The following is a 72,089-nucleotide window of genomic DNA, read 5'->3' as shown; positions in this document are numbered from 1 at the left end:
ACTACCGGGTCTTCCTCCAGAAAGGGAGATTGATTTCGCTATTAATGTATTGCCGGACACCGAGCCTATTTCTATTCCTCCATATCGAATGGCTCTGGCAGAATTGAAAGAGAAAAAAGCACAGTTGAAAGATTTACTTGAGAAGGGATTTATAAGGCCCAGTTCATCACCGTGGGGAGCACAAGTCTTATTCGTGAAAAACAAAGACGGATCTCTACGAATGTGTATCAACTATAGGCAATTGAACAAAGTGACAATAAAGAACAAATATCCCCTTCCAAGGATCGATGATTTGTTCGACCAACTGCAGGGTGCCAAATGGTTTTCTAAAATAGATTTGTGATCGGGCTATCATCAGGTGAGAATTAGAGAAGTGGATATTCCCAAGACAGCCTTCAGGACGAGATACGATCACTACGAGTTCCGGGTAATGTCGTTTGGGTTGACAAATGCCCCGACGGTGTTCATGAATTTAATGAATAATGTAATCAGGCCGTTTTTGGATATCTTCGTGATAGTGTTTATCGACGATATTCTGGTATATTCTCGCACAGAATCAGAACATGTAGATCATCTAAGAATTGTCCTTGGCGTCCTCCGAGCTCGGGAATTATATGCAAAATTTTCAAAGTGCGGGTTCTGGCTAAATTCTATGGCATTCCGAGGTCACGTTATTTCAGATGATGGCATCCGAGTTGACACTCAGAAAATAGAAGTTGTGAAGACTTGGCCAAGGCCTACAACGCCTACGGAAGTTCGTAGTTTCCTGGGTTTGGCAGGATATTATAGAAGATTTGTAGAGGGATTCTCGTCTATCTCAGCCCCATTAACGAAGCTAACCCAGAAGTCGGCGAAATTTCAGTGGAACGATGCTTGTGAGCGTAGTTTCCAAGAGCTGAAAAACAGGTTGACCTCAACTCCAGTTTTAACACTTCCAGAAGGGCCAGAAGGCTATGTTGTATATTGTGACGCTTCCGGTGTGGGACTAGGATGGGTGTTGATGCAGCATGGCAAAGTTATTGCATACGCTTCGAGACAGTTGCGGAAACATGAACAGAATTATCCAACTCATGATCTCAAATTGGCCGCGGTTATTCATGCGTTGAAAATATAGAGACATTATTTGTATGGTGTGCACGTCGATATCTATACAGATCACAAGAGTCTCCAACATATTCTCAAATAGAAGGAGTTGAACCTACGGCAGAGGCGGTGGTTAGAATTGTTAAAGGATTATGACGTGAATATTTTGTACCACCCCGGAAAAGCGAATGTGGTAGCCGACGCGCTTAGCCGTCGATCAATGGGCAGTTTAAGTGAAGTTCCTTCGGGAAAGAAAGAAATGGTTCGTGAGCTCTATAAACTAGCAAATCTTGGAGTACGTGCAATTGATTCGGGTAGTGTAGGTATCAGCATTAATAACCCTGCAGCTTCATCCTTGAATATAGAGATAAAAGAACGGCAATACGAAGATTCCCAGCTAAGCCATTACCGAAACCTATATCATGAGAAGGGAAAGTCTCCATTTGAAATTTCCATAGATGGAGTCCTTAAGTACCAGGGCAGAATATGTGTTCCGGATGTTGCAGAACTGCGTCGTCGAATTCTAGAGGAAGCTCACTATTCTCGGTATTCTATCCACCCAGGAGCAACAAAGATGTATCATGATCTGAAAATGATATATTGGTAGAATGGCATGAAGAAAGACATAGCAGAATTTGTAGCTCAATGTCCAAATTGCCAACAAGTAAAAGTCGAACACCAAAAGCCAGGAGGCTTATTGCAAGCAATGGAAATTCCTACATGGAAATGGGAAGAAATTAATATGGATTTCATTGTGGGATTACCTCGCTCCCGAGGCAGATATGATTCTATATGGGTGATCGTGGACAGACTCACGAAAGCAGCCTATTTCCTCCCAGTTAGAACCACGTATTCGGCGGAAGATTATGCCAGGTTGTATCTAAAGGAAATTGTGCGACTTCACGGAATTCCTTTGGCCATTATTACAGAAAGAGGGGCGCAGTTTACAGCTAAGTTTTGGAAGTCTTTCCAAGAAGGTGTGGGTACCCAAGTTAAGCTCAGCACGGCGTTTCTTCCACAGACGGATGGACAAGCCGAGCGTACTATTCAGACTTTGGAGGATATGCTATGAGCGTATGTGTTGGATTTTGGCGGTAGTTGGGATGGTCACCTACCCCTCATCGAGTTCGCCTATAACAACAGCTACCATTTCGGTATTCAAATGGCTCCGTATGAAGCTTTATATGGGAGAAAATGTAGATCTCCAATTGGATGGTTTGAAACCGGAGAAGCACAATTGATAGGCCCCGACTTGATTCAACAAGCGGTCGAAAAAGTCAAAATCATTCGAGACCGACTGTTAACAGCTCAAAGTCGCCAAAAGTCTTATGCGGACAACCGCCGACGAGATTTGGAATTTCAGATAAATGATTAGGTGTTCCTGAAAGTATCGCCGATGAAAGGGGTGATGAGGTTTGGCAAGAAAGGGAAGTTAAGTCCTAGATACATCGGACCCTATAAAATTGTCCGTAAGGTGGGTCAGGTAGCATATGAACTGGACTTACCTTCAGAGCTTGAAGCAGTTCACCCAGTCTTTCATGTCTCGATGCTCCGCAAGTGTATTGGAGACCCAACAAGAATAATTCCAGTTGACGATGTGAAGATGACAGAGAAGCTGACATATGAAGAAGTACCTATTGCTATTTTAGATAGACAGGTGCGAAGACTTCGAAATAAAGAAGCCGCTTCAGTCAAAGTTCAATGGCGAAACAATAACAGGGAAGAAATGACTTGGGAAGAAGAAGAGAAGATGAAAGCCAAATACCCGCATTTATTCCAATCTCCAGAAGAGGTTCACGATGACACGCCGAGGTTATAAGGTATGTATGGTTTATCTTTATGTTTTTGGTCGTGTGTGGCCGTAGAGATGTTGCTATTGTGATGTAGCCCTATGAGGTGAAGATATTGTGGGTTGTTGTGGCAGGTGGGTAGTGTCAAATTACAAATGAGACTCTCACGAAATTTTCTAGGATTCCCGAGCATTTTAACATTTGAGGACGAATGTTCCTAAAGGGGGGAAGAATGTTACACCTCGGAAAAGTCCCCGTACATGTACAATGAATAGACCAACGAAGGGTATGAGTGTGCGATGTTATACTAAGTAGGGGATGACGATTCATGAATTTTTGGAAATGAGAAAGTTGTAGAATTTCAATTCAGCCAGTGGTCGTAAAGCAAAATACGGCTCGTAAAGTGATTTACGGACCATATACTGCCATCGTCCTCCAGCCTTCCAAAAATTTCAACTTTCTGTTAAATGTTGAAATGGTAAAATACGACCCAGAATACGGACCGTAAATTGAAATACGGCCCGTAAACCTCGATCGTAAACTGCCATGATCATCAGCCAACCTATATGTTTTGATATGCTTAAATACGACCACGTTATACGGCCCGTAAACCAGTATACGGTCCGTAAACTGTGGTTTACGACCACTGTACACCCCGATGACTGTTCACTAAAAATCAGATTTTGTGATTATTATAAGGGACCCTTCTCATTCATTTCATTTCCCACCTACACAAATCAATAGACCTCTAGAACATTCCAAACATTTCATCCAAGAGAATCAAAGGAAAAATCAAGATCAACAACATTAAATCCAAGAAACAAAGTACATGAGACTCATGTGAGGTTCATCCAAACCAAGAAATCCCAAAAGGGGTGGAGTAGGGTTTTGGTGCTAGAGGAGTATTCTCATTCAAGGCTTGTTCCACCATTATCTAAGGTAAGTTTCACAACTATACCATGTTATTTAAGGTATTGGAAAGATAAGATGCTTGCAATGTAGAAGAACATGGAAAATGGGTCATTACTGAGTGAATAGTGTCACCATTGAATGATAGTTGAATGGAAACATGGAAGTTGATATGTTATGATTATGAATACGTTATAAATGACGTATAGACCATAGAGTAGGTGTGAAGTAAGCAAAATTATGATGATAAGCTAAAACCATTAAATGTGGAGAAATTGGAGAAAAATGGTGGATTTTGCTTAAAGTATATAAATGATGATTGTTGCTTGCAATATTATTAGTGTCGTTGTAAATGTTGGGAGTCGAAATAGAACATGGGAAAGTTAGTAGAGACGACGGAAATGCTGCCCAAGTTTCCCTAGAAATAACAATGCGTTTTCATAATCGATTAATTAACATTAGTCCAAATTCTCTCGTGAAGGTAACGACGTGGTATCAAAGGAGAACAAGTGAACGATAGTTTAGCTAAACGACACAGGTATGTGAGGCTAGTATTTTCTTTCTAATGGCATGAATCCTATAGAATAAGTCAATTTCATCTTCATGAGTTCCTATATTCCGGAAAGCTAGAAGCCTATATCCATAAATGTCTATATAAGATAAGAGATATGATATGATGATGCCATATTGATAATGAAGTTGTTTATTGCTTACACTTACCTTATGTACTAATTCCATCAAGGTGAGGCAGAATGTCAATAATTGCTCCATAATGAAATCGGGGGATCACGACCTTACGTCACCCCCGATAGAGTATAATTGATCTTGAGTCTTATGCATGTATTATGACAAGCATATTATGATAATCATATTATTACAAGTATTTTATAATGAGCATGTCATGATCATATTACACCGCGCCTAGTTGGCCGGGCAGTCACCGCTAAGGTGGGCAGCTATATGGATACACCATGACCGTTTGGCATGGGCAGACACCACTAGTGGGTGGCATGGGATGATACCCCGAACGCGGGAGGCCTGGACGCGGGGTAATGTTATTGATTATCACACTGTTCCGATATGGACGGGTAGCTTACATGTTATGCATATATGATATGATGATGAGTATGAGTAAGACAACATGCATCACTTCTCTTATGATTGTCATTCAGATCCAGATGTTCATATTGATGTTCTCATTATATTATTGTTGTCCTTCTTCATTGTTTATGCCTCTCATACTCAGTACAACATTCGTACTGACGTCCGTTTTCTTTGGACGCTGTGTTCATGCCCAACGGTAGATAGGGAGGTGAGCTTGACCCAGATTCCTAGTAGCTGTCAGCGGATTGAGAGCACTCCATTGTTCGGAGGTGCTTATGATTGTTATTTTGGCACATATCTATATTTTGGGCACGACGGAGTCTTGTTCCGTCTATATGTTTAGTATGTCAGTAGAGGCTCGTAGATACGCAGTGTGGGTTAGATGGTCTCACAAGATGTTATTATATGTATATATATTATTTTGATGGCCGAGAGGCAAATGTATATAAAGCATGTATGTTTCTATATAAATTATGATTTTCCTACAATTCGTGTATAAAATTGGTAAAAGAGCATTAAATGAGTAAGATGAGTATTAGAGCGAGTGGTGCTCGGTGGCTAGCCCCGGGTACCCGTCGCGGCCCCTAGTCGGGTCATGACAAGAATTTTGCTAATAAAGAGACGTTTGACGACATTAATGGTATTAAATTAAGATTAAAGAATAAATAAAGATAATCTAGTTAAATTACACTTTTAGTTGATGTTTTTTTAGGGGCTTGCTGTAACACCTCGTAAACTTGAACTAGGTGTGAATATGTAAAAATCTAGTATTAAGATGATATTATATCTATATGAATCCATTCTTGATGAATTCGGGTGGAGGATGGTCGTTTTGAAGTCAAACCAACTAGTGAAGTTCTTAAGGGCTCTCAAATTCACCTAAGTTTTGGTAGGTCTGTCTTCTGGGCGATTTTTATGAAAATGTGTTGCGAATTTGGAAAACCTTCCTTGATGAAAGTTGTAGATCTTTGAAATATCTTTCCAACGGCAGGTTGCCCAGCCCAAAAAACGTTGCGTACAAAAGGTTATGCCCGTTTTACTGAAGCCTGTCTTCGCTAGAAATTTTGCCTGTGTTACGGTGAGACGTTACGGACCGTAACACGTGTTACGGGCCGTAACATGAACCATAACGTCTCAAAAATTTCCAGAAACTCTCTGGAAATTTCCACTAAGGGACGGTCCAAAGAACGGTCCGTAACACGAAGGACGGTCTGTCCTTTGGGGGCGTTCTTTGGCCCGTTTTCACCAGAAAAATATAAATAAGACCCTTGTTTTGTTTATTCCTCCACTTCCTAAACAACCCTAAGGACGAAAATCATTCCCCCAAGTATTCAAATCAAAGGTAAGGGCATCCTTAACATTACTAAATCATTCTAACATCAAACCCATGATTCTTAACATGATTTTTGTGACCAAAACCTAGGGTTTGCAACATAATTCTTTCCAAAGTGATTCAAGCTAGGGTTTGGGTGTTCTTCATTAGAAAAGTGAATTGTTAAACCTTGTTTAACAAATTAAGGCATGTCTCTCTTTTAAAAACCTTATTATGGATATATGTCTTTTTCTCGAAAATTCTTTATTGAATAAAAAGGGTGAACTTCTCATATAAAACCCTAATGTATGTCTCTTTTGAACATACTCTTTCTATCGCTTTTTACGAACTCTTTGGTTGTGATATGTATGTCTCTTTAAAAATAAAATCCTTTTTGAATATAAAGGTAATTTATATGTCTCTTTTGCAAACTCTCTTTAAAGATCGATTCTTTATAAAATCATGTTTTGAATGATATGATGAATTGGTTTTACACTCTTGAAATCTATTACATGTTTTGATTAATGGTTAATGTGTGTGAGGGGACAAACCCACATTAAACCTAGATTGTAACAAACCCTATATATGTATGTGATATTATGAATGTTTTCCTCTATAGGAGATGCTTAATAATGATGGTCAAGGGTTGGTAATGATATTCTCATTGATGAAATAGGACATGGAATCTTTCGTAAAGAAGTTATACGTCTTCAAAACATTCTTTGAAATGATTTATCTTTACGAAATGGCATAATGAACCTTAATGGTAAATGGTGATGTGACTACCTTGGGATGAATTGTAATTCGGCTTTTATGCTATGAACTCTGTTGATGTGGTTTTGCCTAGCCATTTGGGAGGATGAGTGGTCACCGAGGTTTTCATATTCCGGTGTGTTTATGCCTAGCCATTCGGGAGGATGAGTGGTCACCGAGGTTTTCATATTCCGGTGTGTTTATGCCTAGCCATTCGGGAGGATGAGTGGTCACCGAGGATTTCATATTCCGGTGTGTTTATGCCTAGCCATTCGGGAGGATGAGTGGTCACCGAGAATTTTATAATCCGGTGTGGTGCGCTGTGACAAGGGAACCTTACGGTCATCCCCTCGATGTGATTGATTCTTGGGCCTGTATTGGCATGTGCGATATTCGTATTCTCTTATGGAACTGTTGTTGACAATCATGATCAATTTGAAAGGCATAATTGAAAGTTGTAACATGACAAAAGACTTTATAATCGGTTTTGATAATTCTTATTGAGATACACATGCTGAATACTTGTTTTTATATTGATTAATGGCTTTGTAAACTGTTTAACAAATGATATTAAGAATCACAAAGTGGAATGACTGTTTTTATGCTATCTTTTCAGAATTGATTTCTTTATGTATTATTATATTTTATTTTTATAATACTTGTTGTCCCCGAGGCACTCACTGAGTATGAAAGTACTCAGGCATACCATTGTTGTTTTTTATGGTATGTTAGGAAACGGAGAAGAGCAGGTTCGTGATACTCTCGACGCTTAGGAGAACTTGCTGCTGTTGTTGATGTGGTGAGCCCACATCTTCATTCGTGGGACACCCCTTATCATATTTATTTACTATTCTTGTTTTTGGGGCTGCGTCCCAAAGTTAGACGATTGTTGTGTCTCTTAGAATCTCCATAGATAGTTGTCAGAATTGTGGGTAGATTGTCAAAGTTTCGTACGACTTAATGGGTATTTGCCATGTTTATGACTATTACTTATATTGGAGACTTCCGCTGACTTAGTTCATATATGCATGATTTGGCTACCTTTATTTTATAAACTGTTGGAGGCGAATGTTGAACCTGGCGGGTTCAAGTGTTATTATTGTGTTGTTTAGGTTCTTCCGATATTTTTCATGACGTTGGATGCCGGTCACGTCTAGGGTGGGTTTTGGGGCGTGACACTTGCAAAAAAAAAAAACAAAAAAAATGGACCGAAGAGAGTAGTACTCTCTATGTTCCACTTTATGTGACTTGATTCAGAGTATGCAGGTCAAGCTACTTAAGTTTCGATATAAATTCAGATATAGAATCTTCAAGTTTTTTAGAGTAAAATGTACTTATTCAAAAACTACATAAAATATACTCTGTCCATCCCAAACAAACTGTCTTAGCTATTATTTGGACAATCAAAAGATATTTTCTTTGATCATAATTTTTTCAGATACTTTCTAAATATTTTGTGTTGTAAACTATTGTGCGTTATAGTACATTTTTATGTAGTTGCTAAATATGTAATTTTTATTTCAAAAAAGTTAAAGATTCTATGTCCGAAATCATCACATCAAACATTAGTTAGTTTGACGCTAGTAATCCGAATCCAAACGGTTTTTTTTGGAATGGAGGGAGTACTATAAGTCACAAAGTTAACAATTCAAAATATTTAAAAGCATGACAAAAATCATGATCAAAGAAAAAATTCATTTGACTCTCCAAATAGGACAACAATAACAACAACAACAATATATCTAATGTAATTCCACAAGTGATGTTTGGGGAGGGTAAAGTATATGCAGCCTTACCCCTATTTTGAGAGATAGAGAAGTCGTTTCCGATAAGAGTAGTGTCACACAGTAGAACCGAGCAATACTAGCTTTTGCTTTATTTCTGTTCTAATGTTCTAATTAATCAATTCGCGACCCTCAAACTTTCTCCCAGGTGACATCCCACTGCTTCTTAGAGGAACTCATTTTCAGTCCATCTCCATTCGTACGAAAGCACTTCCTCTCATTTTCATCTTCTTCGTAAACAACATAGATATAGAAGAAAACGACACTTCCAACAATGGCAACAGCGTAAAGAAACATAGCTGCTGGTAGCCCTAAAATCGGCGAAAATTGACCAACAAAGCCAAATATGATGGCTGAGTACAAAAACCATATAGCAAGTCCTATAATGTCTTTCTGCAATGACTTTTCCTTTGATGGAAAACAACGAGATATATATATATATATTTATATATATATATATATATATATATATATATATATATATATATATATATATATATATATATATATATATATATATATATACGAGCAGTACGCTAACAAGAAGAAGCTGAAGTATACAAAGAAGATGAAAGCTAGGAGTGAATATTGCTCGTGAATATATGCTCTGTGGATAGTGCCTAAAATTTTAAGTGCCATCAAAAGGGAAATACATATCATTGATTGTGAAAAGCCTTTTCTTGAGTTGTTGCTGGCTTCCATGGGTTGTTGCTTAATAAGTGGCAGATCCAAAGTTTAGAGAGCGGATTCTGAAATGTATATATGCGTCTATTTACATATACTTATTTTTCGCAACAATATATATAATTCGACCTGAAGCAATATTGAATTCTACTGAACCCGTGAAGGCAGTAGTTAAATCCGCCACTAGTTCTTTTTCACAGTGATGTGACTTTGTGGAGTTATATTGTTTGAGGTTCAGTATCGGGTTTTGTGGTTTATTTATGGCAATTTATAGAATATTGGGAATAAACTAACAAAATGTTTTTCAATGACTCAGAAAGGACTTGAAGATAGCATGTAAATTGGAATCCAATGGGAGAGTAATTTCCTGGAACCATCTCTGAAGAATCGATCTGACTTTAGTGGAAGCTGCCTTGCTACTTTCTTGGTCAGCTATGAAGGTAGTTAACTGTTGGGGAGTGTGTGCATGGCATATTGGTAACTGAAAAAAAAAAAAAAAACGTGTGGGGTATTTAATACTCTTAATGGAGTGAGATTTTTGGGAAAAATCGTGCGAGTTTGGCCCAATATATATCTTTGAGTTAATTTACCCTACAACAGCTTAATTTCTTTTTAATTTTTTTTATTACACCTAGATGAGGAAAGGAGAAATGGGAGAGAAGATTACAAGTTGAAAAATCATTTCCACAAATAAGATGAAAGTTTAGGTAGTTTACCAACTTAACCAGTGAGATTCCATGATGTAGTTTCATTAGCTTTTCCATAAGTGTCACTTAACCTTTTTCCTTAAGTTATGAGAAATCTCCCGGGTTCAAAATAAGTGTCCACTTAACCTTTTTCATATCCCTTTAGAAAATACTAACACCTATGAGAAAACACTAACTCCTAGAAAGAAAAAAAAATTTGGCTAAACTACTCTAATTAATAAGACTCTTGCCTATTTATTGAATTTGAAAAAATAAAGTTAATTCCTTCTCGATTATGTACATGAATACTTATTTTGAACAAGAAGGAGAAATAACATAAAATTGAATGGTTTAATGGTGAAGTATCATCTATAAACTTTCCAAAAAGAAAATATACAGTCATTATTCAATTTAAAAGTTTATGTTGATTGATAACAGAACTTTATTTAATTGATTATAATTACAACACACTAATTCATGTGCAACTTTAATTCTTTACTTGTCATGACACATTTGTTTCTTTTTTATAATGCTTGTGAAAGAAATTATTTACATTGGTTGTGAGACTCAAACTCAAAAATTTTATTTTGTTTGATAGAGCAAATATAATTTTATGTGGTGTATTTTAAAAGGACACAAACTTTAAGAAATAAAGATGTCATGAGAATTAGATTTATGTGGCTATATAACATACTCCCTCCTTCCACTTTTACTTGTCACGTTTCGTTTCTCGAAAGTCAATTTGTCTAACATTCGAAGCTAAATTAAATTAGATTAAATCAACATTTTAAAACTAAAAGTTAGATATTCGGAAACTATAAGAAAAATACTATAAGTTGCAATTCCTCTCATATTAATGTGATGAAAAAATACATTTTAAAATGTTAGTCAAAGTTTATATAGTTTGATTCTCGAAAAGAAAAACGTGACGAGTAAAAATAGATGAAGGGAGTATCATTAAAGGATGAAATAAAAACTAATTTTAATTTTCCTTTTTTAAAAATAGGAAGGAATCATTTTTTTTTTGTGGAAGAAACTAAATGATATAGCAATTTGGAACACATAGAATAATTTATGTTTAGATATATTTGTATACTTTATTCTGCTTTTATATTATTCTGTATTGTATTACTCAAATATATTTATTGTGAAGATGGCAGGTGATGATAGGGGTAAGGGTATTGCTGATGCCCCACGGAAACAAAAAAAGGGTCGGAGTGGTAGGAGACGACCGACGGGGATACATATTAGATCAATTTTTCCACCGCCACCTCTCCCACCACGAGGTGCTCTGATGTCTCCCTATATTGGGCTGACCTAGGGCTATCTTCCGCCTTACTATATGGGTCCACCCCAGGGATATAGTCAGCGGCTTCCACATATCCCTATGATGATGCCCATACCGGGTTATGCTACCCCACATGTCTTCAATCAGTTTCCCCTAGGATCTCAACGGTTGGTGTCTAATGGTACTCCGACAACTACTCCCAGCCCTACTGGATCACATCCTTCTTCATCAGCTACTCCACAGTTTAGGTTATCGGGTCCTCACCTCTAAAACAGTAGCTCTGAACCCGACAATCCTACCATGAATCACGCAGCTACACATGGTCACAATGCTCCACAACCTGGTGTGGGGGACATGTACAACACAATCATCATCGAGTTTAGGAGATTCCAGTGTGATTTATCCTTTTGCAAAACATCTTTTGTTTATGTTTATCTCCAAATTTTTAATTTAACCTCTAAATATTTTAATTTGTGTATTGCAGTTTCATTTCGAACAAGGTTACAACAGTCATTTCTCATGCCTTAAGAGATCTTTGGGCCGCGTACCCAACTTGGGGCAAGATGCCACCAGAGCTCCGAAGATAGATCTTTTTAGAGTTTAGGGTATATATAAATTTATTATTTTAATTCAAACACTATACTTATCTTTATTGATTCCTTTTAATAAACTCATTTACTTTTCATTGCAGAAAAAATGTGCTCCCGGAACGTGAGGACAAAATTTGTGTCAACTTGTAGAAGAAAATCAGGCACATACTGTCTGACTTGTTCCTGAGGGCTCATCATAAGAACAAGAGGCCTAAGAGGGTCATACCTCAACAATGGGAGGAGCTATTGAGACACTGGGTGACTAATACGAGGTTTACGCAGATGAGCGATAACACGAAGAAGGCCAAAGCATTTGAGAGGGGTGGTTCTCTACACACTAGTGGGGCTCAAAGCCAAGGGAATGTGAGGAGGAAACCGGTACTTTCCTAAGTCCTATGTTAGAACATTTGTAATTAACTATACTTGATTAATTACTCAATTTATTTCCTTTGTAGGAAAAGGATCTGGGGAGGCTATTAACTTAAGATGAGGCATGCAAGGTCACTCAGACAAGGAAGAAGAAAACCTCGAGGATCCAGATGTATGGACTGAGCCACGAACTTAGCGGACCTACGTAATCCTCTAATTTAAAGTAATAATTACAGTCTTTTCAAAAATTATATTCTAGTTTTATCTTTTAGGACTCACTATCAACAATCAATAGAGGAGTTTCGTCGTACTCAGCCAACCGATAGTCGGGGCATGTCGCTTACCTAAGAGAAAATGGAAAAAATGTGGCTAGGCATTGTTGGTGGACCGATAGGTATGGGAGTGCTTACGGCATGTCAAATCAAGCATATTGATAGGTTCAAATTACACCTATTAATGGTATAACGCAGACGTTATCAAATATAGTAACCCAACAAGGTTGGGGTTGAATCCGATAGGGAATATGGTGTGAAAAGGTTACTAAAGTCGTAGGATGCTAAGCTTAGGTCTAATGTCTTAATCCGATGGTTTTGCTAATAGTTGGTTTTTATATGACTAATTGGTATCTACTTGCTTTGGTGGAAATTTATGGTAAAAGAAACTAAGGTTGCGTCCCCGTTAGATACAGTGTATGATCATGGGTATTGATCTTGATATACTTCTAATGGATCATTATATGAATGCACTTAATCTCTATATGAATCTCTACTATTTCCCAATAAATAAAGATTATCTCTTTCTAATCTCAAATATAAAAAAGTAACTATGAAGAACAATTAATCATGCCAAGTAAATTCTTCTTATTCCTAAGTGAATTTATTAAACAAAGTTTAAAGCTTTGAGTCCTTGTTATTTATTCTTACCAACCCTAATTATTTTCCCAAATAAATCAAGGTTTATGGCTTTAATCAATGTTTGCAACCATTAATTATGAATGAAGAATAAATAAACCCTAATAATCCATTATGTGTATATCAATCACAACACCCATCATTGGGTTCACAATGCTAGTAATGGAATTTAGCTACTCATGACAAAGAACAAGAAATAAGAAATTGAAGAATTCATAATTGCTTACTTTGGAAGAAAAAAGGAATTGATAATACTTGAATTGATGTTTGAACCTTCAAAAACTAGAGAGTATTTAATGTTCTAAGCCAAAAATAAAAATATAATAACTGATAACTATTAAAACCCTACAATGACTATTTATAGGTTCTGAAAACGTGAAAGTTGCAGATTGGCACTTTGGTCCCCGTCGATACGAAATACGATCCGTAAAGTGAAATACGGACCGTAAACTAGTTTACGACCAGGTCTTCCTTCCAGTTTTGAGCAACTTCAATCTCTTGAGATATGGACCGTAAATTGGTTTACGGTCCGTAAACTGCCCAGTCATCTTTCAACTTCCAAGACTTCGACTTTCTGCTAGATGCTCGACTGGTTAAATACGCTTTGAAATATGGACCGTAAAGTGGACGGTCCGTGAAGTTGTTCGTAAATCACCATTTCCTCAGCCTGTCTTTCTGGTTCTTCTTATTCTTTAATACGCCCATGGAATACGGCCCGGCCCGTGTTTAAGAATACGGTCCGCAAACTGAGTTTACGACCACTTCTGCACTTTCAACTGTTTTCATTCCGAATCTGTTCCGTTACCTGAAAAACACTAAAAACACATTAAATAGACACTGACTTGCTTAAAAACAAGTAAAACTTCTCGTAAAAAGGCCTCGAATGTGCCATAAATGCCCGGCACATCAACACCCCCAACTTAAAGTCTTTGCTTGTCCTCAAGCAAGCCATACAAAACAATGACTCAATCTAACACCTAGATATCACAGAGTAATAATGTCTACATTGGTTTTGACTCTCAACTACCGGCATGCGCGTTCTCTTAAAGGACCATCCCCATTTTCTCTTTTCAAAACAATATACACAACTCAAGAATGCTATGAATAACAATGAAGCTTCAATGCATGACACTACATTTTTGAACATATTATGATGCACACAAACGCTACTTTAGGCGACCACTTTATTTTGCTCAATTCTCATCCTTATGCCCTCACATAGACCAAAGAATGTCCCAACGCAACTATATACAACAAGGATGGGACAAAGACGAAAGAGAGCAGAAAAACACTCACACTCACAAAGAATTTCATATATACACATGCAAATACCATAAGCTTGCCCTTATTTTCTATGTTTTCATCCTAGGCTCGTTCAGTTGTGATCACATTAGGACTTGTTTTGGCTTGAAATGTAGGCTTAAGGACGGGTAGGATACGTTTTGGATATTAGTGACTCACCCTCCTTGAACACTACAACATTTCTTTACCTTAATTCACCTCGTTTCTTTCCAACTCCTTTAATTTCCTTCAAGTTTTCGACCTCGATGTGGTTTTATTCCTAACTAACTTACAATTCTTTTTGTGTTACAAGTTTTTGATTTTTTTTTATATAATCAACTACCACATCGAATCTCTACTAGTAAACTGCACGACCCCCAAACTTATGTTTTTACCATTTACTCCACATTTAATTCAACCCCAACTTAGGTCTTTTGCCTCATCTTATCTAGTAGCATCAAGGAGGGAACGGGTGCGAAGATGGATAAATTGCACAACGGGTGAGATTTCATATTTGGCTAGCCAAGAAAAAGGCCAAAAGGCTCAAAAAGGGAAACTAGGGATATTTTCAACTTTTGGTAAGGCTTATTTAGGCAAAGTGACTATTTACACAAAGAAAGCCTAAGATCATTTCACAACCAAACTAACTTTCGGATTTCAAACAAGACCAACCGGGCAAGTTCTAGATTATACATGCATAAACAGAATCAAACTAACAACGCACACACACATTGGCATAAGGACAATCATTTTTACACTTGTAGCCTCCTAAGTAGTCATTTATCACACACAATACCCCAATAATCATAATGTCATATAAAGAATCGATCATGTCAAACAATAACTGTTCTAAGTATGCATTAAAAAAAATTCGAGGGGATCCAACATTTCCACAAACCATAACCACATGTTTTTAGTTAAAGAGCAACACCAACTAAGTCAAAACTACTCTATTCAACCTAAGCAACAAATTAAACATGCCAGTTTCAACAAAAACAACACCCCTCAGGAAAAGAACTCTGGCAAAGAAAAGCCGAGGGGGTTCCTAAACATATATCTACACTACATTAGTTCCAACACTCCCACCCCCAACAAAAAAATTAAGCATTGTCTCATTGCATCACTTATAAGAACGAGGGACAGATGTAGTACCTTGACGCCCTATGTGCTGGGCGAAACTCACGACTGGCCCGCTGCATCCGGCGACTGACTAGTGGACTCTCCTGGTCGGCACTGCGGCTCGACTAATGACTCAAAATGGCAGGCTGCATTTCCTTTTCCTCTGTTTTCTTTAATCTTTTGGCCAAATCCTCTGGGTCCTCTGATGTCTCACGGACCCTCTTGCTTGTATCTCGCACACGGGGTTCAGCATCCTCCGCCTCCTCCTCAGAATCCATCAGATTCAGAACTTTAAACGTATGAGGCAAAATGGCACGTGGTGCTGGCACTGGTGCAGCCACCTTACCTTGCGCTTTGAGTGCCTCCAGCTCCTTCTTCAGCTTATCTAACTCACCCCTCAATGAGACAGACTCCCCACCGGGTGTGCTCTGCTTGCGAGTCAACAATTTCGACTCAAAACTATCCAATCTCTTTTTCTCGAACTCCGCACGGATCTCTATGGTTGCCTCTATAACCAACTGCTGCACTATTTTTACCACTTTCGGCTTAAATTGTTGCAAGATTTGTCCTACTTGCCTTTCATCCCTCATTGCCTTGACTGCAATTTGGCTGTAATTAGCATGGCTGAAGTGAAGCAACTCTAGCTCTGGATCGGTAGGCTCGGCTATCTCAGTGGCAGTGGCAGACCCCGAAAGAGGGCCCTGTGTGGCTGGAGGTGGTGGTGGAGGCCTCTCCTCAGAAACACCTATCTCGGCTGCAAAAGTCGGTGCATCTACGGTATCTGGGACACCTGTAGTGGGAGCATCAGTCTCCGTAGAAGCAGCACCAATCTCGGACTCTACTGGGTCAGTCCCATAAGCATGGCTCGGACTCAACTCTAACTGAGTGTCATCGTCATCACTGGACTGATCTGCCTCTTGGTCCTTCTTGCCCTTTACCTTATTATTTCTCCAATCTCCCATACTGGCAGCTGTGATGGTGCCGTCCCATTCCGGAAGCTGAAATATCCTCGCCCGTCTACACAATTCCGTGATAAGACACGGAAATACCATGTTCTGGTTGCGCTTGTGTGCCTGCGCATGCAGCTCCTCAGCAATGAGCTCTCCAATATTCATTGGATACTTTGACATCAATGAGGCAATAGTGACTGCCTGACTGGTGGAGAGGGTATTATCCACCTGGGTTTGAGTGATCCTGTACCTAAGCAACGTCCACCAAAACTTAGCTTCCGTGGACAAGAAACTTTTAGCAATCTTGACTCTCCCATCATTTGTCCATTTTTGCTTATGTGGCTCAGATGTGATAATAGCAGCAGTCCATTCTCTCATAGATTTTTTGTCTTTCCTTTCTCTTTTGTCTAGGAATAGGCTCAGATCGGTAGGCGCCACAAAATCATTTCCAAATAGAACTTTGTTGATGGCTTTGGAGGAAATATCGACAAGTAAGTTTCGGACTGTCATATTCTCCAAAATGGGTATTTCATGCCAAGCACGACTAGGCTTCTTCATCGACATCAAGACAACCCCATATGAGGCAAAGAATTCCCTCACAACGTGCGGAGCATAGTCACCTGGTTCATGAGTGAAAACATCCAGCTTGTACATTTTGATGGTATCGTCCAGCTGTGGATGAGCCGAAATACCATCGAAAATCAGTCGCCGCTCCTCAAATATTTTTCTCTGCAGCTGTCCCCCAGTTTCTGTCCCAGCCATCCATTGGTCATACAATTTCTTTGACCCTTTGACCGAGAATTGAAGTTTTTCTTCCTCCATCCGTTTGGTCCGGACGGCCAGTTTACGACCCTCTGGTGGCGTGCCATCATCCTGAGCATTACCAGTACTTGACCCCACTGAACCACTCTCCTGTTCCGTTTGGTGGGCTACCCCCCTGCTTGATACTTCCGCGGCAGAATCCCCCTCTTCAGACTGGGAGGCTTCCGACGCAGACTTGGACGGGGTCATAGGTGGAGGCTGTGATGGCCTTGTCGATGTGCCTTGTGTTGGGACCCCCCCTGACCTTTGGTGGCGGTATAACTTCTGCGCACTCGGATCCTGATTTTTCCCTTTCCAAATTAGAGGGTTCATCTATCAACTTCGAATCCGAGCGCACTTTCTTTCTTGTGCCTGTGCTTTTGGCCCCTGCTTTCCTTGCATGCTTTTTCTGACCCACTCCTACAAAATACACATCATATTAGCTACTACAGAACATCCGATCAAAAATAAGAACAAACTAACTTTGCACAAAAACTGTGTTCTGTCTGTGACCGTAAACTCAAAAGACAGACCGTAAATTGAAATACGGTCCATAAACTGAGATCATAAACTGCTCATTTTCTTGGAGACCTTTCTATCCTTCAGTGAAATGCTTAAAGACGGACGGTAAACTGAAATACGATCCGTAAAGTGTGATTGTTTTTCGCATCACAGACATAGAACATGTTTTGATTTCTGGATTTCGTTACACATCTCGGTTTCACATTGTTTTGGGGATTAGGTTACTCAGACTTCACCCAATGTTTTACCAATTTTTCATTAATCGCTCACGAGTCATCCTATTGGTAGGCAGACCAAAACCCCAAATTCTTTGAATTCCAAGGTATGGAATGCCCTCCAACCTATTTGGGTCTTATTAGCAACTTCCCAAGAGAATTCAAAGAATTAAACACTGTCATCCCCACACAAGATCATTAAGCAAGATAAGTAAACACTTAATTTGCACAAACCCCTAGCCTAATCAACACTTACCACCAAGTGCATACTCAATGGAGTAAAATAAGAGTGGAGAGTGCCAATCATACCTTTTTAATGACGAACCAACAGATGATAACTTGAAGGACTTTGAGAGAACAACTTCAATAACAACCAATTTTCAACCTAGGGCAAAGATATTTCGAGTTTTATGAGAGTGAGTTGTGTCTTTAAACATAAAAATGGAAGATGATGGGTTTTTAGTGGGAAATCGTGGGATTGTGATGCGAAGAAAGGAGTTATAAAGTTAGGGAGTTATGTGGTTTGGATCGTGTGGTATGAAGTTTAAAAGTTATAACTGTTGTCTCTCTACTCGTGTTTTAAATGGCTGCCCTGTTTATATATTTTTTTATACAGTCCGTAAAGTGATTTATAGCCCGTATTTAGAGGTATTCGATGTGGGCAGTACACTGTATTGTCTCATGAAAGATTATGATCAGATTTACGGACCGTATTTCACAATACAGTACGTCTTCCATGGTCGTAAACTTTCATGTTGCATTACAGTGCTTACTGTTTTGTGACATTGTTAGATACGCCCAATTTTACGAGCCGTATTATGAAATACGGTCCGTAAACTGCAGGCGTATTTTACAATGTTGCGAAACAGTCTCTTACTACTTAACTTACCTGCTATTCAGCAATATTTTCTGCAATATATTCCTGCACCAAAACAACCATTACCCTATATGTAATAAAAAACAAACAAAATAAAAATAAAAATTACACTTGGGTTGCCTCCCAAGAAGCGCTTGATTTAACATCGCGGCACGACGGTAGTGGCCATTTACTCCTTATTTACGTACACCAGATCATTGTTCGTTCCGAGGTGCTTCAGCCGGTATCTGTCAACAATTCTATCTTCCGAAACCATCCTGTGGTAGTGTTTCAACCTCTGCCCATTCACCTTAAATGTCCGAGATTCATCTCCGGACTTCAACTCAATCGCTCCATGGCGTGAAACACCTACCACCTCAAACGGACCAGATCACCTTGATTTTAGCTTACCCGGTAGCAACTTCAACCGAGAGTTGAACAACAAGACAGGATCACCCTTGTAGAACTCTCATCTTGTCATGGTATTGCTTCATCCTTTCTTTATATAGTGTTGCACTCTCGTATGCTTGGTACCGGAACTCATCCATCTCATTCAGTTGAAACAACCTGAGCTTGGTAGCTTCTTCCCAATCCATATTCAACTTCTTCAAAGCCCACATGGCCTTGTGCTCAATTTCAACCGGCAAGTGACAAGCCCGGCAAGTGACAAGCTCTTCCGAACACAAGCTTGAAGGGTGAAGTCCCAATCGGAGTCTTGAAAGCCGTCCAGTATGCCCATAGAGCATTATCGACCTTGCGGGCCCAATCAGTTCTATTGGCATTCACTGTTTTTGCTAGAATACTTTTGATCTCCCGATTGGACACTTCAACTTGCCCGCTTGTCTGAGGATGATAAGGTGTTTCCACCCTGTGTTTTACCCCATATTTCTCCATCAATCCCACGAAAGCTCTATTATAAAAGTGGGATCCACCATCGCTGATTATAGCCCTCGGAGTACCAAAGCGAGTATATATGTTCTTCTTGAGGAACCCCATGACACTCTTGGCCTCGTTATTAGGTAAAGCCACCGCTTCTACCCATTTTGACACATAATCCACAACAACCAAGATGTATTTCATGCCACCTGAACTCACAAAGGGTCCCATAAAGTCAATCCCCCAGACGTCGAACACTTCTACCTCCATAACAAAATTCATAGGCATCTCTTGCCTTCTGCCTATATTCCCTTGCCTCTGACATTGGTCACAAGACCGCACCAATAGATTAGCATCATGAAAGATGGTCGGCCAGTAATAGCCGCACTCAAGTACCTTAGCCGCAGTCCGGTTTCCGCTATGATGACCCCCAACAGGAGAGTCATGGCACGTCTTTAGAATCGCCATCACTTCACTTTCAGGAACACAACGCCGAATGATGTTGTCAGCGCATGTTCGGAACAAATAAGGCTCGTCCCAATAGTACTGCCGAGCATCCCGCAAGAATTTCTTCTTTATGTAGGCTTTGATATCTTCTGAAACTATGCCTGTTACCAAATAATTGGCAATGTCAGCATACCACGGTGCCACCTCCATTGACACAGCCAACACCCTCTTATCCGGAAAAGCATCATCTATGTCAAACTCATAAGAAGGTCTCCCAGCCACTTCAAGGCGAGATAGATGGTCAGCAACTTGATTATTGGTACCCTTGCGATCCTTCACCTCAAAATCAAACTCTTGCAGCAATAGTACCTATCGAATCAGTCGCGGCTTTGCTTCCTTCTTTGCCATAAGGTATCTCAGTGCTGCATGATCAGTGTATACCACGACTTTGAACCCCAACAAATAGGCCCGAAACTTTTCAAAAGCAAACACAATGGCAAGCAGCTCTTACTCCGTCACTGTGTAATTCATCTGAGCAGCATTCAGTGTTCTGCTTGCATAATAGATCCGGTGCAAAATTTTGTTGTGCCTCTGCCCAAGCACAGCACCTATTGCGAAACCACTAGCATCACACATTAATTCAAAGGGCAAGGACCAGTCAGGCGCAACAATAATCAGAGCAGTAGTGAGACGCTCTTTTAACTCCTCAAATGCCTTCCGGCACTTATCATCAAACACAAATTTAGCCTCTTTTTCAAGAAGCTTTCACATCGGGTTAGCAATCTTGGAGAAATATTTGATGAAGCACCTGTAGAACCCAGCATGTCCCAAGAAACTTCGGACACCTTTGACTGAGATAGGTGGTGGAAGTTTTGCAATCACATCAATTTTCTCTTGATCGACCTCAATTCCCTTTTCAGAGATTTTGTGACCAAGGACAATCCCTTCCTTCACCATAAAATGTCACTTCACCCAATTTAGCATGAGATTTGTCTCCTCACATCTTTTCAGCACTTGACCCAGATGGCCAAGACAATCTTCAAACGAATCCTCCACAACAGAGAAGTCATCCATGAAGACCTCCAAGAAATCCTCTACCATGTCAGAAAAGATTGACATCATGCACCTCTGAAAAGTGGCTGGTTCATTACACAAACCAAAAGGCATCCGGCTAAATGCAAACATCCCATAAGGACAAGTAAAAGTGGTCTTCTCCTAATCTTCCAAAGCAATGTTGATCTGATTGTAGCCCGAATAACCATCAAGGAAGCAATAGTAGGAACGCCCCGCTAGCTTATCAAGCATTTGATCAATAAAAGGCATGGGGAAATAGTCCTTGTATGTGGCTGTGTTGAGCTTGCGATAGTCCATGCAAACTCTCCATCCGGTTACGGTTCCAGTTGGGATCAACTCATTCTTTGCATTCGGCACCACAGTGATGCCGCCCTTCTTAGGAACACATTGGACTGGGCTCACCCATTTACTATCAGCAATTGGGTAAACCACTCCCGCATCCAACCATTGGATGATCTCTTTCTTGACGACCTCTTGCATATTCTTGTTCAGTCGCCTTTGATGCTCTACACTCTATTTGATATCCTCCTCCAACTAGATTTTGTGCTCACGGATCCCAGATGGAATACCTCGAATGTCTGTTATGGTCCAACCAAGAGCACACATATACTCCCTCAACACCTCCAAAAGCTGTAAAATCTGCTCCTCAGTCAGTAGAGCTGAAACAATCACTGGCAATGTATTGTCCGGACCAAGGAACTCATACTTCAGATGTGACGGGAGCTGTTTAAGCTCCAACTTAGGTGGCTCAATAATCGACGGCTTTGCTGGAGGAGTTGTTCTATTTTCCATATCAAGATTTAGCTTTTTTGGGTGGTATGAATATGAACCCAGCCCAACAAGTGAATTAACTGTCTCCACATAACCTTCCATGTCCTCAGCATCGAAATTCACAAGAATACCAGCTAGAGTTTCACCCAAACTTTCTTCTTCCATCTTGAACTCCACTTTTTCATTAACAACATCGAACGAATCAATTACCGAAATACTCTCGTAAGCACTTAGTAACTTCATCCCCTTGCTGTCCTGAAAAGTCACTTCTTCATCGTTGACTCGGAACTTAATTTCATTTTTCTCCGAATCCATCAGAGCTCTCCCTGTAGCAAGGCAAGGTCTCCCCAAAATAATAGGAATGTCACGATCAATAGCACAGTCAAGAATCACAAAATCAGCGGGCAACATAAAATCACCAACCCGTACAAGTACATCATCAACCACCCCAACAGGTCTTTTGATAGACCTATCAGCCATTTGTAACCTCATAGTAATCGGCCTTGGCATCCCCAAACCTGATTGTTTGTATATAGCAAGGGGCATCAAATTAATACTCGCCCCATTATCACACAAAGCACGAGCAAAATCATGTGTCCCACAGAACAAGGAATGGTGAACGCCCCAGGATCTCCCTTTTTCTGAACAGTCGTAGTTGAAATGATGGAACTCACAGTGTGAGTCAAACTCACGGTTTCATGTTGCACCGTTTTCTTCTTGGTCAGTAGATCTTTCAAATATTTAGCAAAATCGGGCATCTCCTTGACAGCTTCCAAGAAGGGAAAATTTAGAGATAACTGCTTCAACTGATCATAAAACTTCTCGAACTTAGCATCTTCCTTCTTCTTTACCAACCTCTGAGGAAAGGGAGGTTTAGATTTCAAAAGCTGAGTCAAAGGGCGGAGAGCCCCTTTCACAGTCTGCTTGCTCATGTTATCAGCCTCCTTCACTATCTCTGGAATATCAGCAACCTCCTTATCAGCAGGATTCTCATCAACAATAATGGGTGCTTCAGACTGTACCTCATCCTCTTCATCTATTGTCTCAAGATCAACCACCTTCTTGTCATCCCTTTGGAGTATTTTACCACTCCTAGTAGTGATGGCAAACACACGGTCTACACCGTCTCCCCCATTCTTTGGATTTAGAATAGTGTCACTCGGAAGTCCTCCCTTTTTAGGAGGGTGCTGCTCTTTAGAAATATCCTTCATCTGTGATTCAAGCTTCTGAATAGCCGCTGTATGGGAACCCACTGTCTCTGTCAGCCCAGATAAAGTCCTCTCAGACTTAGACTGATTGGCCAGAATCTTCTCAAGCATTGATTCAACCTTCGAACTACCTTGCCCTGTTGACTGCCCTTTCGGTGGTATATAAGGATTGGAACTCTTGTTCCCAAAATTATTACTGTTATGGTAGCTCCCTTGGTTCGCACCACCATAATTATTGTTGTAGTTACCAGAGTTGTTAGAAGCACCTTGATCTTGCAGAGGTATCCATTGATTCTGACTCTGATAACCATCTTGGTAGTTTTGTCTTTGGTAACCCCCCTTGAGAGTTATTAACATAATTAGCATCTTCAACCTGCATAGGGGGCCCATCATGGAACGGACCATCCTGAGTATGGTACATCCCTTTTGGTAAAACTGTATCATCTTCACAAACATTTACCTTCTTGATCTGGGACTCATCAAACTTCTTCGTTAGCAAGGAAATATTTGTTGCAAGTTCTGCTAATGTTTGCTGGGTATCTTGATTCTCCTTTACTATATTCTGGATCATAGCACTACCAAACAGTACCACATCAGCATTGTTTGAGTGCCAAGCCTGATTATGAGTCGTCGGCTTGTTAAGTATGTTGGTCACCCGTCGATAAGATTTGTTCATGAAACAACCATCAGCTGCATTATTAGCAACTGACTGTGTCACTGGATCTAGCCCTCGGTAGAACTTCTCCATTAGTATGTGATCCGGAAAACCATGAGTTGGGCTCTTCTGCAAATACTCCTTGAATCTCTCCCAGGCTTCATATAGTTGTTCCCCCGGTCGCTGCTTAAATTCATAGATCTTGTCACGAATTTCAGCCTTCTTGCTAGGGGGTACCATTTTGTGAGAAAAGCGGTCATCATCTCTGCCCATGAATTAATCGAATTTCGGGGAAGCTTCTCAAAACATGTTCTTGCCTCTCCAGTTAAGGAATATTTGAATAACCTCAACCGAATAGCATCTTGTGGAACGTTGTTCTGGATGTGATTAGCACACGCATCCACAAAATTCTGCAAGGGTCATTCTCGGTAGAGTTCCGAAAGTATCCCTCAAGCTTCAACAACTGGTATAGAGAGGAGTCAATTTTCACAGTAGTAGCTCCAACTCGAGGCTGAACAATAGCAGATGCATAGTCCTCCTCCGGAACAAGATCAGCGAAAATATTCTCATCATCTGATTCATTCGCCTGATTGTTCAACCGATTCCCCTGGTTACCAGCACGTTGATTTTGCTAATTCTGATTCATGTTCACCTGGTTTACACAGAGTAGCAAACAAGGTGTGATGGAATAAGCAAAAGACTTCAATAAATCAAAGACTATTTAGTAATTTAAAAACCGTATTCCCCGGCAACGGCGCCAAAGTTTGATAGGTTCAAATTACACCTATTAATGGTGTAACACGGACGTTGTCAAATATAGTAACTCAACAAGGTTGGGGTCGAATCCCACAAGGAATATGGTGTGAAAAGGTTACTAAAGTCGTAGGATGCTAAGCTTAGATCTAATGTCTTAAATCCGATGGTTTTGGTAATAGTTGGTTTTTCTATGACTAATTGGTATCTACTTGCTTTGGTGGAAATTTATGGTAAAAGAAACTAAGGTTGTGTCCCCGTTAGATACAGTGTATGATCATGGGTATTGATCTTGATATACTTCTAATGGATCATTAGATGAATGCACTTAATCTCTATATGAATCTCTACTATTTCCCAATAAATAAATTCCAGACCCCACGATGTGGGATTTCACTGGGTTGTTGTTGTTGTTGTTGTTGTTGTATCTCTTTCTATGATTTTCCCAAATATAAAAAAGTAACTATGAAGAACGATTAATCATGCCAAGTAAATTCTTCTTATTCCTAAGTGAATTTATTAAACAAAGTTTAAAGCTTTGAGTCTTTGTTATTTATTCTTACCAACCCTAATTATTTTCCCAAACAAATCAAGGTTTATGGCTTTAATCAATGTTTGCAACCATTAATTATGAATGAAGAATAAATAAACCCTAATAATTCATTATGTGTATATCAATCACAAGCCAATCAAACAACACCCATCATTGGGTTCACAACGCTAGTAAGGGAATTTAGCTACTCATGACAAAGAACAAGAAATAAGAAATTGAAGAATTCATAATTGCTTACTTTGGAAGAAAAGAGGAATTGATAATACTTGAATTGATGTTTGAACCTTCAAAAACTAGAGAGTATTTAATGTTCTAAGCCAAAAATCAAAATATAATAACTGATAACTATTAAAACCCTCCAATGACTATTTATAGGTTCTGAAAACGTGAAAGTTGCAGATTGGCACTTTGGTCCCCGTCGATACGAAATACGATCCGTAAAGTGAAATACGGACCGTAAACTAGTTTACGACCAGGTCTTCCTTCCAGTTTTGAGCAACTTCAATCTCTTGAGATACCAACCGTAAATTGGTTTACGGTCCGTAAACTGTCTAGTCGTCTTTCAACTTCCAAGACTTCGACTTTCTGCCAGATGCTTGATTGGTTAAATACGCTTTGAAATACGGACCATAAAGTGGAATACGGTCCGTAAAAGTTGTTCGTAAATCACCATTTCCTCAGCCTATCTTTCTGGTTCTTCTTATTCTTTAATACGCCCATCGAATACGACCCGTGTTTAAGAATACGGTTCGTAAACTGAGTTTACGACCACTTCTGCACTTTCAACTGTTTTCATTCCGAATCTGTTCTGTTACCTGAAAAAAACTAAAAACACATTAAATAGACACCGACTTGCTTAAAAACAAGTAAACCTTCTTGTAAAAAGGCCTCAAATGTGCCATAAATGCCCGGCACATCACATATCATCACTTGTAGTGGGGGCTGCAAGGCATTGGTACTTCCCGGAATGCTGAGTCGATGGAAAAGTGGACAGTGATGGCCATGAAGCAAAACATCATTGAGCTATCTAGCCAGCTAGAAGACTCAAAGACCAGGGATAGGGGGAGGGACGAGCAGACAATTCGGGGGGAACGAACAGTTTGGGGGGCTTAATGCCCCAATTAGACGCATTACTTGTTTCGGAGGCGCTTCCAATTCCTCCATGTCCTAGTGATACTAACCTCCGTCCTCCACCTCCCTATTTTCGACCTGTGGAACGAAGTCATGTATATGGTCAATTCTAAGGTCTTATAGATGAGCCCACCAGTGGTGAGGATGATGATGACAAAGATCACGTGGCAAACACACCGCCACATGATTAAACTTTCATCTTGTAGAGTAACCTATGCCTTTTTTTCGTGGCTTTGTAAGAATTATATAAGTGTTTTTTGAATGTTTGCAAAGTTTGAAGTAGAATTCTATTACTTATGACTTGTATGGCTTTTTTAGAAGTTTGAAGTAGTTTCGGGTTGAATTTGATGTAGTGTGGGTTGGAGGATGTCAGCATGTGTGTTTGTTGTAGTTTGTTGGATTGTTGGTAGCTCCCGAGCTTAGTTTAGCTATTTGTAATGAATTGTATCGGATTGAATTTAATTCGGAAGATGGGCAGCTGAAAAATAGCATTATGCTGCCAGTCTTTTTTCACAAAAAGCTGAACCAAGGAGGTTGGTTTCAGCATCTCTATTTATCCAGAAATTGGAAGAAAAAAAAACTATTGAGGTCGATTATCTGCAAAAAAATGAAAGTAATAATAATAATAATAATAATAATAATAATAATAATAATAATAATAATAATAATAATAATAAAATGCAACTTCAGTTGGTCGTTTTTTGGTAAAAACACAATAAAAGAAAAATAAGTATTAGTCTACAAAACCAACCTATTGAGGTCGGTATTTGTAAAATAAATATGCTAACATAAATATACCGACCTCACGAGGTCGCAACGTTAAGAAAATAGAACGCCGACCGAATTAATTTTTTTTAGAAATATGAGGTTTCGTTGAAAAAGGATATCGATCTCGTGAGCTCGGTCTTTTGCGACCTCATGAGGTCGGTTTTAAATTGCGACCAAACACTTTTCGACCTGTGCCTGAGGTTGGGTTTTAAGTCGATTTTTGACGAAAACTGACCTCCACAGTGATAGCAAAGTTGGTATGCAAATTGTAGCTAACTCCATGTATCATAAAAGGATCAAGCACATTGAAATTGATTGTCACTTGATAAGAGAAAAAAATGCTACAAGGACGCCAAGAACGTCAGTACAGGAGATCAACCAAAAGCTATATCAACCACGGGCCTCAACAAAGTGCGGGCAACATGAATATTTGTTTTCCAAGTTTGGTACTTTCGAAAATTTTACACTATCTAATTTGAGGTGGTGTTAAGAATAATACAAATAAACTCTAGGGCTAATCTGGTAAATCAAAATGTATAAGTAATGTCTAACCATAACTAGAAAATTAATTAAAACAGTGATTAGGAGTTAGTACATTATGTATAAGTTTGTATTCATTTCTTTCTCTACACAACTTGATGAATAATATATAATCAAACAGTACTAAAAAACTGTCAAAAACCGACAGAAAAAATGGACCGCCCGCATTGGTTTTTTCATTGAAACCGACGGGTAACCGACCCATCACGGTCCGTCGGTTTTCATAGCATCGCTTTCTGAAAACCGACGTACTGCGTTGGTTTTTTGCGGCGGACTGCGTCGCTTACGCGGTCCATCGGTTTTTTATCCAATAGTAAAAAAAAAAAAAAAAAACAGACTAGGTCGATTTTTTTAATTTCTAATTTTTTAAATTTAAATAGAAATAATATAAATTTTATAAATAACTGACGCAACGCGTTGATTTTCTGGAAAATTTCCTGCATGCAATTGCTGCATTTTCTGCAGCCACACCTGCACAAAAACCAGCACTAAAATTCTCCAAATCAATTCTAAAAGAGCTACAACACATAAAATCACCCTCAGTAACAATCAATCACATCAAACACTATCTAAACACATCAAATACGATCTAAATATACCTTCAAAGTTCAAAAATATTTAAATGTCCAACCAAAAGCACTATTAACTAGTTCTACATAGTTTTAACATAAGTTCATAAAACATAAGTCCATTATGAAATCCAAACTACTACAACTGATCATTTGGTGTCCGAGCTACGTAATCACCATCATCATCTCTAAACATTAGCCTGTCGAGTATCATATGGGATTTCACCCCATGAAGTATAAAACCAATCGCCATAAAGCCTCCGAACAATATCCAGTATGGATTTTGTAGTTTTGTGATCTAGATAGTACCTGCAGTTAAAAAATTTAACGCATAGAAGATTAAGATGAAAAAAACTTTAGGAAAACTTAATAAAAGACAATCTTATCCAGCTCCCTCAGGCACGATGATGCAACACTCCGTAAATTCGGGTTAGGTGTGAATATGTAAAAATCTAGTGTTAGGATGATATTATACCTATACGAATCCATTCTTGATGAATTCAGGTGGAAGATGGTCGTTTTGAAGTCAAACCAACAATTGAGTTCTTAAGGGCTCTTAAATTCGCCTAAGTTTTGGTAGGTCTGTGTTCTGGGCGATTTTCATGAAAATGTATTGCGAATTTGGAAAATATTCCTTGATGAAAGTTGTAGATCTTTGAAATATCTTTCCAATGGTAGGTCGCCCAGCCCGATAAAAGTTATGTACAAAGAGTTATATCTGTTTTACTGAAGGGCACAAACGCCGGAGATTTCGCCCAAAGTACGCCCAGAATGTACGGGACGTCCTTTAAAGTACGGGATGTCCTTTTAGGACGTACTTCTTCCATTTCTGGCAGAAAATTGAGTTTAAAAAGGGTATGGTCTTATTTTGTTCCTATTTTTTTTCATCCTCCCAAACCCTAGGGACGAAAATCATCCCTCCAAGTTTTCAAATCAAAGGTAAGAACACCCTTAACATTACTAATCTATTCTAACATCAAACCCATGATTCTTAACATGATTCTTGCGACCAAAACCTAGGGATTGCAGCATAATTCTTCCCAAAGTGATTCAAGCTAGGGTTTGGGTGTTCTTCATTAGGGAAGTGAATTGTTAAACTTTGTTTAACGTATTAAGGTATGTCTCTTTAAAAAAATAAAATCCTTTTTGAATATAAAGGTAATTTATATATCTCTCTTTTGAAAACTAGTTTTGCATGTATGTCTCTTTTGAAAACCTTCTTTTGATGTATGTCTCTTTTAAAAATCCTTTTTGACTATGAAGGTGATTTGTATGTCTATATTTCAAAATTTGTCTTTTCATGTATGTCTAGATTTTCCCAAAAATCTTTCTTAAAGTATGTCTATATTCCAAAAATCATCTTTTCAACTATGTCTACTTGTGAAGTACGCTTATATTGTGAAAGCATGAATTGTATTTGAGAAAACTTCCTTGATTGTTTGTATAAGTTATAACTCTTGTTTGGTGGAATTTATTCTGGAATTAAAGATGATTTCTTTTAGACAAGGTCATGCGTGTGTAGGGTCAAGCCCGCATCGAACCTTATATGAACTATACTACTTTGTAAAACTCGCTTTTCCCATTATTGGATGATTGACCTTAATCTTCTAAAGGTTGGACCTTAAACTTGTTTTGTTGTTGAATAGGTTTCTTGAACTTGAAATTGAATAAGAGATTTGAATAAGATTCTAAATCGGTTATGACCTTAAATGCCTCTATTTTGAGATGATGACTTGAGAAGTGAGATTCGGCTCTAAGCCATGATTGATGATTCAGTAATATGCCATGATTTGTATTTTGTTGGTGTTTGGGCCTGTATGGGCAAGCTGTGCTAGTCCAGAGGACGATTAGCCTCCGTATCTTCCTAGACCAGAGTATCTATGGCTGTGCTAGTCCAGAGGACGATTAGCCTCCGTTGCTTCGAAGCCTGGAGTATCTATTGCTGTGCTAGTCCAGAGGACGATTAGCCTCCATATCTTCCCAGACCGGAGTATCTATGGCTGTGCTAGTCTAGAGGACAATTAGCCTCCGTTACTTCCAAGCTCGGAGTATCTATTGTTGTGCTAGTCCAGAGGACGATTAGCCTCCGCTGTTTCCTAACCCGGAGTATCGATTGATTGATCTGCCTGTGAGTGGCTTGTTTCATAGCTTGTTGCCTGTGAGTGGCTTGTTTCATATCTTATTGCTTGTGAGTGGCTTGTTTCATATCTTGTTGCCTGTGAGTGGCTTGTGGTGATTTGAATTCGTCAGTGAACTACTTGGCCTGGTAAATGGTAAGGAGTTAAGTTAATGTGTCTGTCATTGTTGGATTCTTTGATGACTCTTTAACGTTGCTGATTCACTTTATTCCTGGGTTTGAACTGTTATTTTCATTGATATCAGTTTATTGATTTTATTTATCATATCTTGTTTTGTTAACTATTGCCCCTTAGACATTCACTGAGTACGAAGTACTCAGACATACCATTGTTGTTTTTGATGGTATGTTAGGTAACGGATAAGAGCAGGTTCTTGATATTCAAAACGCTTAAGAAGGACTTGTTGTTGCTGCTGACTTGGTGAGCCTACATGTTCATTCCTGGGACACCCCTTATCATATTTATTTACTATTCTAGTTTTTCGGGCTGCGTCCCGATGTGTCAGACAAATTACTTTTTCATCTTAGAAGCTCCATAGTACACATTCTTGTGGGTAGTTGTTGAGTTTTGTTTAACTCTTGGGCATTTGTCACATTTTGACTAAGTTTTATGATATTAAAGACTTCCGCTGATTTAATTCATATATTATGATTTGATTGTATTTATTTTATAAACTGTTGGAGGTGAATATTGAACCTGGCGGATTTAAGTGTTGCTATTGCATCTTTTAGGTTCTTCCGATGTTGTTCATGATGTCGGATGCCGGTCACATCTAGGGTGGGTTTTGGGGCGTGACATATGAAAACCCGACTGATCGAATCTGTATCTCCCTGCTGTAGAGCGTGATATCCCGATGCCTGTGCAGGTACCGATGCAGAAGGATTTCTAACTTAAATACATAACTTAAGAAAGCACAATTCCAACCAATTTTAACTTTGAATTCTCAATAACAATTCTAAATTTAATAACTTATGGATTCTAACTTTAATATAATTTTTAAAAGCACAATACCAACCAATTCTAACTTTGAATTCTCAATAACGATTCTAACTTTAATAACTTATAGATTCTAACTTTAATTCTAAAAATTGAAAAGTAAATCTAGTCAAATAAAGTCTACATTTTAGTTTAGAGGTTATACAAATATTATAACTTAACAATTCTAACTGTGAAAAGTACAATCACAACCAATTCTAATTTTAATAACTTATGGATTCTAACTTTAATATCACTTGAAAAAGCACAATCCCAACCAATTCTAACTAAGCTAACACAAATACATTGACAATGAACATAAAAAAATATAACAATCACAAGCAAATATATATATATATATATATATATATATATATATATATATATATATATATATATATATATATATATATATATATATATATATATGTGTGTGTGTGTGTGTGTGTGTGTGTGAAAAGTAAACTAGTTAAATAAATTTTATATTTTTTCACAAATTCAACATCAATAATTTAAGAAAGCATAATACCAACCAATTCTAACTTTGAATTTTCAATAACAATTCTAACGTTAATAACTTATGGATTCTAACTTTAATATAACTTTGAAAAGCACAATTCCAACCAATTCTAATTTTGAATTCTCAATAACAATTCTAACTTTAATAACTTATGGATTCTAACTTTAATTCTAAAAATTGAAAATTAAATCTAGTCAAATAAAGTCTACATTTTTGTTTTGATGTTATAATATATTATAACTTAACAATTCTAACCTTGAAAAGCACAATCCCAACCAATTCTAATTAAGCTAACACAAATACATTGATAATGAACATAAAAAAAAGCACAATCGCAAGCAAATATATATATATATATATATATATATATATATATATATATATATATATATGAAAAGTAAACTAGTCAAATAAAGTTTACATTTTTTCACAAATTCAACATCAATAATTTAAGAAAGCACAATACCAACCAATTCTAACTTTGAATTCTCAATAACAATTCTAATTTTAATAACTTATGGATTCTAATTTTAATATAACTTTGAATTCTCAATAACAATTCTAACTTTAATAACTTATGGATTCTAAAAATTGAACAGTAAATCTAGTCAAATAAAGTCTACATTTTAGTTTGAGGTTATAGAAATATTATAACTTAACAATTCTAACCTTGAAAAGCACAATCCCAACCAATTCTAACTTTGAATTCTCAATAACAATTTTAACTTTAATACCTTATGAATTCTAACTTTAATATAACTTTGAAAAGCACAATCCCAACCAATTCTAAAAATTGAAAAGTAAATCTAGTCAAATAAAGTCTACATTTTCGTTTTGAGGTTATAGAAATACTATAACTTAACAATTCTAATTTTGAAAAGCACAATCTCAACTAATTCTAATTTTGAATGCTCAATAACAATTCTAATAACTTATGGATTCTAACAAAAAGCACAATCCAACAAAAAAAAAAACCCTAGTCAAATAAAGTATACATTTTTGCACATATTCGACATCAATAATATTACAAACAATGATAACTAAGCTAACACAAATACATTGACAATGAACATAAAATACAACACAATCTCAAGCAAAAAAAAAAATGAAAAGTAAACTAGTCAAATAAAGTTTACATTTTTTTCACAAATTCAACATTAATAACATTACAAATGATGTTTAACAAAACTAAATAGACTAACATTAGGCCTAAAATCTACAAATAAAACTAAAATTGAAAGAATTTTAAAAGCCCTAATTTAAAAGAAACTAACCTCAATTTACTAAGTTAAAAACGAGGTTGGGGTAGGTGGGAGTAGGATGCGCAGGTGGAGGCGGGTGGGCGGAGGGGAGTGGGCAGCGGGGGTTAGGTTTAAGAGAGAATGGGTGTTTTTTTAGGGGGAAGATGGGAAATGATTTCCCAAACTCGTTTGACCATTTTATTAAAAAAAAAAAAAAAAAAAAAAAAAAAAAAAAAAAAAAAAAAAAAAACCTGATGGACGAAACCGACCCGGTCCGTCGGTTTTTTAAAATGTTGACCAGCCTTTGACCAAAAAATTAAAAAACTGACGTAGTCCGTCGGTTTCCTTAAACAAAATTCGTTTATTAATATTTAAAAACAAAATTAATTGTAAATTATTTGATATATTTTTAAAACTAAAACCGACGTTGTCCGTCAGTTTTTTATTAATTGTTTTTTAATAAAACCGATGTGGGAAGTCGGTTTTTGTAAAAAAAAAAAATGGCGAAAATATAATTTCAAAGTTCTGCCAAAACAACCGACGGAATTATAAAAAATAAAAAATATTAGAAATACACAAAACCGACGCACTTCGTCGGTTTTTCAAAGCGACACAGTCCGTCGGTTTTTTGTCTGTCGAACTTTGGAAGTTTTTTAGTAGTGAAATGATACTTTCTCCTACATCTCTGTGTGCACGTCTTCTTCTTTTATTCATCTCGGGTTCATACACCCTTTAATCTCAAATATTTCAAAAATTCATTGAACTCAAAAGAATATAATCAAAATGGATCTTAATAAACTAGATTTTCTACCAAAGATGCCCATCAAGTCTCTTGTTCTCACCAACAGGGGCGGATTTACATGGTGGTGAGGGTGTTACCCGAATACCCTCGGCAAAAAATTACAGTGTATATATATGGTAAATTTTTCGTGTTTATGTACATATATTAACTTTTGAACACCATGAACAAATGCAAAAGGTTAGCTCAAACGGCCCAGGGTATTCAAAATTCTCTCTGGCATCCTAGGTTTGATCCTCAGGGACAACATAATTTTTTATATTTTTCTTTTATTATTTTTTTTAACCCTCTGAGTGAAAATTCTGGAATCGCCACTGCTCACCAACTCTCTCAACTAAATGGAAAGAAAAAAATTACTTATCCTATGTTGGTAAACTACATAAAAGAAGGGAAAAGGGAATTCTTGGGTTGTGTAAATTTTTACTTATCCTATATACTTTTTTTAAAAAAAAATCCCAGGATGAATCCTGGTAAAGTTCTATATTATTATTGGAGGCAATAACTGGGGGGACTAGACCTTACCCCTAATATACAACAGCTGATTGTAAATAACCAACACAAAAAAGAGAATGCAAATCATAGATCTTATGCATTCTCTAAGATCAGACTGACCTATAAATCTAACTAACAAAGAAATTGGCTTTGTCATATCTTAATCTCACACTAGGCAGCTGACTTTTGTCCAAACTGAACATCCCAAAAGCTCCTCTAGGAAGCTGAGTTACATCTTGAATAGTAAGAGGCTCATCCAAAGTAGTAGCAAGCTTTGGAAAATAGTCTACCACTCTATCAGCTTCCCTATAACAGTGGTCGATGCTCACTTCCTTGCCTTCAATCAATGTCAGGGTATCCTCAATAATAGATTTTAGCTTGATGTTGTTGACATTATCTTTCAAGAGCAAATTTGTTACAAGCATTGAGTCCAGCTCTAGAATGCATTTGTTGATATTTCTATCTTTTATCCATTGTCCAGCATACTTTGTAGCCATAGCCTCTGCCACGTTATGGCTACTACATTGTATTTGGACATCAAATGCAAATAGAAGATCAACATTTTTATCCCTAGCCATACCTCCAATAGTTGTTTTCCCAGACTACTCCATGAAACTGCCATCAGTATTTATTTTGATCCATCCTTCGTGAGGCAAGGTCCACTTTACCATTTTGCAGATGGTTCTTGGTCTAAGTTGCTCAATCTCTGTGCACATATAAGGCCATTGCAAATCCATCTTATAGCATAGGAATGCTTTGTCCGTTGCAACTTTCATGTTCCAAAGTACTTTCTGCTCCATTCTTCTTGTGTACATATTGGTTTTACTCCCATATCCCAAGTAAATTAGGCATCCCAAGTATTCAAGGGGAATTGTTTATCCATGAATCCAGTAGCATCCCTAATTTTATTGACCCGGGAAGGACCAGTTCCAGGGGTTGTTAGAAAAAAACACTTGTTATTGTTCATTTTTTTATCCAAAGCTCTTTTCATACCAATGAATTTGTTTCATAATAATTTTGCTTGACTTAGTGTTACCATTTATGAAGATAATAATGTCATCTTCATAAGATAAATGATTAATTAGTGGCCCTGTGTTTATCATGGAAAAAGGAAAAAAATGCTCATTTTGATTAAGATTATTAAGAAATCTAGCAAAAACTTCATCACCAATAATAAAAAGAGAAAGTGGAAGAGGATCTCCCTGTTTATGTCCTTGAGATGAGGTGAACAAGTCATTTCTTGTGCCATTAATTATAATAGAATACCAAACATTGTATATTACTCCCATCATCATGTTGGTTACCTCTTCAGAGAACCCAAGCTTGTGAAGAACGGCTATTAAGAAAGGCCATGACATTCTATCATAGGCTTTAGCCATGTCTTACTTGAGAATCGCATTGCCACCTTTATTCTTGCATTTGATATTCTGGATAATTTTTTGAGCCAATTGAATATTCTCTGTAATAAGCCTCCCTTTTAGAAAATCACTTTGGTTTTCAGGAATCATAAGAGGAAGCAAATGATTAAGCCTTCTAGAAATAATCTTGGTGACAATTTTTTGCTGGAAAAGTTACTAAGGCTGATTGGCCTGAATTCAGCCAAATTAGAAGGACATTCTACTTTTGGGATTAATACTAGAAGAGTATGTGCAAAGAATTTAGTCAGTTTTCCTCCAAGAAAGAAAAACTGTACAAATTCTACCACATCCTTCTTGATTATATCCCAGCAACATTAGTAGAACTTTCCTGAGTATCCATCAGGACCAGCAGCACTGTCTGTGCTCATGTTAAAAACAGCCTCTTTGATCTCATCTTCTTGAGGACAACTGATCATAAAATTTTTTATCTTCTTCACTTATGCATCTGGGAATGCAATTGAGAATACTAGGGTCCAGGGTGATCTGTTTGAGGTTGAATAATTGTTGAAAGTGTTTGAGAGCCACTTTAGCAATCTTTTCATCTCCAGAAACCCATCTTCCCCTATTATTCATAATTCTAGTCATCCTAAGTCTTCTTTTTTGTCCCTTATCACAGAATGAAAATACTTAGTGTTGCTATCCCCTTCCTCAAACCACCTCACTTGAGATTTCTACTTTAGAATTCTATCCTACTTGTTCAACCAATAGATATATTCAGCATGCCCTTTGTTGAGTTCCTCTCTACTATCTTCTGTTCTCAACTCCATATCTTTGTCTTCCAGAAATTGCATCCTAGCTTCCCATATCTCAGTATTTTCATGAACATCTCCTATTTCTTCCCTTGACCATTTAGAAAGTCTTTTTCCCAATCTTTTGAGTTTTTGTTGCAATCTCCATATGGGGTTTCCTTGAATGTGAAAACTCCAATCAACAGTAACTATATCCCTAAAATCTTCTTGTGAGGTCTAGAAATTCAAAAACTTGAAGTACTTCATGCCACTGCCTTGATCATTCTTACATTTGAGTAGCATATGCCTATGATCAGAACCAACCCTTGGCAGGTGCTTCACAATCACAGTGTTGGAACTGTATTTTTGGGCCCATTGGTCATTCACAAAAACTCATTCTAACCTTTTCCATATCGTCAAGCTTGGAATACAATTGTTACACCATGTGTAATTTGAACCAATATACCCAATGTCCACCATTCCACAAAAGTCCATGCATTCAGAAAAATTATAACTCTCCACATTTCTATGAGGTAACCCTCCAATCTTTTCTTCAGGATGGACGATTACATTAAAATCCCCTCCTATGCACCAAGGTTTATTGATTACCCTGTTGAGATCTTCCAGACTGCTCCATAGCTCCATTCTTTCAGTAGAAGTACACTTAGCATAGTAGTTACAAACATCTCCTGACAGTTTTGATTTTTTTGAACTTTTAAAGTCATTTGCTGAACATGATTCTGTATCACACTAATATCACATCCATCTCACCAAAAACACCATATTTTGCCATTGATGTTGGAGATGCAATGATTGAAACCCAAGAATCTTTTTAACCCTCTATTTTATTGCTATTTACCAATGGTTCTGAAATAGCAACCATGTTAGTCTTGTAATTATTGACCATTCTTTAGTCTGTGAATGGCTTCCTTGATCTAACTCCTCTAATGTTCCAGATGATTGCACTGACCATTAGAAACATTTAATGTTTTGATTTTTTGTTCTTCCCCCCTCTGCTAGAAGGTGAAGATTTCTTTTTGTTTGTCTTGCTGCTCTTGTTGTTCTTCTTGTTTTTGTTTTTGTCTCCTTTGTTTAGAGACATGTCACTCTCTTGTTGCTGACTATTTTCTTCCTCATGATTTTTGTTCTCCACCTCTTGCTTTTCTATCATGTTGTCTTGGCTACTTACTATGTTCCCTTCTTTAGTATTGCTTTCCTTGATCTAGTTTCTTTTGTTTTCACCTATTCTGCTTTCAGTGCTCATGTCCATGTTTATATCAGGTGGGATGCTCTTGCTAGCCCCTTTTTTAATCCTATTCCCTTTCTTATATCCTCTAATCTTACTTTTGCTTCTTCTTTCAGGTGAGATACAAATTCTACCATATATTTCTCTCAAGTGTTGTCGTGAATCACTTTCTTTCTATGACTGCTGTGCTTTTTCATTTTCCTTCCATTCTTCTTGCTTGCTGACTTCAGTGTTTTCTTCTTCATTGATGCCCCATCCTCTCTTGATATCTGTAGATTTCTAACGTGTTGTCATTCAAGTCTACTACCAAATTGATTCTAGGATGATTTTTATAGCAGTTGGTAGGCTAGGGGATTCTGTAGCAGCAGCCTCTTTGAAGTTGTCATTTATATTCTCCTCAGTACCTTATTTATGCATATCTTCCTGGTTTCCCCTTTCAGCATCTGTGGACTTTATCTGGTCAACAGTATCTTGTTGTTGATTAACCTCTTTCTCAGCATTTCTAGTATCAATTTCCCCTTCACTGTATTCTTCCTCTACCCTTTCCTGTTCCTTTGACTCAGTGCTCTCACCCTCCACAATTTTGTTGTTCACTTCTTCTATACTTTCCTTTCTCATATTGATTTTCACCTTTTTTTCTTTTTTTTGGCATCTTCTTTTTTATCTTGCTCAGTTTTTCTTTAAGAACAGAACCAGTTTTTGCCCTGTTTCTTTTCTAGCTTGTTCCTTTTTTTTTGTGCCCTTTGTGTACATGCTTGTCCTTTTTTTCCTCCTCTTGTTGCTGAACCTCTTCTTTCTCATTTTGTTGCATCTGATTCTCACCTTTTTTTTTTCCTTTCCTGGGTTCATGGTTCATGTTCTTCTCTGTGCCCTCAACTTGCAGCTCCTCCTTCTGAGCTTGTTCAATGATTATGTCATTTTCTTTTTTGGCACTTGATTCAGCTGCCTCAACAACCTTATTGTTCTTATCTGCTTTGTTCCTTTCCTCAGCCCTTTTTTGTTCCACCCTTCTACATTGACCAATTGAGTGTCCCAAAATCTTACAAAATCTGCAGTACTTTGGTACATTTTCATATTCCAATCTCTGATAGAATCCCTTCAGAGGAGAATTATCCTCTTCTATTCCAACAAAGATGGAGTTCACTTTTGGTTTAGTAAGGTCTACCTCTAGCCTAACCTTTCCCATGCTTGGTCTAGTTCTATGATCAGTGGCAAAGTCAACTGTAAAAGGTAAACCAGCAGGTTCCACTATCTGTTTTACATGATTCCAAGAGTGGCATTGGTATGGGAGTTCCGGCAACAACACCCAAACTGGGACTATAGGGGAATCTTCATCAGGATTGAAATTAGGGGACCATTTTTCATACCACATTACTTTTCCCTCAATCTCTACAGACCTTCTAGACCAAACATTCTTAAAATCTTCCTCTTTCAAGAAGTCAAGAAAGACTGTACGATAATTAAATACCGCAATTCTACAAGTACCTTTAACAGTGATTTTTTCAGCAAATTTTGAACGAATTTTATCAAGTTGGGGACGGGTTCTGATGAATTTACCTACAAGAGTAAATTTGTATTCCTCCCCCATCACTTCGTAAAAGTCCTTAGCTTTAAATAAGACCGCAGGTACACCATTGTGGGTGGTGCTCCGAGCTTTGACACTTGGATTCCCAAATCTATTTTTGTCAGGGCTTGGGATGGTTGGATTTTGAATTGTCATAGCATAGTTGATGTTTTCTTGAGTTTCATCAGTCAATAGAATCGGGTTGTCATTTTCTGGATTTTTATCTATCAGACGCGCCATTTCCGGCACCTACGGCGTCCCCATCGGGACGGAGCGTGAGGCTCAGTCGCGTAGAAGGGGTATTTTCGACCGTTAAAGACTAACGGTGTTTTTTGTACGGAGAGATTTTTATCTAGAGAGACTTATCCTATATACTTGCGCTAGCTTATTGATTGTATAAGACTTTTCAAAATTGTTTATAATAATAGTGTTGAGTTACTTAATTTATTGACTTAAATTTTTAAAGCTAACTATTCAAATTCTTTCACTTGATATATCATAGGCAACTTTGTGATGTCAAAGATTTTTTAAGAGCCCGTTTGGATTAGCCGAAAAAAAGTGACTTTTAAGCATAAGTGCTTAAAGTACTTTTTAAGTGCTTAAAGTTATTTTATAAATAAGCAGTTACGTGATTGGATAAAAGTGCTTAAAGGGTTTTTAGAGGTAAGGGTAGTATTGGAATTAACAGAAAATATAAGGGATAAAAGGGTAAAATTGTTGGTCAAACTAAAATGACTTTTAAGCCAAAAAAAAAAAAATTGGGGTTGAGCAACTTCTTGGTTTTGACTTATTTTAAACACTTTTTAACTTAATTTAAGCTATTTTCTATTTTAACATACACCCAAATAAGTTAAAAAATGGCTTACAAGTTGGTTTGACCAACGTATAAGCCAATCCAAACGGACTCTAAATCTGTTTTCAGAGTTACTATCTCTCTATCTGCTCTATTATCACTATTTTGCTCCCTCTCTACAGTAGATAACTTCAATTTATGGAATCTACTTTACTATTACCCTAGGGTTCCTCTCCCATAGATGCGTGTTAAGTGGCGCGTAACTCTTTGAACAACCTCTGCGAGTAATAATCTTTTTATTTAAAATTTAAACTTATATTATCTAATATCAAACTTATATTATATACACAAACAATTTTTCAATCAAAAAATATTAACGATTCTCATATTTTTTTCAGAATTAGTTGTTTTATTATGAATTTATTTTTTGTAAAGGCAAAGCTGCATATACAAACACACTTAGAATTGGGTTAGTACTGTAGAAGCTAAATATAATTGTGCTCTCTTCAGTGGTATAGCCTACGATAAGTTTGGTTGGACTCGACTCAGTTTGATTCATCTTGACTCAATGCCCAGAAAGCAAATGTTACAAATTATATTTTAGCGCAAAAACTTTTTTTAATATTATTTATGTTATTTTTAAAAGTTTGTTCTCATTAATATGAGGGACACGCGCGTACGCTAAACTAGTCATGTAAAATCAGGGGCGGGAACTCTAAAGAAACCTGGAACTGGAAGGATCACAGAAACTTATTTGTTTGCAATGTTTGATGAAAATCAAAAGGAAGGAGCAGTCACAGAGCAACACTTTGGACTCTTCTATCCAAATCAGACTGCAAAATATGATCTCAAATTTATGTATAGCGATTAATTAACAAGGAAGATTGCTATGTTTTTCCCATCATATGCAAATGTACCTCTCTTTTATCTCTAATATATTCAGGATACATTTATCGATGTTATACTTCGGTACTTGTCTTTCTCAATTCTTAGAAATTAATTTTACTTAATAGTAATTCCTAGAGGTATCAATTATTTAAAGTCTTGACAAAGTAACTAGAGTGTTAGTTCGGTTTGAGTCAGCCTTCCTCTAAAAAAATAATCGAACGGAAGAATCTCCTTTCCCTGAATCCCTCACATTGGTGGCACGTATTTTAAATTCAACAGTTTGAAAAGTACTAGTATATGAGAGAGATCAAACTAAATACTGCACATTATTTTTTACTACTCATAATTACATACGGATGATGGAAACAAAATTAGAATAAGAACGAAAAAACCTAAACAAAAACACCTTCCTTTTTTCTGAAAAAGATTAAGAATTTACGCCCATATAGCCATGACAGACATGCCACCAGCCCCTAATAAAACAGCAAGATAAGCCCATGATTGAAGCTTCATATTATTCTGCAATTTGGTTCCCATAAAATCAGCTGCAAGGAGATCCACCAATGCCATATAATTCAACAGACCTGCTGAAAATGCATTTAGCAATCCCACCACTATGAGTGCTGTTGGACTATTCTCACTGTACACATTTGATAAACCTATTCCAAGTGCTATCCCAAATGGTGTTGTTAATGAGAAAAAGAACACCAGGATTGCTTTCATCTTCATACCATATTCCACCTGAACACGAAATAACAAAAATTAGAGATAAGTTAGTTGGAATTGAGACATAGTTATTTTCATACTTGATCATCTCTAATCGCATACTTTTCTGATACTCATATTGATCCAATATAGTCAAATCTCTCTATAACTGCATTATTTGTCCCGATATTTTTATGTTGCTATAGCGTAACACTATTATAGAGAACACATAATATAACATAAGAAGAAAGATCGTTCCACGGAATGCAGGGTTGTTATAGTGAAATGTTGTTATAATGAAATGTTGTTACAGTCAAATCTCTCTATAACTGCATCATTTGTCCCGATATTTTTATGTTGCTATAGCGTAACACTATTATAGAGAACACATAATATAACATAAGATGAAAGATCGTTCCACGGAATGCAGGGTTGTTATAGTGAAATGTTGTTATATGGCTATTATAGAGAGGTCCGACTGTAATTAATAATTTTGACCGAGAATGGAAGTTTATTTTCAAGATTACCTGGAGGATGCAACCTCCTAGGCCCATTCCTTCAAAAAGTTGATGGAAGCAAATAGCAGCTACAAGTGGCCTAATTGTACATGGATTATCGGATGCTCCCATGGATAGCCCTATCACTACGGAGTGCACAATAATTCCAAGCTCCAAAACCTGCATTGCCATGACATTCAATTGTTAAGGTGAATAAACATGAAAATAATGCTTCTTTTGATATTCAGATAATCATCACAGTACCAAAAAAAAAATGGAGTCATATACCACAATCATCGTATATACATTATACGAAGAATATTATATACGACTTACAACTGTATAAGTAATTTAAATATGACGGACGATTGATAGTTGATGATATACAAGCAAAAAGACTTGTAATATATGATATGTCAAAATGCTCTTCATTTGCTACTCTATGGAAATCTACTATAAAGCCATCATGACTCCAATAATAAACTAAACTTTTGTCGATCTACTTATTTAGCAGCAATGTTTGACATGCCTCAGATGAAATAACCACTTAATTATATACTTGGCCAGTTATTTTCACAAACACTATCAAGAATTCAAAGAGGGAATATGGAAGAGGTATACTCAATATAAAGTAAAAGTATGCCGTGGCACTCATCTTCTACTGGACACCATAAGGTATCCGTTTCTACTTTGATCATCAAAGAATAAGATAAAATATTCCCTGAGTTTGTAATTGTGTCATAATTTTTTATTTTTTATTTTTTTAAAAAAAAAGCTCTTTCGACAAATTTCTTGATATAAATAGGTAGAGGAATTACTTGTTTCTGAAATAGTAAAAATAGCTAGAGAAATTTATGTAAGATTGAAATATTTAAATTGTTGAGCAAAAATGATAGAATTACAATCACAAAACAGTGAGAATTGTATTTGTACCTGAGCCACAACCCGATACCTAAGCAATTGAGAAGCTTTATCATCACATTTGGCTTCTCCATGAACTTGGCTATTATCAAAATTTTGTGACTCCATTTTCACATTATTATGAACATAATCTCTCCCTCCATTTCCCTCTGCACTTTCCAATTTGTACTTCTTAAAGTAACTCATCGCATATGAATCTACGCTTAGAGTTAAAATAGCCGAAAGCATAGCAACAAATGTCGTAAAGGGGAATTTCCTCCAAGGGTTCTCCTGCAAGCAGTCTGACCTAAGGCAATCGAACGAGTCGGGCAAAACGTGCATGTATCCAGTGGCTAGTATAACTCCGGAAGCAAATGCCTTGACCAACACGAATAAATTCGTATCGGGTTGTAATGCAGGGATTGTACGAGAAAAAAGGGGTAAACAAACACCAATCATGCTAGTCACAAGAATTGAAGCAATGGCAACAAGTTTCAACTTTAATGCCTCGTTCTTGTTTCTACATCCATGACCAGTATCTGAACCACATTTCATTTTAGTAGTTTCATTTTTATTTTGTGATTGACTTGTAGTTTTTGATGGAAAAGAGACGAGAATGAGAATGAGAAGAATAACAATAGATTTAGAAGAAATTGCCATTGGAGAATTTTGCAAATTAAGAGGGGTCACAACGTGATGGAATATTTCACATAGAATCTAATGATGATCTTATAAGAATTTTTGAAGTCAAAGCTAGTTCGAATGACATTTTTATCCTTAAGTTTAATCTAAATTAAGGTAGTTAAGTTGCAGTTGAGAGTGTAATTCTTTGGTTTTATGAGGGTAGAATAAAAAGTATGTACGATGAATGTTTGCTTGTAACAAGCGTACGCTATGCGTATGGCGTCATTGCTTTGACTACGCAGTGTATATTAAAGTCACCATGAATACGTAGTTTTACATATGACTAAGATGACTTGTCATCCTATGTGGCATTAGGCGTGGGCCCACATGATCAAGATAATTTTTAGTTTTTATTTTCAAGTATTCATCTAAATCAAAAACTAATTGATTTGTCAAAATTAACGATATATTGCGAGTGAAAAGTATGAAGCGATATATTTGGTAATATAACAACTCTATTTGACACTTTACCTATAATTCCCTCTTTCTCAGACTGTTAATTTTTCAAAATTTTCCGAACAAATTTAACAACAGAATTAGCTCGAGTATCATCAATTTTATTTAAGACTGCAATGATATTTTAAGAATGTATTTCATCAAAAAAGATTAAAAGTTAGGCAGGGAGCTGATTTAAAAAAGACAAGTGCTAATAAAATATTTTTCCATTATGTTTTTAGTAATCAATATATATAGAGAACTTAGAATGGCACAAAAAAATGAATATTTTCTAATCTAATTAAATTATTTCAAAATATGTAAGTGGGTAACTAGTCCACGGTTAAATATTGGCCAGGAAATTAACAATAAGAAAAAGGCAAAGGTCCAAATATACCCCTCAACTTTGCGATTTAGAGCAGCTCGTTACAAAAGTGGTGTATATATACCCTTGCCGTTACAAAATAGTGCAAATATACCCTTTTCGTTGACTGGATAAAAAACATTTAGCTTATTTTTAATTAAAGAAAGGCCAAGTGACTTTAAAAAAAAAAATCTACCCATTTTTTTGAGTGGACATACTTTTCTAAAGCCACGTAGTAAAAAAAATTCCTGATGGATCCCGGTCTGATTCGTTTAAAAAATGGATAGACTTTTTTTTAGACTTTTTTTTTAAGTCACGTGCCATTTTTTTAATTAAAAAATAACTTAAATGATTTTTTTTTAAATTCCGTCAGCGAAAAGGTATATTTGCACCATTTTGTAACGGCAGTGGTATATTTGCACCATTTTATAACAGCAGGGATATATATATACCATTTTTGTAATGAGGGATATATATATTTTAAATCACAAAGTTGAGGGGTATATCTTTCACCTTTGCCCATAAGAAAATAAAAGATCCCTCAAGAAGGGGATTATTTGTGGTCAAGAAAACATTATATATCAACTAATTCAAATTGAAATAGGGGAGTAAAAAGAATACATATATCTATTGGTGATTGGTGAACCATTAAAAACATTAATTATGCACACTAGTCACCTTGCACGATTTCCGGTTCGATCGGTCGGATTTTTATCGAAAGTGTTGATTAGACCTAAAGGTTAATCCACCTTTAAAAAAGATAAAATTGTAGGGTCCAATATATCTTCTTCAAAAGAATTGGCAAGTGAAATAACGTGCAAAAGCCATTATCAAAATTTAAGAAAAATTAAAATTCAATATACAACTAATATCTGTATTTTTATTTACTACTTATTATATACGTCTTAGTTTGGTTAATTATATATAAGGAAAGGCTAGTAAAGGTTAAGTTAACTACTAATTTTCCAGTTGTGTCATGTATTACACTAATGTAGTGATCTCTGATAATTACTTAAGGGAAATTGCATTTCAATTCCTTCAAATACCGACAATATCAATTTCAGTTCTTGAAATTACTAAATAAGTATATTAGACCTTCAATTAATCGATATGAGTACTTTTGATTCCACTATGTGTAAACCTTCATAAATTTAACGAATTTTAAAGTGCAGAACAATGTATATAATGTGATTATTGCATATATGGATTTCAATATAAAGTATATGTACTATATTTAGTGTTTTATAACTTTTGTCATTCCTTGTGCTAGCTATCCACCTCTTTCTTCTTTTTTTTCACTTTTCCATTTTATCATCATTACTTCTATCAATTTTATCGTCTAATTCGAATTCCTGCGTGATTCTTCTTCCTGCTTTCTCTTCCTCCTTTATCATCTGATGAACTTCTCTCTTTAATAAGAATTTTTCTTTCATACTTATAATATTATGTTTCCTGATTTTTCTTTGAAGTGTTAAATTATTTAATTATTAATGCCTTAAGTTAAGTTTATATTATCACTCCATATTTGAGTTATAATCTGAGCATCTAATATCACAATGCCTATACAAGAGGACCAAAAATAGGAATTTAATTAATTAAAGGTCAAACATTTAACCAAATATTACAAGACCAAAATAAGAATTCAATAATTGAAGGACCAAAAACGTAATTGTCCCGTTATTTAAATGGACTTCGACAGGACTGCACATGCGGGGTATAAAAGTTGGCCCCCTATACCCTTTGCAAAAATGTTTTTATTAAAAATAATACAGCACAGATACATATTCTGAAGGTATACAACAGGAAGAATAGTTAAATCGCCCTATTACATACTATCAAGATATACAACATGTGCATTATATACTCCAAAGGTATTTAACACACATTTTTACTGAAATTTTATAAATATTTTTTCCTAAATAGTACTAAGTATATTATTTTTTTTTAAAATGGGTATTTTTAGGAAATTATTCTTCGCCGCATGGCCATTCCGGTTAGTTTCCCTATTTAAATCCAGAGAAACTTTTAGTGAAATTTTTAGCGGGCACCTTATTTGATTGCCCCCATTTAATGCCCATTTTTCTATAATTTTTAATTGTTACTCGACAGTTTGGAATTCGCTTCTCCTGCTTCTCTTCTTCTTTATCTTCTAGTAATACAAATTTTTATATTCAAGGAACTCAACACTTAAATTGAATAACCGCTACAAGAAAAAATATATTTCGCAACAAAAAAAAAATTATTGTCATAGATTGATTATTGTTGCAAAAAGTAGTTTTAGCAATAAAAAAAAATATTTTGTTACATAAACTTTTCCCAACGGCTATTATTGCAACAACGTGCAACAACTTTTTTTTTGTTGTATCCAAAAGTACTTTTTGCAACAATAAGCAATACTATGGCAACAAAATTAAATCCTTTGGCAACAAAAAAAATCATTTGCCAACAATATAACTAAGTTGTTGCCAAATATAAATTTTTTTTATTGCGATTCTATACTTTCTTGTAGTGAACCTTACAACCCGAAATTTTTATCCCACGATATAATCGAGATCTAGGAATAATTTGTGTCTTGTTTGTTGAATTTGTGGAGAAATTCTCTCTCTTCTCTCTCTTCTCTCTCTTCTCTTCTCTCTCCCTCACCCTCAACGGTAACATTGCCTCTCCCCCCCACCCCACCCCACCTGCCACCACGTCCGGCGACCAGACCGCGTCCGGCGACCAGGTAACTCCGGCGATCAGGTAACGCCGACCACTTTTCCGGCCAAATTTACTTTTTCTCCTTCTCTTTTCTTCATCTCCTATTCTTCTTCTCTTCTCTTTTTTTTCCCCTTTTCTCTCATTTTTTCTTTCCTAGCTGCTGTTGGCGCTGCAAGAACTCAGTCGCGCCATCGCCGGAGAATTTTCCGGCACCATTTTCCGGCAGCCCTCTCTTTTTCCCTGCTGTTTTTTTTTCTTTTTCCTTTTTCTTTTCCTGTTCATTTTTTTTTCTTTCGCCCCCCTCTTCTCTTCTCCTGTTTCAGGTATTTGGGAACAGAATTTCAACAGTGAACAGTAACTCGGACGTTGAACAGTGTTTTCCGGCGGGGACCAGGTTCAGTTCAACTGGAGTTGGTACCTCCGGTTGCTATATCCATTATTTGTCCATACATTTGTAGTAACATTTTGCTAACTTTAGACTTTTGAATTTATTAGTTCATACTCTTTCTTGTGGCTTTGCTTAGTGATGGTAGACTAGGGTCATGTTCTCGTTCAGGGACGGGGGCGGGGGTTAGGAGGGGTAAGTGGGTTAAAGGAGCGTCTAGGTTGAGAGTAGGTTCTTGGAACATTGGGACGTTAACGGGGAAGTCCATAGAGCTAGTTAAGATTCTTAAGAAGAGAAGATTAATATATCTTGTATCCAAGAGACCAAATGGGTAGGTCCTAAAGCTAAGGAGGTAGACGGGTATAAGCTGTGGTTCTCTGGTAGGTCGAAGTATAGAAATGGGGTGGGAATTTTAGTGGATAGTGAATTAAGGGATCAGGTGGTAGAGGTTAGGAGGGTCACTGATAGGATGATGTCGATTAAGGTGGTCGTTGAAGGACTCACTTTGAACATTATTAATGCATATGCGCCGCAAGCGGGCTTAGGCGAGGAGGAGAAGAGGTGTTTCTGGGAGGATTTGGACGAGTTAGTGGGAGGCATACCGCCTATTGAGAAGCTATTCGTGGGAGGCGATTTCAATGGACACATCGGGCCTATTTCGGGAGGTTATGATGATGTGCATGGAGGCTTTGGCTTCGGGGACAGAAATGGAGGAGGAGTCTCACTTTTGGATTTTGCAAGAGCTTTTGGGTTGGTGATAGCCAATTCGAGTTTTCCAAAGAAAGAGGAACACTTGGTAACCTTCCGTAGTTCGGTGGCTAAAACTCAGATAGACTTTTTACTCCTTCGGAAGGATGATAAAGGTCTGTGCAAAGATTGTAAGGTCATTCCGAGCGACTATCTTACAACCCGACATAAGCTCTTGGTGATGGATTTAGGGATCAAGAGGACGAGGAAGAAGAGGGTCCTGGATGACCGACCTAGGAACAGATGGGGTAGTTTGACCACGATTAGTGCACTGGAGATGGGAGAGAAATTGAAGGATATGGGGGCCCGGGATAGTAGTGGGGATGCGACCAGTATGTGGGACAAGACGGCTAGTTGCATTAGGGTGGTAGCAAGGGAAGTGTTGGGGGTCTCGACAGGTAGTCGTGGCCAGCATAAAGGAGACTGGTGGTGGAATGGAGAAGTTCAAGGGAAAGTGGAAGCAAAGAAGGTGGCGTATGCGAAGTTGATAGAAAGCAAGCATGAGGTGGAGAAGTGGACAAACATGGAGCTTTATAAGATGGCGAGGAAGGAGGCGAAGTTGGCGGTTTCGACGGCAAAAGCGGCAGCTTTTGAACGCATGTATGCTGAACTAGGAGAGAAAGGAGGGGACCAGAAATTGTTCAGGCTAGCCAAGGCGAGGGAGATAAAGGCACGTGATGTGGATCAAGTAAAGTGCATCAAGGACGAGCATGGCAAAGTATTGGTAGAGGAGACTCTCATTAGACGTAGATGGCAGTCATACTTCTACAAACTCTTGAATGAAGAAGGGGACAGAGACTTTGTGTTGGGAGATTTAGAACATACAGGAAGGCGGCGTAATTTTGGGTATTGCAGGAGTATTAAGGTTGAGGAGGTTAGGGGTGTTGTTCGTAGGATGCGCAGGGGAAGAGCGATCGGATCTGACGGGATTCCTGGGGAATTTTGGAAGAGTGCGGGGCCGACAGGTTTGGAGTGGCTGACTAGGTTGTTTAATGTCATCTTTAAGACGGCATTGATGCCCGAAGAATGGAGGGCGAGTGTAATGATCCCTCTGTACAAGAATAAGGGAGATATCCAGAGTTGTAACAACTATAGAGGTATCAAACTGCTAAGCCGTACTATGAAAGTGTGGGAAAGGGTGGTGGAGATGAGGGTGAGGAGAGGTGTGTCTATTTCAGAGAACCAGTTCGGATTCATGTCGAGACGCTCAACTACAGAAGCCATCCATCTTGTGAGAAGATTAGTGGAGCAGTATAGGGAGAGGAAGAGAGACTTACACATGGTATTCATCGACCTAGAAAAGGCTTATGACAAAGTTCCAAGAGAGATCCTATGGAAATTCTTGGAGGCTAAAAGTGTACCTGTGACGTACATTAGGGTGATCAAGGACATGTATGAGGGAGCCAAAACCAAAGTAAGGACAGTAGGAGGAGACTCAGAGCACTTTCCAGTTGTGATGGGGTTGCATCAAGGATCAGCTCTTAGTCTGTTTCTATTTGCCTTAGTGATGGATGAATTGACACGGCAAATTCAAGGTGAGGTGCCATGGTGTATGCTTTTCGCGGACGACATAGTCCTGATCGACGAGACTCGTAGCGAATTTAACGCTAAGCTGGAGGGTTGGAGACATACTCTGGAGGCTAAAGGGTTTAAGCTGAGTAGGACCAAGACAGAGTACTTGGAGTGTAAGTTCAGTGAAGCACCTCAGGAGGCTGGCGTGGAAATGAGGCTTGGTACCCAGGCCATCCAGAAGAAAAGTAGCTTTAAGTACCTTGGGTCTATTATGCAAGGCAGCGGGGAGATTGACGATGATGTCACACATCGTATTGGGGCAGGGTGGATGAAGTGGAGGCTTGCTTCCGGAGTGCTATGTGACAAGAAGGTGCCACCAAAACTTAAGGGCAAGTTTTACAAAGCGGTGGTTAGACCGACTATGTTGTATGGGGCGGAGTGCTGGCCAGTTAAGATATCTCACGTTCAAAAGATGAAAGTTGTCGAGATGAAAATGTTGAGATGGATGTGTGGCCACACCAGGAGCGACAGGATTAGGAATGAGGATATTCGGGATAAGGTGGGGGTGGCCTCGGTGGAAGACAAGATGCGAGAAGCGAGATTGAGATGGTTTGGGCATGTGAAGAGGAGAGGCACAGATGCCCCAGTGTGGAGGTGTGAGAGGTTGGCCATGGATGGTTTCAGACGAGGTAGGGGTAGGCCGAAGAAGTATTGGGGAGGGGTAATTAGACACGACATGGCGTAATTACAGCTTACCGAGGACATGACCTTAGATAGGAGGGTTTGGAAGACCCAAATTAGGGTAGAAGGTTAATAGATAGTCTCGTTATCCGTTCTTATTAGTAGTCGCAGTATCGTAATATAATTTCTTGTGCTCCGATTTATGCTATTATCTGTTATTTCCTATGCTTTGATTATCCTGTGGTATCTGTGTCGATTGCATTATTTTATTTTATATTATTGTTTTTCCATGTCGCTTTGAATTTCTTAGCCTTATCTGACTTTTTATGCTTTTATGCTTTTCTTGAGCCGAGGGTCTTTCGGAAACAGCCGTCCTACCTTGGTAGGAGTAAGGTCTGCGTACACTCTACCCTCCCCAGACCCCACGACGTGGGATTTCACTGGGTTGTTGTTGTTGTTGTTGTTGTTGTTGTATATAATCGAGATCTAATCAAAGGGAATTACAGACGTGATTGTCGAAAGTTTACACCATCGCGGAAAGAACTTCAGTCGTAATCGTCTGAAGTATGCACTACCATGAGAGTACCCGTCACAAATTTCTGAAGTTTTAAAGCAACTTCAAGAACTTCAAACGCGATTGTCTGAAATTTGCACCGTCACAAACTTTTTCAGGCAAACTTCAAACGCGACCGTCTGAAGCTTATACTGTCACAAGAGAACTACAGTCATTACTGTCTGAAGTGTGCCCACTTCAATCACGGTTATCTAAAGTTTGCCTTGTAATGGAAGAACTTTATATGTGGTTGTCTAGAGTTTGCCACTCGATTGTTTAAAATTTACACCCCGAAATTTGTAACTTCAAACGCGAAATTTAGAAACTTCAGTCATCTACGTTTTAAGTGTGTTCCAAAGTGGAGACATTTGCAAAACTTTGTACGCTGAGAGTATAAACTACTCTCTTATTTTCACTCAATTAGCTCAATTCAGTAACCAGCGAACCATATTCATGCATTTAAATTGCACGCTTTCCGTATAAATTTACATTGACTCATGGGAAAAATCGATTCGATTCCACTCATTCAATTGAGCGGTCTGTTCTTTTATAGGTAATTAAATTATTTGACTTAGCTAAGACCGCTCAATTGCTTCTAAATGCCGTCCTATTTCACTTACTAATAAAAAAGACTCTAAATAAATTTTAAAGATGCCTCTCAGCATTTATAATTGAGAACGAATCGCAACTTACACTAAACATAAATTTTTTGGATGTAACTATTTTCAAAAGATGAATGAATATATTTCCAATAAAACTTTTTAAAAATTTAGTAAATTTATTCTTGATAAACAAAATAGGACTTATCGAAAACATAAATCATGAACATATGCGTCTTAAGTACAGGGAACACTTGATCACATGAGATAACCCTTTTCTGTTTCTATTTCATTAATTCATTTTCTTAAACTCAAAAGAGACTCACTAGACAAAAAAACAGGAGAATACACCTGAGAATATTCACCAACTCCAACGACACAAGTACAATCATTTTATATTCATACACTTCAAAAAAAATCCCAGAGGAATTCTGAACAATAACACACACACACAATACTGTTTCAACGAAATAGGATAACCATCAGAGTGGAGTTCAACTCCCACGTATAGACATAAAATGCTATTAAGTGATTTCTTCAACAAAATACTCCCTCCGTCCAACTATCAATTTAACTCATTTCACGTCCATTAAGAAAATAGTTAAATAAAAGTGAAATTTTACCAAGTTGTCCTTATTTATTAAATCTTTCTTCTTTTTTTCTTTTTTTTTGAGAATTGAGCAATATTATCAAAAACGGCTTATTTAATGTTATGGATATACTAGTTGAAAACAATTATCGACTTCAATCTTGAATTCCTAAAGTATAGTATTTTGAGACAATTGTTTGAGCTAGAGTAACCGTTAATTTGGGACGAAGGGAGTCGTAGTAAAATAATCGATGTGCGACTCGACCACTACTCATTATTTTATTTTTCTTAAAGGCACATCTACTGAATAGTTGTTGGGGAAGGAGCAAGTTTGGAGCACATGTGCACAGTAGATTAAATGAAAGAATGACAAAATAGAAAGGACACCAGTACCCATAAAAACAGAAGGCCAAACACATATTCAAGTATGAATAAGGTTATTGGGAGCCTGATGGTGAGTGGGGGATGGGGTGGGGTGGGTACCTTAATACTATTCAAATGGTGTCAGTGGGCATGTGATAGTATGGCCCTTCACAATTCATGTCCACATAAAGGAAACCACAAAATGAGACAAAATAGTCCCCTAAAGTTACCTTTAAATGCATAAAAGAACACACTTCCATTTTCATCCCCACCCTTTTCCCCTTTTTCCCCTCTTTTTCCTTTTTGCTAATGTAACCCCGTGTACTCATAATGAATGATGAAAAAGGGTAATCTTTACCATTCTTCGCTTGATGAAAGCTGAGAAAAAAGGCTGATCTTAGCAGTCTTCCATTTCATTCTCCTTTTGGATTCCTCCAATCAAGTTGCTGTAACAAATTTTAACTGCTGACAAGCTAAATGCATATACTCATTTAGCAGAAACATGGTAATCTAAAAGTTTTTTCCTTTTTCTAGATTAAGTTTTACATGATAGCAAGCTATGATTTAGAAGAGGGCAGAGAAAAAAAGTACTACTACACTATCTAAGGTTACTACTAATCTACTAGAGCCTTTGTTATGGTATTGTTCTGTGTGGGCAGAAACATGGTAATCTAAAAGTTTTTTCCTTTTTCTAGATTAAGTTTTACATGATAGCAAGCTATGATTTAGAAGAGGGCAGAGAAAAAAAGTACTACTACACTATCTAAGGTTACTACTAATCTACTAGAGCCTTTGTTATGGTATTGTTCTGTGTGGTCCAGCACACAAACTACAAAAAGGGTACAAAAATAAACAGAGAGGGACCCCCACTCCCATAAATCAGTTCATCTGTCCTTTACCTATGCATTATGTATTTGTTGTAAGTAGTATGGTATTGATGATGGCAACAATCTTGAGATCTTCCTTACAGATCTTTTCTTCTATTGTGTTTGCTATACAGCTAGAGGACTTTTACTACTTGTAAATGATTCTACCAACTTTTCTGCATAAACACACAAAATGAAAATTTTGTTACATATATTTATAGATAGATAAGATGAAAGCAAATCTAATTTACAAGAAAGTTTTATACATGAGGATGAAAGAGAAAATTCTCTTACCAAGTTCAACATGTTGTTCTGCGGCTGATTTAGTAGGAGAAGCAAATAGGTTATCAGGAAGGATGTGGTCCAAGCTGCTACAATGACAAAGATATCTCAGAAACATTAGAAAGAATCCAAGAGAATTACCAAGAGAAAATCACCAATACACACTACATAGCAAAGAAGCAATTGTGTCATACTTTGAGCATCTTCAATGGGAAACTAATTCAGAAGGCTTCAATATATCATCCATCATAACTGTAAACTTCATTTTGATAAACCTTAAAATTCCATCAAAGAAGTTGTTTAATACTCCCTCCGTCCCAATTTATGTGGGGCACCGTTTGTTTAGGCACAAAGTTTAAGAAAGAAAGAAAGACTTTTGTAATTTGTGACCTAAAACAAATCTTAAACATTTGTGTGCCAATAAATCACATCATTAAGGGTCAAAGGGGAACTTTAAAGTAAAGCTGTTTCCAAGTATAGAAAGGTGACATACTTTTTGCTACAAACTAAAAAGGAAAGGGTGTCACATGAATTGGGACGGAGAGAGTACCTTTCTAGAGGATCAGAGTCATCAGCATTCGAGGTCTGTTCCTTGCCGCAACTGCCATTTTTGTTACTTGTATGTGGCATCTCCTGATTGTCATCAGCTGCATTAGCTGGGGGTTTGGTGGGTTCCTGGACACTGTTCTTTTCTGCATGAGAAAAAACATCAGTCAACACTTGGTATAAAAACCAAAGAAGAAAAAAGACATGTGCTAAGTGTTAACCTGCTAGGTCTTCTTGGTTGATGTCATTAGACGAATAAACAAAACCCTGATTGTTTTGAAACTCAGGAGATGGAACACCTGGAGAGACGCTAGGTTGAAGGTGATTATTGTGATGATGGTTCTTCATCAGTTGCAAATTCATTAACCTTCTGCCTTGAAGCTCAATCGCTTGCTGCAATTCAGCATCCTGCTCCATTTTTCTTCTCAACATCATCTCGTGCGGATTATAAAACATCCTTGCTCCTGCAAAGAAAGACACTATTAAGGAGCCATTTGGCCATGAAAATTATTCATTTTTTTCAGGAATAATTTATCACTTTATTACAGATCAGTGTTTGGTTATAAAATTCACAATCCAACTTGGAGTTGGATTCCAAAGTTGGAAAAGTGCTCTAAACCTGATTTCCAACTCGATCTTCATAAATTCCAAGTAAAGTGCTCTCTTCTCTCCTTTGCAAAAGTATAACCAAACACAACTCCAACTTCAAAAATTCCAAATAAAGTGAAAAATGTTTGAAATCTATGGCCAAACACCTATTAGTGTCTCCATCTTACAATTGGAGAAGAACAGGTAACCTAGCTCGTTTTCTTACCAAAGGGCAGGGAATGTCATAGAGCTCCCTAGACTCAAGCTCCGAGGGGCTTAAACATGCTGAGAACTCGATGTTTGAAATCTATGGCCAGACACCTATTAGTGTCTCCATCTTACAATTGGAGAAGAAAAGGTAACCTAGCTCGTTTTCTTACCAAAGGGAATGTCATAGAGCTCCCTAGACTCAAGCCCCGAGGGGCTTAAACATGCTGAGAACTCTTCTCTATCAATAGGCTGCTGCTGTAGGTGAAGTTGCTTCCTTCAATTCAATTAAGAATGGAACATTAGTCACGCACAATGTATGTATAAGAAATCAATCACAACAGACGATAATGTTCGTGGTTTCATACTTGTCTGGGATTTTTCCCTTTTCTTTGTATGGTTTAACAAGCACGCGAGAATCACACACGAAATGAGGGTTCCCTTTGGCCAAGATAAGCTTCACAGTTTCTGCGTAGACGAAAGTAACAAATCCAAACATTCGCTTCTGCTGATATGGAATTCTAACATCTTGCACTGGCCCGTACATACTTCAAAAAAAAAAAAATCAAGGACCACCTAACATTAATTATTCATTCAACTTGATTTTCTTTTATCCAATAAAAGAAAGAAGCACAAACCTAAAGTAATTGGACACATCCTCCTCCTTAAATGTGCTATCAGCAGGAAACGTCAAGTAAATCTGTCTCGAACTAGAATTCGAATTTCCACCCAGCGCCATTGCTGAAAACTCATTTCTGTCGGGTAAGGATCGGCCATGTTTGTGGAACTCATCACTTATCATTAATGCTGCTGCAGCCGATCTGCAATTCAGACCATAAAAATGACTAACTCGAAATGCGTAGCCTATATTCAATACCTCAACCTCAATAATGTCCCAACCTAAAATCTAAGCAGTATATACAAAACCATAAGTTCTTTCTAGTATACCTAAAAGAAAAGCACAGGCTCAGACACCATGGAGCAAGTAAATACACTATAAACCGACAGAATGCCATTACATCGAAAACATTACAAAAAAGAATTATTGTTGTGTTTGGTATGGAGGAAAACATTTTCCAGAATTTTCAATTTTCCCATATTTGGTTGGTCAAGATGTTTCAGAAAACATTCTCTCTAGAAAAACAAGTTCCTTAAAAATGAAAAAAATGACTTTCCTAATGGGAGTAGGGAAAACAAGTCTCACAAGTGACATCCCAAGTTGATTGTCTCCTCCCCACCCACCCAATGCTGCCAACCCCCACCACCCCTTGACCATCCCCCCCTGCCACCCACGAACCCCCACACCCCATCCCATCCCACCCCACCCCCATATATTTTTGCTAGATTACATATATATACACTTTTGGGATAACATATTTTTGCTTGCTTACCAAAGACTAGAAAATAAGTAAGAAACCCACTTGTTTTTCAAGAGAACATTTTCCTTCATGCCAAACACAACCTAAGTCTCAATCCCAAACTAGTTGGGATCATGCATATTAATCCTCCATACCCATTTGACTCTATCTAGGGCCATTTCATTCAATACTTAGTGATTGCCTCTACGGACAAAATCAGGGCCACCTAAAACTAGGAATTTTCAAAACCTCGCACCTATACACTAACATACAATCTCTAACCAAACTGAAAATAAGTTGGTACAACATGCTAGAAATTGCACAAAAATAGCAGAATCAAAACAATGCAACACCCAAAAACCCATATTCAAGAACACACTAATCAGTAGATAACTTTCCTCCAAATCAACCAACACAAGAAAATATCAGCACAATGCCAACTGTTAAACCCAAAAATTCTAAAATTCCAACTAAAAAGGTGAAACGAAGTTTTTATCAACTCAGTTTAAGTACTGAACCTCCCAAGATCAAAAGGCTTAGTATTTTAGGGGCCGTGGATAATTTTCACTTTTTCCCAGTATTTATTCCGGAATCATGTTTGGACATAGAATTGTTACAATTTTCCGGAATTCAGTAATATTCCAGAATCCAAAAAAAAAAATCAAGAGACCTGTTTTCACATTTTTCACTCCAAATCACTCACAAAAATTCAACATTTTTTCAAGTTGTATTCATGTCCAAACACAATCCAATTTCCAAATAACATTTTTCAACTTTTTCCCAAATACAACTTTTTTCCAAATTTCACATTTTTAATGCCAAATACCCACTTAACTATCCATTAGACACATTCAGAATCCTTAGAAGAGCAGAAACTGGGTAAATGGGTCAATGTAAAGAAAAAAAAAAGGAAAATTATTGGTTGTTACACTATGCATAAAAATTGCAAAATAAATGCAGGACCCAAAAACCCAGATTCAAGAAAACACCAAAGTCAACAACTTTCCACAAAATACAACCAACACTATGCTAAAAATTGCAGAATTAAAACAATGCAACACCCAAAAACCCATATTCAAGAACACACTAAAGTAGATAACTTTTCTCCAAATCAACCAACCACAAGAAAATATCAGCCCAATGCCACCAACTAGCCCAAAAAAAAAAGTTCCAACTAAAAAGGTGAAACAATTTTTCATCAATTGTAAGGAAAGTTACTTGCAAGACAAAAAAAAATTAAAGAGTAAATACTGGTTGTTATACTATGCATAAAAATTACAAAAGAAATGCAAGACCCAAAATCCCAGATTCAAGAAAACACCAAAGTCCACAACTTTCCTCAAAACACAACCAACACAAGCAAAAATCAGTCTTAATGCAATTATACCTGTATTTCGTAGGACAAGGGAACAACCGATAGTTATGCATAAAAATTGCAAAAGAAATGCAAAGACCCAAAAAAAAAAACCATATTCAAATTTGATTAAATTCAAAATACTTTCAAGTTCCAAAAACTGGCTCAGACCAATTTTTGCGAAAAAATTCAATTCCACTCACAGAACTTCAAAACTTTTTCCAAATAAAATGTATATGTCCAAAAACAAGTCCCAAAAATTACAACTTACAAAAAACACAAATATTCAACTTTCAACTTCAAATCTATGACCAAACAACAACAACATACCCAGTAAAATCCCACATAGTAGATTCTGGGGAGGGTAGAGTGTACGCAGACCTTCCCTGGTTCCGGTAGACCCTCAGCACAAGGACAAAATCTTTTTTTTTTTTGAGAAGGTAACAGTTACAAGGACAAAATCTATGACCAAATAGGAACCAAAAATCAGTGTTAAATCCCATAAAAATTACCTTTGATTATCATTGTAAACATACATGCATCTGTTATAACCAAATGGATGACGCCCACCAGAAGTAGCCATAAATCTCTGTTGCTGCATTTGCTGCTGTTGTAACGCTTTAACACGCAAAAACTCATCAAAACACTCAATATTAGACTCATCACCATGCATAAAATTACAATTATTTCCATTCTTACAAAACCCTCTAGCATAATACATGCAATAAGGATTCCTATCATCTGACCCACCACCAAGAAAGACATCATTAACTGAACAACTCCTACGATGTTGAAACAACTGGTTTTGTTGTCTATTGTTTTCCTCAACAAAAACAATAGAATCATCAAAGGATGATGACAACTGATCAAAAACATTCCCACCATTGTTGTTTGGTATCATTCTAGGGGAAGATTGTTGAAATGGGTAAGGTACAGATGAAGTGTTTGATGAAAGTCCTAAACGAGTTTTTGCTTGGTTTATAACTGAAATTAAATGACTTTCTGGACCAAATGCTAGTCTTATCATCTCTTTATCACCTTGGTCTTGTATTAATATATAACCCATGATTTTTGATGCGTTTTCTGGATCTATACTTTGGATTCTTGATAACACTGTTTTTGTTGCTTCATATGCATCCATGGTGTCACTGATTTTCTTTCTTTTTTTTGTGCAAATGACCAAAGAAAGAAAGGTTAGGGTTTTAAATAGGGGTTGATGAGAAAGAGAATTATTATGGAGATTAAATGGGGTTTTATTTTTAAGATAATATACTATAGTACAAGGATTTATTTATATAGAAATGGTTGTGTTGTGGGTTTTATTACAGGGTGGGAAAGATATTTATTAACCATGTTATAAAAGGCAGTGATGGGTTGGTCTTATATTCGTGCAATCATTTTTTCATACCTTATTATATACAAGTGTGTGGGTCTTTGAGTGGGATAATAATAGACATTGGAAGAGAAAGATACTCACACGCACCCTTCCTTTAAAAAAAAAAAATGGAGATAATTAAGACTTAAGAGTATAATCTATTATAATTTGTTTATGAGTTAATTACACTAAACATACTTATAATGTGACTTAATCTCAGATACATCCTTTATATTTTAGAATCAAACGTTTGCATCCCTATAATATGAAAATTCCATACTTAAGATATATCCGTAACTAAGTATTATACATATTAAAGAATAATTATTACTGTAAAAGATATGTTATTTTATTAAAAAAAATTATGTATTTCTCTTGTAATTTAATTTAGCTTTAAATAATTATAGCAGTATCCCTTATAAATATACTTTATAAGGGATGTAAGTGTTGGTAGGGGTAAGATTCGTGTACATCTTAACCTCCCCATATCTCACTTATGAGATCACATAGGTTTGTTGTTGTGTAAGTATAGAATTTTCATACTATAAGGAGTGTAAATGCTTGATTTTAGGAAATAAAAGATATCTTTGAAATTGATTCATATTACAAAGATACTTAGTATAATTAACCCTTTATTTATCCCAACACTTTCAATGTCAAAACATCAAACTCAAAAAAAAAAAAAAAAAAAACATCAAACTCCCACAAATAATAATAATTTATATAACAACCATCATTTTAAAAACGTAAGTTCATTTAACAATTCATTTTTTAAGTTTTTGTTAGTAACACAGAGATAACAATTCGCTAACTAATAGTATATGCACTGAGGCGTTAAAATAGAGAGACATGAAACGAAATACACGAATAAAAGGATATTTGGCTAAGCTTATTATAAGTATTTTGACTTGTTTATGATTTTATATTTAGTTTTAGTTTGACCAAATATTTAATACAATTTTATCCTTAATATTTTTGTAATCTCAAAAAGATTCTTCCTAAACATCACTTTTAATTATCACTGTATTACATTTTTGTCGTTTGTCTTTTTTATGTAACTATTTTTTTTAATTACATATATCTTTTGGAAATAGTTTCAAGGACATTTTATTCAAATTGAAAAGGTATTTGTTAACACTTTTTAACAAACACACTAACTACTTATTATTAATTTCGATATTTTTATCTGAACACGTGATTGTTTATTTATATAATTGTTTCAACACCTAAATATTTTTTAATAATGAATACTTATCACTACTTCTAATCACCAAATTCAAATAAAAGTTTTAGTAAAGAAGAGCAGCAAAATTTCTTAGTTGCTTGATATGTCGCAGAGCTGTGCTCGAATTCAAAATGAAATAAAGTATTATAGAAAAGAGAGAGTAATGCAATAGGATAGGATTCTAATATGTAGTGGCAATTTTTTTTAAAAAAACAATCTAGAAAATTGATTTTTTTAAAATAAATCTGGAAAAAAAATGGCTTTTATTAAAAAATTGGAACTCTTTTGTTTTAATAAAACTCATTTTTTTTAAAATATATTATTGAGAATTGGATATTTTAGTTAAAAAAATTGGAAAATAATTTTTTTAAAAATATGGAAAACTGTAAAGTATTTTTTTTTAAAAAAAAAAAGTGCCCTAATTTTTTTAAAAAATCTGGATTAATTTTAAAAAATCTAAAAAACTAATTTTAAAAAAATCATATTCTAGATTTTTTATCTAAAATATCTAATTTTCGAGAATATATTTAAAAAAAATGGAAAGTTTTAGATTTTTTAATAAAAGCCATTTTTTTCCAGATTTGTTTTAAAACAATCAATTTTCTAGATTGTTTTTTAAAAAATTGTCACGTAGGCACCACATAGAATAAGTTAAATGTCATGTGGCGTCCATGACACCCAATTCCAATGACTAGACTTGCTTATGTGGGAATATGTTAGAAAGGAGGTATATTTTTTAAACTTTGTTAACGGTAGAGGTATATTTGGCCCCAACTTGTAACGGGAGGGGTATATTTGATTACTTTGGCTAACGAACGGCAAAATTAGTCAATAAACTAAAGTAGAGGGGTATATTTTTCCAAAAAATTATGCAATTGACAAGAGGGGGTTGCTCAGATGGTAAGCGCTCTCCACTTTCAATCTGAAGGTTGCGAGTTATATAAAAAAAAAAAATCACTGTGGTCTACTCTCCAAGATTAAGATTTAATATATCTAAAATTTAGTAGTCAGGGATTCAGTTAGAATTTATGAAGATGGAATTGGAAATGGAGCTTCTTGTTTTTTCAATTTTGAAATCCAACTCCATGTTAGATTTAGACATAATTAATAATAAAATAAAATAACTATTTAAAAAAAAAAATCATGGCCTAATCTCTCCTTAATTTTTGTTAGACTCGGCTTTGATTCAACGTTGGTAAGTTGTGTGAGTGACTCGACTTAACTATCCTATTTATATGGGTTGATTTCTCAAACAGTTAATCATCTAATGATAACTATCTCAAAATGTCATTTTCTTTGTTTTGTAACAAAAGCGTTACCCAATTAGAGGTGATTGTCTCGGAAAGTCACTTTTCTTTGTTTTGAAATGGAAAAGTCCCTGAACTATTATCATTTCACCAATAAAGTCATTCAACCAATTCAGGTTATATTTCCTCTAGATGGGAGTCCTACTGAGCTGGATCGTCTGTCTGTCTATCTGTACCTGCGGGCATGAGCGTAGCCCCCCGAGCAATAGGGGAGTTAGTACGGACAATTACTGAGCATGCAAGGCATAAGAATAACATATATATAAGAATCATGAAAGGAATCCGAAACTCATAAACAAACTTACTGTATGAATGCATCTGTATTATTGAAGATACCTCTGGGGTGTATGATATGCATGTACTCTGTCAAAAAAATCATGTACATCTGTGTATACATACATACATACATACATACATATATACATACACACACACACACACACACATATATATATATATATATATATGTATGTATAGTAAATTGCCCGTCCATTTAGGTACGGTGTCATCATCATCATCACTATCTCGCGTCCGGGGCGATAATCATCTCACGCTGCCCACTAGTGGTGCTGCTCGGCCATGTAGGCACGGTGTTATGCTGCTCGGCCATGTAGGCACGGTGTAGAAAAATAACTGAACCTACATCTATATATAAATATAAACAATGCATGAAAGACTGATACGCCCAAATTACGCCTTCAAAATTAGGAGTAAGCGGTCGTTGTCAAATATAAAACCCAACGAGGTTGGGGTTGAATCCCACAGAGAATACAGTGAAAAAATATGCTTATCAAGTGTAACGCTAGACTATTAGTCTTTATTTCAAGGGCGAGGGGGATGTAATAGTAATTGATTTGATGTTTGCTTGTTAATAACTAAATGGTGCTGTTATGAGATGTAGACCATTAGAGAAAGGGACTAAGGTTGCGGTCCCAATGGAAAGTAATGCGAGTGGGTATCAATTCAACCTCTTCAAATGTCTAGATGCGATTAACGATGGATTGCTTAATTTTATCAAAAGTCTTTTGACCAAATTAATAAATATCATTACTAAGCTTTCTCAAGCCTTAGAATGTGGATAGAGTAAACACCCAATATGCTACAAGTTAGCCATCCTATCTCTAGCTCAGGCTATTAGATGGGTTTAATGACCCAAATCCTTGCTATCTAACCCTTTTCCTAACTTCCACCTTCTTTCTCAAACAAAGTGAAAGTACTTAGGCACAAATGATGTTTGCAACCATCAAGAGACGTTAAAGTATGAAGAGTTGATAGAATGCATCATTAACATATAAATGAGGTGTAAATATGAAACTCAATCACATAACTAACACATTTGGTCCCACAACCTTAGCTAATGGGTTTAGCTAAACATTTGCATTAAGTAAGAAACAAAGATAAATAATGTAACCATAATGCTTACAAAGCTTTTTGGGAGAAAAGCCACAAAATAAAGTGCAAGATTCCTCTTTAAAGCTTCAACAACCAATCATAAATGTCTCCTTCACAAAAAGACAATAATAAGTGCAGAGAATGTCTTTTTCAGAACCCTAGGAGGGTATTTATATCCACCAAAAACGTGCACAAAGTTAGACAAAAATAACCCTGCAGAGGCAACATGCGTCTCGCATGTTGTGTCGCAAGACAAACATGCGAGACGCAAAGCATGCTCAGCAGCCGCATATTGTGCTCTTGACTTCAGGCTTCCCAGATTTTGGACAAAGTTTGCGTTATCACTGTAGTATCGCAAGTTGAACATGTGAGTCGCATGTTGGTCTCGCAGATTATGCAACCTTTCATCTCTCTTCTTCAGTGGCCTGTCATGCTATGCGGTGCTATTGTGGATCCGCAGGCATGACATGCGGTTCGCATGTTGTGCAGAGTGTGTCCTTGGCCTATTTTGCCTCATTTTGTTCCGTTATTGTTATGTCCCGTGTTTTCGCATAATTGGAAATCGAGAAAGATGATTAAGACTTGTATGTTGTGAGGAAATATTTTGATTTTAGTTAACATGACTATGTTGGTTGCGAAATTATTGGTGTAAATACATTGGGGAAGGCCGAGGGTAAGTTTGGAATTTCGGAAATTAGTTTCGGGAATTACAAAACGAGCCTTCATCGAATTGGGCCAAGGAGAAACTTAACAAAAATTGAGCCCAAGTCCAAGGGGGTGGCCGACCAAGGCTAGGCCCAAGCCCCTTATTAAGTGGTCATGTGATTTTCACATGACCTTTAGTTGGATATATATCATTTCTCCTTTGGAATTATCAAGAAACCTTATAAAAAAAAAAGAATTGAAGAACACCCCATTTGAGGCTCTCGGCCGAACCCCCTTTGGGGAGAAAGATTTTTTTTTTCTAGCCTTTGTTTTGATCCAAAAATCTTGTTCCTCCCATATTTGTAGTGTACTCAAGACGCTCTTCAACGGGATATAATTAGTTTGGCGAAAGGAACACGTTTGCGACAAGTCGGAATTTCAAGAAAAGGTAAGAATTTTACCCTTTTAATGTTATGGAATTGGTATGAATATGATAAGGATTGAGAATAGACGAGAACCTCGTAGTTTTGATGTATGTATGAAACCGTGGGTGTGTGTGTGTGTGGTGTTGTGGCCGTGACTTGTGTAGTGTGGAAGGCAAGTGAAATTGATTTTGTTTAAGTTGATTAGTTGCGTCGTTGTGGTATTTATGACGTAAATGAATGTTTAACGAATTGAATTGGCGTTGGAAATGGTTGCGGATTATTATGGGAAAGTATATGATTTCGGTATATTTGTGTATATCCTTGTATAATTATGATATTAAGACTTTAAATATGAATTTATAATGATGTTAATGAATTCGGAATGAAACGACGCGAGTTAGAATGTTCATCGTGAATTTTCGATGTTTTGAAGAATTATGGAAAGTAATGGATTTTGGGGTCATTTCGTGTATGGCTTGGATTGTAGTTAGGATGTGATTGTATAAGTTTGAATGAGGAAATGAATGCAATTATGTAGATATAGAATTGGAGTTTTGGAAGTTTGAATGAAAGTTGCCAACTTAGATAATAAAGTAGAACTTTGAAGCTAGAGTGGTTTGATTATTGCTTGTGTTGTTTGGTGATGTGTGGGCTGTTGTTATTGATGTATTTTGAGCCGGGCTAAGCCTCGGGGATGTTAGATTTATAGGGGAAATGCTGCCGAAATTTCGGTAGGCAAAAATGAAGTTAAAGGCATTTTTAAGCCTAAGAATCTCAATTGGTAACTTTGACCATTTGCAGATTTCAGACGAAACGGGACTGGACTTTTGGGAGAGCATACGACATCTGTGGGGTATGTAAAGCTTCCCACTCCTTCGTTTGGCATATCTTAGTATGATAGGCGAATATGAGAACTTCCGGAGCATTTCTGCTCCTCGAAACCCGATCCACAGAAAGGTTACTATTCATTCAATTCAATTGAAGCCTAAGGGCTCTATTTTGGCTAGAATGCCACCACTCGTCCGAAACCTATCGAAATGTGGTCGGGTAACTTAGAAATGATTATGTATGACCCTTTGGCCTATAAATGTTCGGAAAATATGTTCGCCACCTCAATTTGACTCGAGGTGGGCCCGCTACCCCGAAACGCCCTAATTGTCTTATTGGGCTATCTTTGTGAATAAAGTTTGACATGCTACTTTCGATTTTGGAACTTCCTCCTACGGGATATGTTTTGAATATTACGATGCGCTAAGTTACGTTTTGAGCTATACGTACTATTTTGGAAACGTTTTGTGAAATGAAACCTTATATCGACTAAGTATTCGATTACTTTGTATTATGAAATGACTTATGGGATTACTCTGTTTTGAGAGACTATTTTGAAGTATGATTTGCATTTGTTTGCTCACGACTCCGCTCGTGCCTTATTATGACTTCGTTCACCGGTTCCCGGGCCGGATTTTTGATTCGTGCGCTTTATGATAATTCGGCCGTATGCTGTGTTACGGTTCCCGAGGCCTCGCCATAGGGCCGGGTTCCGTTTGGAGTTATGTTGTGATATGGCTCGTGATGCGATACACTCGCCTATGATTATGTTTGTGTTCGGGGATGCACGGAGATTTGAAACCTTCTGGTGTTATGCTGTGTGTGGCGCCAGCGTCGGAGTGGCGACCATGTTCCTAAGCGTTTGCATGATTTCGTTTGCATTATATATACGTATATGATTTTGATACGGATTTTGACATACCGATTTGTATTCCACTTTGTTATCTGATTTGCTTTCGGTTTTGATCCATATTTCTGTACTCCGTGCTTTACATACTCAGTACATATTTCGTACTGACCCCCTTTCTTCGGGGGCTGCGTTTTATGCCCGCAGGTACAGACATTGGTGATCCTCCACAGTAGGCTTCCCTCTTTGCTATTCCGGAGTACTCCTCTTTGATCCGGAGTCCACTTTTGGTACAGACTCCTTTTGCTTTGTATATATTTCGTACATTTGACTATTTGGGTACGGCGGGGCCCTGTCTCGCCATATGTCTTTGTTTTGAGTTCGTAGAGGCCTGTAGTCATATATGTGGGGTAAGGGTCCTGTATATGTTGGTTTGATTTCGTTTTCTGGTCTTAAAGCGGTCTGCTTGTTATGATGGCCCCAAATGGCCCTTATGCTTATGTTTGCACTTTTGACCGGCGATGTCTATTCCGCCGCTCAGTTGTATTTGATTTGTGCGACCGCTTAAGACATATTTTCATATAAATTATGTTTGATATGATTTCGTAAAATTCGGAAATAAGTTTGGACCTTATAATGAATGTGTGATTCGGTCTAGGCACCCAAGTAGGGTGCCAGTCGCGGCCCACGGGGCTGGGTCGTGACAGTTATGCTTTCCGAATATTTTTCCCTACAAAGTGAAAAAAACATGCTAAAAGTAAAACCAAGAGTGCTTGAAGAGTCACAAAAACTTAAGGAACAAGTGTCGAATGTGCCGTAATTCCATGGCTCATCAAAGACTCATGAAACTATGCTCTGGACTACTCTGGGTAACATAAGATCTCTGGGACCATAAACGTGGAACATAGGAATTCAAGGATACGATGAATCCTTTATCATCTAATAGAGTCTTTGGAACTTGCTTGCTTACTTTGTTCGTTCAGATAATAAGGATTACGCCAAAAGAATAAAAGGGATAGCCTTAACATACCTTGAAGCGTATCTAATCGTCCAACGTCTACTTCTTGAACTCGTAAGTTTACAATCAAGAAAACATAGACCACAATTAGTCCCTCCATAACACTTACTATCCAACTCAAGTGAAAAAAGGGACTTAACGAAGTTCGGGCAACATCTCTTTCATAACTCAATAATCCTTTAATTCCAATTTAACTTAAATATCAACAATAATACTAACAACAACCATATCAATACTTACATATCAAAATAAAATCAATTCTACTTCAAATCACCCCTCCAACATAGCCCTCAAGTCCAACTCTACTCTTATTCAACTTACAACTTTCATAACTATAATTCCCTTTTCTTAAAACCATCAAAATTCTTGATAATAACTCAAACACAATGATAAGAATCATATACATACCTTGAAGAAGCTAGGATACCAAGAATCAAGCTCTAACTCCAATTCCCAAGCTCATCAACTTCAAAGAAACCCTAGGAACAACCTTTTTTGCTTCACTAGCTCGGGTTTACGGACTCGGATCTTGCTAAAACTCCTCCAATATAATAGAAAGTAGTGAGATGAAATATTTAGAGGTTTTCTCTGGTTTGGAACTAAGAAAATAAGAGATAAAGTCATGGGACTAGATATTTATTGATGGATCAAGAAGGTTCCAGTGGTTATGGGTCGACGGACAGGTCGACGGCTCGTCGACACGTCGACGGCTCGTCGACTAGCTTCGTCGTTTTGTCACCAGAGAATCAGAGGCGATGGTAACACTGACGGTCCACAACGATGGCTCGTCGACGTGTCGACGGCCCGTCAATGTGGACTGGTTCTGCAGGTTTTTCCTGGGTCAGTCCAATTCACGTCGATTCGATTCGTTTAACTTCTGATCCTGTAGTATTTCAAGAAACATGTACTTATGCTTTGGTACACACGGGGTAAGGCACTTAATATTTTAAAACTCGGGTACGGATCTCCATACTAAGGACATAAACCACCCATAGGCCAAGGACTTCCTTGTGACCAAAATGAGGGGTGTAACAATATGGGAAGGCAACGCTGGCTCGGCGGGCCCATGAGAAAACGCCTGAGTGGGTCGCTCTGGTGGACCCGCTGGCGCCGAACCCTAAAATATAAAATATTACTAAATAATGAGTAACATATATATTTAAAATAAGTAATTTAAATGAACAAATATGTATTTTAAATACTAACCGGGATTAAAAACTCATCGAAGTCAAGAATCCTGGGTCCCTCTAAATTCCTCACAGGCCGCTCATCAGCTAATGAAGCGCGTAACGCCGCCTAATCGGCGTTATCACGCTCCTCCATGTATGCATTCTGGCTTGGCAGTGATGAAGACCCAGGTATCTCAGCAAGTAGGAGCGCTGGCATAAACGAAGGTGACTGTCCGGGTGAGCTGCCACTGGCCTGGAACGGCTGCGGATGGATTAGAACGGGAACGTCATCTGGAATGGGAGCGGCCTCATCTACATGATGGTGTCCTCCACCACCAGCTCCTCTAGCAGCAGCACCGCATCCTCTACACGCACCGCGTCCTCTGGAAGCACGGTGTCCTCTGGCAGCATGACCTCTTTCTCTAGCAGCACCAGGTCCTCCTCCTGGCGCTGGCTGATACTCAGCCTCTGGAACAGGCTCCTCCATGCGCCTAAACTCTCCTGCCTGCCGGATACCATCCTCAGATATCCGTACAATCTCCGTCGCAAGCCCCGCAAGCCCGAGGTAAGGCATATGCTCTAACCCCAACATGCGTAATCGTTGTACGACCACCAACTGCATTTGTGTTCAACAGTAAAAAAAGGTTATTTTTTAAAACGTAACAATTAATACAATTAAATAAACCTAAATACGATAAACTTATCAATGCCTCATACTGCCCCACGAGTGCTGAGTATCCTACATCCCTTTGCGGGATGCAAAGCTGGGTTGCCGATCAATCGGCGTGTGATCTGATGATACCAGCACATGTAATCTTGAATGGGTGTCAAATGGCCGACCACCGCTAAAGTGCCCAACCTGTTCTCCCAATGGTGGAGTTGGACAGCCATGAGAGCCAGAAATTCATCATCAACTGATAACGTCCAAATACACTCCTCAAAGAGAAAGTGTACACGGTCGTATGCAATATATTTACCCAACTATGAGTCGGGGTCGATCCCACAGGGAACAATATGCTAGGCGATTAAGAAAGTAAGGAACTTCACCAACTACGCTAAAGCCAAACGATGGATAATATTTTGGTTTTTTGGAGAAAGATTATAACTAATGCGGAAATGTAAATTAACCTAGAAAGCAAGTAAAATGATCAATGGCCACAAGCATGGATAATAGGAGATTACACTCAAGTAACGATCCAATGTATTTTATGATATTAAAACTAAGAGCGGGTTTATGTTAATAGATAATGATATCTAAAATCTCATTGAAAGTCTTCCAACCAAATCAATGAATTTCACTCTAAGCTTTTCCAAACCTTAGAGTGTGATATTAGGTACAATCAATTTAACCTCAAGTAACTATCCTCTTCCGAGCTCAAGTTATTAGATGAGTTTAATGACCCAAATTCTTGTTAATTAATCTTTCTCAACCTAGATTTACTCTTCCGAGCTCAATCTAAGTAAATGGGTGAGTCCTAGGGTTAGCTAATCCCTTTGGAAACATTCAAGAACGAGATTAATTAAATCAACAAAGACCCACTTCAATAGCAATAAGAATCATTCAATACATAAGCATAACAAGAGTTTCAAACCAAACTTTAATCAAGAATACTTTCATAAACGAGATTCAAGTTATGGAATAGAAAGCTACACACTTAGATATACAATACAAAGCAAGGAATTGAAGAAATGAATTAAAGGTTTAAGAAATACTCAACCAAATCTTCAAATCTTTAACCCCAAAGTGTGGTGTAAAAACTAGTCTCCAAACTTGATGAAAAACTGCCAAAGATATGTCTTACAAAACCCTAAAAGAGTATTTATATTATTCCAAAAACGGGAACAAAATCTGGACCAAAATACTCTCTTGCACAACATGCTGCACCACATGCTATTCACATGTTCAACATGCTAATCGCATGTGGTGCCAAAACCGTAGCATGTGGTGACAATTTTCTTTGTCACCACATGCTGCTCGCATGTGCAACATGCTGCGCCATATGCTGCACTCTGCGAGTAGCATATGGTGCCATTTTCACTGGCAGCAGATGCTGCTAGCATGTTCAACATGCTGCACCACATGCTATTAGCATGTGGTGCCAGAAATGTTGATTTGTTCTATTTTTGCTCTATTTTGGTCCGTTTTGCTCTGTTATGCTCTCCGGGCATCTTTTCCTACAAAACAACATAAAAAACCAAAAAGTAACAACAAAAGTGCTTAAGGAGTCACAAAAGCTTAAGGAATTAGCGTCGAATATCGCGTAATTTCACGACTCATCAACACCCCCAACTTAAAATCTTTGCTTGTCCTCAAGCAAACTAAAACAAAAATCTCAATGAGGATCCATTTTAAGCACAAAAACATGATTTTGGTTGGTACCAATAATTAGGATACAAGCATGTGAAGCTTCAACGAAATAACTCCCTCGTTTCAAAATATAATTTCAAGAATGCATTAGAGATTTAAAACAATCAAGCAACGACACTCAAGCCTCAATAAGTGACTCAAAACTACTAGCTTACTAGCTATGCTCAGTTGACTCAACTTTGGATTTTTCAACATCACCAATCTATCGTAATCCATATGCCCTCACAAGAAAGAAAGTCCCAAAATCACTATATTCACAACAACAACACAAGGGACAAATACACAAAGTCACTCACACTCAACAAAGAAAATCTAGTGCTTACAAATATCACACCATAAGCTTGCCCTTATTTTCAATCATCACTAACTCAAGAACATTCAGTTGGAGATCACATAGGGACTTTTTAAGTTTGTAATGTAGGCTTAGGGAAGGGTAGGATAAGTATTTGGGATACAAGTGACTACGCCCTCCTTGAACACTACACATACTTTTTGTCCACTTTCCTCTTCATTTCAAAACATCACTCCTTCCTTTGCATACTAGTTTCCCCAATTATTCAATTTTTTTTTAATTTTATTTATTTATTTATTTGCATAAAAAGTTTGCAACCTTTTTGTATTTTTCAAATTTTCTTCCTTTCTTTTGACTTTTCCACAACACCAACCTTCATCACTCTCAACCAACACTAACACCCCCAACTTAGGCTTTTGGCCTCAAATTCACAATTTCATGTTCGTGGAGGGAAAGGTTCAAAAGAGAGACTCTTCATCAAAAAGGGTAAAGGCTTGTAATGTGGCAACAAAAGAAAAGGTCGTAGGCTCAAATGGGGTTACTAGTGATATTATTTATGCAATGGTAGGCTAGAAAGGCTAAAGAAGCTTTTTCAAAAATCACAAAGATAGCCCAAGGTCATCTCTCCAACCAACATAATCAAAATTAGCATTGAACGACTAACCGGGCAAGTTCTAGATGATAAAAGTAAACACAAGATTTATTCAACAAACACTCACCACACACGGCATATGAACTAGTCTAGATGGATCAACTAGTGTAATATCTCATAATCCAAAGTAAACACAACTAGTAGGTAAAGAGTCGCCAAATGAGCCAAAAAGTTGTCACAAAGATCATTCTTTCCTATGCACCTTGCTTTTTAACATTCACAAAATAATTTGGAGGGGTATTCGCATTTCAATTTCACATGCAAGAGACTAACTCTATTAGTACCAAACAAGCCAAGAGTTTTCACATTTTTCCTCAAAGAAAGTAAAATAACAAGAGTGACTAATCCACAACATGCCAAAAGAACAAAATTTTAAGAAATTTTGAGCAAGTTTCAAAATATAACGCGCTACCACGTGCCACCCCCAACTATAAACATTGCAGTGTCCTCGCTGCACATAATCTAAACAAAACATAA

General features: G+C 37.2%; 2 protein-coding genes and 1 non-coding gene across 4 annotated transcripts; 1 reads left to right on the top strand and 2 right to left on the bottom strand.

Moving 5' to 3' along the window:
- The first annotated feature begins 24,147 nt into the window (after positions 1-24,147).
- LOC132629575 (small nucleolar RNA R71) lies at positions 24,148-24,253 on the top strand. The gene has a single exon (XR_009578343.1). It is a non-coding gene; the product is annotated as a small nucleolar RNA R71 (small nucleolar RNA).
- A 17,220-nt stretch (positions 24,254-41,473) lies between these two features.
- LOC132629421 (fe(2+) transport protein 1-like) lies at positions 41,474-43,916 on the bottom strand. Its single transcript, XM_060345069.1, has 3 exons — positions 43,290-43,916; positions 42,387-42,536; positions 41,474-41,895 (listed from the first exon to the last, which is right to left on the bottom strand). The coding sequence occupies exons 1-3, from the start codon at positions 43,914-43,916 to the stop codon at positions 41,590-41,592; spliced, it is 1,083 nt and encodes a 360-aa protein (XP_060201052.1). The 3' UTR covers positions 41,474-41,589.
- A 9,330-nt stretch (positions 43,917-53,246) lies between these two features.
- Positions 53,247-59,444, bottom strand: LOC132626367 (zinc finger CCCH domain-containing protein 22-like). 2 transcript variants are annotated; one of them, XM_060341225.1, is made up of 8 exons: positions 58,582-59,444; positions 55,996-56,178; positions 55,726-55,905; positions 55,531-55,634; positions 54,784-55,026; positions 54,567-54,708; positions 54,029-54,105; positions 53,247-53,910 (listed from the first exon to the last, which is right to left on the bottom strand). In XM_060341225.1, the coding sequence occupies exons 1-8, from the start codon at positions 59,208-59,210 to the stop codon at positions 53,861-53,863; spliced, it is 1,608 nt and encodes a 535-aa protein (XP_060197208.1). In that variant the 5' UTR covers positions 59,211-59,444; the 3' UTR covers positions 53,247-53,860. The 2 variants fall into 2 exon arrangements, with proteins under 2 accessions (XP_060197208.1, XP_060197209.1); XM_060341226.1 differs by having other exon boundaries at positions 54,029-54,102.
- Between the last annotated feature and the right edge of the window lie 12,645 nt (positions 59,445-72,089).

This window comes from Lycium barbarum, chromosome 2, assembly GCF_019175385.1.
Source record: "Lycium barbarum isolate Lr01 chromosome 2, ASM1917538v2, whole genome shotgun sequence".
Lineage (NCBI taxonomy): Eukaryota > Viridiplantae > Streptophyta > Magnoliopsida > Solanales > Solanaceae > Lycium > Lycium barbarum.
The sequence above is the reverse complement of the archived record's forward strand: the minus strand, read 5'-3'. Positions and strand labels throughout refer to the sequence as shown.

Bases quoted from the DNA above. Each gene is read 5' to 3' on its own strand.
- LOC132629421 (XM_060345069.1), bottom strand. From the start codon at position 43,916: ATGGCAATTTCTTCTAAATCTATTGTTATTCTTCTCATTCTCATTCTC. The intron at 42,537-43,289 runs GTACAAATACAA...ATGGCAATGCAG, and splicing joins GGTATCGGGTTGTGGCTCAG to GTTTTGGAGCTTGGAATTAT. The intron at 41,896-42,386 runs GTAATCTTGAAA...TTTCGTGTTCAG, and splicing joins TAGGAGGTTGCATCCTCCAG to GTGGAATATGGTATGAAGAT.
- LOC132626367 (XM_060341225.1), bottom strand. From the start codon at position 59,210: ATGGATGCATATGAAGCAACAAAAACAGTGTTATCAAGAATCCAAAGT. The intron at 56,179-58,581 runs GTAATTTTTATG...TCTGAATTGCAG, and splicing joins GTTTACAATGATAATCAAAG to ATCGGCTGCAGCAGCATTAA. The intron at 55,635-55,725 runs GTATGAAACCAC...ATTGAATTGAAG, and splicing joins AAGGGAAAAATCCCAGACAA to GAAGCAACTTCACCTACAGC.